Below are 70,482 nucleotides of genomic sequence, written 5' to 3'. Positions count from 1 at the left end.
ACACCCCCCCCCAACTTTGATGAGAAGAATAGAATAGAATAGAATAGAATAGCTTAAAAGACTATTTCCAATGTGTTTTAAGACCAGATGAGATTAGGTGACGCAGAATGCAATGTATCTGCCCATACATGAAGCGAATAGACATTTTGGTTAACTTTGGGTTTTTTCTAAAGCTATTTGATTCAGTGGAGCTGTCAGTCCAACAGACTGCCTAATTTTGCATTAATGTTCCAGGAAAGCATAGGAAACATTTCCAGCTCAATCTGTAAGAAAAATATTTGCATTTCCCTCCAGGCTGATTTCTAACCTAGATAGTTGGGGTTGGGGGTTTTGGGAGGGGGTTGCTGCTTTTCAGTAAGTTTCCACAAAATAGATATTTTCCTTTACTCTGGAAAAATGAAATTCAGACCACTGCAGATGCTCAAATGCCAAATAACTTTCAAGCACGAGAAAATTTTGAAATCGTAAGTATAAAACATATGGTACTTTGCTTTGGAATAGGATTGGAAGGGAAAAGCTCAATTGTAAAGCTGAACTGAGCATGTTTTATTATTCAGAATCAAAAAAAAAAGAAAGAGCTATTTTTTAGCTAAAGGAAGACAGAATTTTGAGCAGATCTGACTATTTTCTGAAATTGATTTTTTTCCAAAGACAAGCAACAGCCTTATTAATTATTTGTATTGTGGTCATATTAGGTCAATTATGAAATCACTTAAGTGAAAACCAAAAGATCCTTAGGCATTTATTTTATGTGAAAGTGGATGAAAATGGAAACTACCAACGAGATTTTTCCAGTTTAAGAGAAAAATACTAACCACTGTCTCCCTCTGCAAACACAGAAGATTTGGGACAGTTCTGCCTTTAAACATGGGAGGCGAAGGGGGAAGAAGGGGTTCACTGCTCATAACTGAAGTGGAAAAAATCCCCAAATACTTCATTTTCTTTTTGTTCCTTCACTGTATACAGGAAAGTTTGTAATGGAAATGGGCCTCCCTGGGGAAGAAATTTCAGACAGGAGGGTGCTGGCTGCCTATGTCCTTGTCCCCTTGTCTGTAGGGGAGCAGGACCCCTCTGGAAGATTGGGGAGAGGGGGAAGCCACTAACCGCCCGACAGCTCGTCCTTCCCGCTACGCTAACGCTCCGCAGCGTTGGCCCCACCGCTGCTGGTACTGTGCACCCAGCACCACCACACCCTGCAAAGTATGGCTAAAATGTGCCTAACCTTTTGCTTCAGGCTTAAATTGATTCTAATCTCTCTTAACTGCTTTGAGAGTCGACGCTCAGCATGGGTCTGACTCTCCTGCCCTGCATTGCTGCCTCAGGTCCAATAGAGTCGGATGAGAGCATTCAGCCGTGCAGGGGATTACGCTCATTCCCACGAACCCCTGCTTAACTGAGTATCCCTCAAAGCTCCCAGGACCTTGGGCTGTGGAAGACTCTGGGGTTCCCCTGAGCAGCGCTGTCGTTATCTTCACTACATTACATTTACTCCATGCAAATGTCCCCATTTTGCTTTCTTGCTATTCACGTAACGTGGGTCAGAAGCGACTGTGACTCAGTGTCATACTCAAAGATGAGCGGCTTTCCTGACCCCCTCTGCACCTGGAGATTGCCCTGAAGCACAGCACCTAATTAACCTTGTTTTAGTCTTTGTAGCTGCAGGTGTTTTTATTGCTCATAAACCTATCCTGGTACCTCTCTTCAGCTATTCTCATCTTCTGTGGGCCGTGATTCTTTTCAAAATGTCCATTTTATAAATCACTTTAATTAGTTTTATATCATTCTGTTATATTTATATCACTTGATTTAGGTTTCAGATTGCTTCCATTACATCTTATATATTGCTTTGATTTTATTTATGGTGTTTTCAGTGCATTTGCATTGCTTTCCTTAGATGGATATCATTTGGGCTGGATTTACAGTGTATGTCTTCAGTTAGATTTATATCACTTTAATTAGATTTATATCCCGTTAGAATTTGAGGGCTTCACTTAGATTTATAATATCTCTTTTACTAGGCTTGTCTTGCATAGGAGATTCACATCCTTTTTGTTTTAGAGGATATTGTTAACTCAACACTGATGTTGCTTTATCTAGACTTTGGTCAGCCTCCCGATTAGATATATGAAGCAAGAACTCACCACCTGTTTTTTTCCCCCCTAATTTCCACTGGGATCATTCCAGCATAAACTGTGCTGATTTAAATGGACCTCTTCCAAGTCAGCACCAGCAGGAATGTAGTGGAGATCATCTCGCTAACTGGATCCCTCCAAATACCCAGTGGGAGTCCAGTTAGTGAGATACCACTTTTATTCCCTTCTTCCCTGTATGCTAAATATCACACCATCCTAGGGAAGCTGAGCATGCTCTCCCAGCCTGCCAGGGGGCCAGGACTGGAGTCTCCCAGAATGCAGGACTCTCGGAGCAGTGTCCAGTTGGGTGATGTAGGCTCCAAACTGGGTTTTCCCTGTCCAAGCAAGTGCCCTAAGCATGAAGCAACTGGGTGTTGAGGGAGCAGTAGCATTTCCTTCTCCACTTTCCTTTTTCCAGGAAAATACTCAGATGCGTTAAGGAGAGCTCAGAGCTGGCAATCTCAGACATAGCAGCATCTCCCTCCTCAGCATTTCCTTCTAGCTGGTGTCCCCAAGACCATAACTGTGCGAAGGGAGCAGGCACCTAAGCTCTGTCCATGACGAAGCCTCGCTCCTCGTTTTGAGCTGAGGTCCTGCAGGACATGAAATTCCAGTGTAAGAGCCTGTCCCTTGACACCCTGGCCAAGACCACAGCAGGAGGAAAACAGCAGTGCTCCGAAAAGCCGCTCTTCCAGTTAACAGCCACAGAGGACCTGGCTTTGTATGTCCTGCCCAGCTCTGATCACATCAGCTTAAGAAATCAACTAGAAGGGATCTAAATCCACGTGCTTCAGGGCGAAAGCCAACCTCTGACTGAGATGGGTCAGTAGAGGCCCCTGAGGGCTGTTATTTCAGATGTTCACAGCAGGATATTTGGTTGCTTTCCCAGAAACATGTGATTCGGGGCTCTGTCGGAGGGCAGGACACTGGGCCAAGTGGACCACTGCTCCCAGACCTTACCCAGTTTTATTTCTAAACCCACTGAGGGCCTGAGCTGATGGACTTTAATTTCTATTAAGATCTTCAGCCATCAGCACTCGGTTTGGCAGGGGTGGCTGCACTTACTCAGAGATCTCATGCAGACAAAACCAACCTCCTGAATCTCTTCTTTCCTGAAACACAACACGACACTGGAGCTTACTGAGATATTAAAAGCTTATGAGACATGTCACGCATACAGCTGTAGCGTTATAGGGTACCTGGGGCTTGGCTATATGAGATACCTGCCAACCAAAGAACAGCCTGTCAGCAGCGCAGAGGGTTGCACATCCTCCCCATCCCTGGAAATGGCAGGAAGGTTTCCCTTCTGCTCACTGCGATTGCTGCAGGGCAGCTTTCAGGAGACACTTTCAGAAGACTTTTGCAGTGAGTTTGAATGGGATTCCTGTATTTGTGCAGCATTTGGGAGCCTATGCCAAGAGCCGGGTTCAGGAAAGGAAAAAAGTGTTTCACCTACAAACGCCTTCGTCCTGCCCTGGCTTTGTCTCTCTCCGACCTCCCCCTCGTTGTGTTTATTCCCTCTGTGAACAGGACAAACACTATGAGGCATAAAGCAGTGAGGGAGGCGAGGAATGTGTTACAGAAAGCCTGTTGTTTGATAGTTGAATCCAGATGTTAAGGGAAGGAGCAGAACTGTGTGAGTGGGACAGAAAAAGGCTGGAGCAGGAGAACGTAAAGGGCACCGAGCCTGCCCTGCCATTTAGACCAATTCAACACAAAAGGGATGTGAATTCAACTCTTCAGGTACAATTTGTATTCTGCTCCCAGCAGAGGACAGAAGCTGGACCAAAAGGGAAGCCTGCCCAAATCTTCAGCGCAAGAGAAGGGCTGACCCACAAAAACTACTAAACCCTACTCTCCTCTTCCAGTGTGATGTATTTTGGCCCACACCAAGAGGTGTCCTCTTTAGAAGGCATCCACGGCCAATGCTTAGTCGTGAGCCTCCTTCACAAAAGCAGCTATTGCTCACGTAAGGAGCTGTAGGACAGTGTTTGCTACAAGGAACATTTTCCAAGCATTTCCTAGTAGCTCCCAAATCTACACCATCAGCGTGAACTCTGAAGTCTCTCCTTCAGGCAGGCCGGACTTTTCCACGTGATCCTTCCAGCTTTCATGGCTTTTTTAAGGAAGGGCAGCCCAGATCTTGACTACTGTTAGTGGATGGTCCCCACCGGTTCCCACGGTTCAGGATTTCTCTCTTAGGGCCTCAGGTCCCCTGTGAGGGATCCTCATCTGTATTGAGTGCTGTGGCTTCAAGGGTATTATTTTTGTGGCATTTCCCTATTCCACCCTAGCTGTGAACCAGGTCACACAGACCACAGCAGGAGCAGGCTCATGCTCTTGAGTCTCTTCCCATGAATTTACCCGGGAGAAAAGGGGCAGAACCCCCCCTGCACATGCCAAGAACCACTCCAGCTGCTCTCCTCCCCCCTTCCTCTGCCTCTCTCATCCCCCCTGCAGCTGCACCCAGCCTCTGTGTAAATAAGCACGGTATCTCAATTAACATGGATCTAATCAGGACATCAGCATCTCTGGAAGAGAGTCTGCATCGGCTATAGAGGTTGAGCACTCAGTTAACCTCCCAATGCTCTGCCACTGGGGCCTGTTCATTTAATTACACCCAGGCTGCTGTACTCTTCAACCTTTTAATTGCCCAGGACAGAGAATAGGGTGGTAAACAGGTCAGAGATAAAAGATGCTAGGCATTGTTTTAAGACAGTAAAGCTGTTTTTAAACGCCATTCAGAAGCTTGTTTTATGTAATTGCCGAGAAAAGGAGGACATTCAGGAGGGGCAGTGGGGAACACTCAAAAGGGATGCTGAATAGTTTTTAATTAATGAAAAATGACTTGAAGCCTGATTCCCTTCTGTAACAGTAAGATCTCTACTGAACACCACAACACAAATCCTTTCCCAGAGCTTCAGATCAAGCTGTAGGTCCTCTGTAGTAATATTCCTGATAATAGCTGGGGTTTAGTCAACAAGTTGGGGAACTGGGAGAGTAAAAAAAAATCCAATTAAATCTCCCAGAGCTCTATTAGTTCTGCAGTGCTGTGAACAATAGTAAAAAGCTGGTTTTTATGTGTTCAGATCCCCAAAATGGTTGCCCTGATTGAATCCTTTAAAAAGCACTGATGATTCTTTCATGTAGCTTTAAAAGCAGAGTTTGGCATGAAAATGAAGGATGGAAGATTAAAGAGATCAAGGCAGAACATTTGGGTCTGATCCCTGACCTCAGTTATACCAGCTTTAGTTGAGATTAACACCAGCGTAAATAAGATGAGAAACTCGGGGACTGAACAGGCAGCAAAAGCTTGTTCTTGGTTGCTTTTCATTCTGAAGACTTAGATCTCTCAGGCTGTTCTGGACAACTGCTGAGGGGGTTTTCAGAGCACTACCAAAAGTCCGTTTTTCCTTCCTCTTGCCTTCGCCTAACTGCCCTGAACTCTGTCTGTGCAACCAGTTAGCCAAAGTGCTGGAAGGAGAAGGCTGCCTGGCTCTCAGTGTGTGCACACAGAGCTCGCCTCAGTCCAGCAAGGGGAATAAACCTGATGAGGCCAGGGCAGGGGACGGAAGGCCTTGGTAAACCACAGGCAAGCTGCCTGGCGAAGGCTGGGAGAGAGGAGGGCTCCCAGGATCTGCTAGCTGGGTTAGCAGTCTCATCAGGGCACAAGGCCTGAGGCTGCAGTGAGAGGATATTTCCCGGGGTTCTGCTCAGCTCTGCAGCTTCTGACATGAGTTAGCTGTGCAGTGTTTTCCCTCCTGAAAGTGCTGCAGAAAGGAGCTGCAGAGCTATAAGTGTGCTGTGGGTAGCTCCCAGAGAAATGCATTGCCCCAGGAGCACAGGGAAGCCTTCTCAAGCTCCTGTTCTACCTCCATCCAAAAGCATATCATGCTTCCCAGCTTCAGCAGGGTCAGGATCTTGCTTCTTCCTATTGCAGTTTGTGGGAAATCCTGGTCTGTTTAAGTGAGCGTAAGCTAGTCTTAAACCTCTTGCGTTGACAAAACAGGTGTATGCACCAGCTTTGATGCTTGCTCCATCCATCTCCTCCATGCCTTAACCAAGCAAGGGTAAGGGTGTTGTGTACAGTTCATTAGACACAGCACAATAAATCACCTTGAAAGAAATATGGCTTGATACTAGTGCTTTGTTTGAGCTCTGGCTTGGAAAAGACATGGCGTCAGGGCCCCGAGCATGCCAGCAGGCACTAATTGCCCCAACGGGCCTCAGCCCACATGTTCTCTGCCTACTGGCCCCACAGCTCCATTTAAGCCCAAGTCCTTCAGCCCTCCCCTGAGCTGGTGGTGTGGAGCACCCAGAGCGGGGCTGCCCCACCAGATAAGATGAGCAGAGTGGGACAAGGCTGCATCATTGCCAACACAGGCATGGTCCTGGGCAGGCTTAGCGGGGATAACTGGGTCAGCCAACAGTCCAGTAAGCACCAGGCAAGTGTGAGATGGTAAACCAGGTCCAGAGTTATGCTGAGAAGTCAGAGCGAAGAGGTCCTACCTGCAGTTGAGTTCAGGTAAGGGCTGGGGACCAGGGTCTTTGCTTAAAAGGAGCAGTGTAGCCAGAGCAGAGGGGGTGCAGGGGGAGGGCTGAGACTGGACATTTAAGGCTTATTGTTGCTCTTAGGGCCCCGGCAGTTAGGTATGGAACAGACCTTCTGAGGGTGCCCTGCCTGGATGTCTGCCTTCCCTGACAGCCAGGGCTTCCTAGCTGCTTCCTGGCTCACGCACCAGATTTCTGTTCAACACAGTGTATGACACTAGAGGCAAAGGCAACTTGAAATGGCAAACAAGGGGCCTTTTTGAAGGAGCAGAGACAATGTGGAGGACCTAGAGCTTCTTGGGAGCCACAGTGGTGGTTGATTCAGCAGTCTGAGGGGAACCGGGGAGGTGTGTCTCTTCCCCTCCAAAGGCGAGGGACGCAGGGGAGTTGCTGGCAGCAGAGCAGTTCTCAGCAAGCTGCTTTTCCCCGCTGCCCAGCCTCACGCAGCCCAGCTCCCCACTGAACTACCAAGATCGGTTCTTAGAATAAGCAGCTCATTCACAACAAACATCTTCGCTCTTTGATGTGTTGGTGGTACTGTTGTTGTGGTGTTTTAAATACCTTGGTTTCATGTTCATAAGAAAACTGGCCATAGAGCCTTACTGTAAGTTGATGAGAAAGTAGCAGTAATTACTGCTCTCTCCTCCATCGGAGGGCAAACTTAAGATGCTAATGGCCTCTAGAGTATTGAGTGATTATTCACGTTGGGGTGAAACAGCAAGGGGAAAGGGCCTTCCTTTTCTTTGGTCTTAAATGCTCCTGTGTTCAGGGGGTTGGGCAGGAAGCAACCTAGACTGCATAAGAAATAGTTGCAGCAGTCCAATTTTGGACTAAGAGGGGAAAGGATTTTTGTGTGTGTGTGGAGTGAGGGAGAAGGCAGATGTATTCCTAGAATGGAGGAAGGGAGAAGATGGTGCATCATGCAGAAGATTTATGCATCATCCAGCTTGACAGCGTGCACGCAACAGCAAGTGGGTGGTAAGTGGTGAAGACAGCGTGGCTGCAAACATTTTTGTTTGCCTGGTAAATTTGCATGTGGGGACGGCAGGGCTCTTGCAAGCAGTTTACTCACAGAGCCTTGTGTGGGATGCTGTAGGACTTTTCACACTCTCTATTTCTATTTTTCCTTTGCCTGCTAAGGCTCTAAGCTTCCACAGCAAGGGCTGCCTTTGAGTCCAGATCTTAGTGGGCACTGATCCCTTTCTGGTTTTCCAAGGTGCCGATGTGACACTGAGCTTCTGTAAATGAAGTTTTGAGGTGAGGAAGAAGGAATGAAGATTTGTAGCTTGGCCAAATATTAGTGGTTTTCTCCAGGGATGACAAAGGATGCATCTAAGGCACCAAGGCAAACCCCATGTCAGATTGTAATCCCCTGCTCCCACGCACTGCCTTGCTGGAACTTCACAACAAAGCACAGCAGAGAGTGTTTTCTTCTAACAGCATATTTTTTTCCTTAACCTTGTCCTCAAACACGGCTGAGGTATTTTAATGGAAGTTTCCTCCCAGTAAAAAGACTGCAGCATGCACATACCAGGAACTCTTGGGCCAGACCATTAACGTTCAGTAAAACTAAATGCACCTCGGCAGCTGATCCTGCAATGGGAACATTGAACTGTAAGGCATGTTTCCCCTTTCCTCCAGTTCAGAAAGGAGATTACATGTATGAAGAGCTGTCCCATATTAGCAAACTGCAAAGGTAGAAGAGGCTGATTGACACCAGTAAAGAATTGTTTTGGCCATTCAGACCTGTCCCAAAGTCTTTGAGCTGTACTTACTCTTCTCCCGCTACCCTTGATGGCCAGTAATTCTCCACCCACCACTCAGAGGTTCAAGTGTCTCTTGCTGGGATGCTGACCAGCAACGTCTGTCCCTTGCGCTCATCAGTTTTCAGTCTCTTTCAAATCTCAGCAAAGTTCTCTCTTGTGCTCCCTGGTTACTTTTCTGTTAGCTGCTATTAAAGAGCTACTTGCTCTTTAATTCTGTTGCCTGCCAGTGTTTTGAATCCCCTCCCCACCCTCCCTTTCTTGTCTGTGTGTCCATTCATTTTGGGACTGGGATCAAATCTACCGTTCGTAAGTCAGATTTAAGGTTCAGTTGTGCCCTGCTCAAATTGCAATTTGCAGGACTACAGCATTTCTGGCAAGGTGCTGAGCCTCAGAAAGAGCTCTCTGAGACAGCCTGCTTTCTGGTTTCCTTTGCTCTAGGAGGTAACAGGAAGAAATGATACCACTTACTCCAAGCCAACTTTGCTAGCTCGGCAACACAGTGGAGGACAGTCCTGAATTACCTCTCGCACCCCAGGATCCAGGCACGCAGCAGGCACTGCTAAAGCCTGCAGCTGGGAGAGCATGTTCCCGCAAACATGTAGAGCCGCAGGGAGTGCAGCCTTATCTCCCTTTATCCTCCAGCACAGAGACGGGACCGTGCCGGGCTCTGGTGCTTGGGGCTCAGTTGCAAGCTGATGGACCTGAAGAAACCCTAGGAAACCCAACAGGAAAGTGGATTCCAGATTTGGGCTGGGAAGCAAGTATGGCCCTTTGGACTGGAAGTCTTCCAAGGGTTGTTCGTGCCCACTGACCTCATGGCACTTTTCCTTCCAGCCCCTGCTGGGGTCCTCCTGTCTTTTTGCATAATCTCCTCTGAATAAATAGGCTGTGAGTGGGGCCTTCTCCTTTGCAGCTTTTGTCACGAAGAACTCTTCCTGTAGGTTTCTACCTTGTGGGCCCTCTCTCTCTTTTTGTATCTGAGCTGAGCCGTTTCTTTTCTCCCCTGTTTGCACCTCTTAACTTTTTCTTCTCCTCGGCTCTTATTTTTAGCACTGCTATTGTCCTGAAAAGTATTTCAAGGAGATGATTTGTTTGAGGGAGGCTGTGAAAATTTAGGGTTAAAACTTGTGTGAAGTGCCACAAAAAGCACTACTTGGACAAGAGTGATCTCTTTGCCTGGAAGCGTGGATTTAAATGGGTTGTTTCTATTTATTTCTGTGCTTCTCCTTCCAAAGCCCTTTCTCTGAGGCCCTGATCCTGCTGCCACAGTGACCTTTGTGTTTGCAGAGAGACCTTTTGAAATCAAAGAGGCCCTTCATGAGCATCTGCCCATCTGGAAGTGATTGCAGAACTGGGTGGGTGAAGGGCAGATAGGGAGCTTTTTGACGGCGAACTGCAGAGCGTGGAGTGACCCAGGTCCACATGCCTATGAAAGAAAAAGTGAAGTGGCCCGCATTGCATCCTCAGGGGCAGGGATACACCCAGCGTGCCTCACAACAGACCCGTAACAGTGCACTGAGCGCCTGAGCAATCATGTAAATGCCGTTTGATCACAGCAACCACATGTTTAGAGGACTCTGCGTGTATTTGCGCAGGCAGGAGAGCTGGGCTTTGTTAACGCTGCCCTCCCTTCCCCTTTCCGACTGCAGTTTGTAGATAGTTGTGTACCTCCGACGGCAGCAGTTGTGTGTCCTAAGGGGGGGAAAAAAAGCCACACAAAGCAAGTGCGGGAGAGCCCCGAGGCTGGCAGGAGGTGATGCTTCCCTCCATCCTCCCGCAACCCAACGGCGGGCAGCGGGGTAGGTGCAGGGGCCGCCGCTGGGGACGGCGCCCGCCCTCCGCCGCCCGGCGCTGGCCCTTTAACGGCGGGGCGGCGCGCGGCTCGGCGGGGCCGGTCCCTGGGCCCGGGGAAGGAAGTGACGGGCGGGGGGCGAGCAAGAGCCCGCCGAGGGCTTGAATGAAAAGGGCGAGCGGGCGGCGCGCCCAGCCACCCCAGCGGGGCCGGGGCCGGGGCCGGGGGCGCGGCGGGCCGCCTTCCCACGCCGCCCACCGCTCCATGCCGGCCCTGCCCTGAGCCCGCGGCGGCCGGGCGCGGGGGGATGCGCGGCCCGCGGCGCCGGCTGCCGGCGCTGCCCGCGCTGCTCTGGCTGGCGCTGGCCCCGCTGCCCGGCGCGCCCGGCCCGGCGGCCAGGGCCGAGCTGCGGGTGCGGGTGCGGCTGCCCGGCGGGCAGGTGACGGAGGAGAGCCTGCAGGCCGACAGCGGCTCCGACTGCATCAGCCTGGAGCTGCGCACGGCCGACGGCGCCCTCGTCACCCTCACCGCCGACTTCAGACAGGTAGGGCTCCTCCGGCTCCTGCCCCGGCACCGCGTCCCGGCGCCGGGCAGCTCCCGCTGCTGGGGAGGCATCCCAGGGAGGCGCCGGGGGGCCCCAGGGGTGCGAGGCGGGGGTCCGGGCTCGCTGGCGGGGATGCGCTGCCTGCCCCGAGGAGGAGGAGGAGAAGGACTGAAAGCGCCGTCCCCTCCCGAGGTGCCCCAGCCCCGGGGAGGGCAGCGGCGGGATCACCCACGGCGCCAGTTGCGGGGCCGGTCTCCCACGGTGATTCCCGGCCGAGCTGGAGGCGATCAAAGGCTGCAGCTTGGGAGCCCTGGCCCTCACGGCTCGCGGGTCAGCAGATGGGCTTAGCCGGAGGATCGGGTCAGGGCTCTGGCGCGTGTGTTTTGTGGGGTGAGCGCTGGTGATGTTGGTACGTGAGGTCCGTCCGGACCTGGGACCCGCTTGGAGCCTGGGAAAACCCTGGCTGAGGGTCCAGGAGCCAGAACCGTCTCTGAGGAGGTGGGGGACCTTTTACACATGTAGAGGAAAAGTCCATCCACCTTCAAGCACTGTCGGGGTCTTTGTCCGCAGTCTCTGCAGAGCAATTCTCACATGTATAGCTCCAAGCCATTTAGGCAGGCTGCTGTCCCCGATGGCATTACACCTGTAACCTGGGCTGCCTTTGTGGTGAGAATAGGCAGTAAAGATCCCAGGGGGATGGGTGGCAAAGCCTTTCCTGCTCCCAGCCGACCCTAGCAGCTCTGTTTTTCTTTGCTGAGTGGCGAGTAGCGTTGTTCTTCGTGGCAGGCTGAGCAGTAACTGGGTACGGAGCAGGGCCAGGGCAGGAGAGTCTCTGTGCGGTGGGGAGAGCTCGGGTCCCTGACCCCTGGATGGGGCTGTTTGTACTCTGCTGTATCTCTAGCACGCCTCCCTCCACAATGCATGTGGGGTATAGCTAGTTCCTTAGGTGCCCTCCTGCTGTCTTTGGGAGCACATGTGTGAGTTTGTGGTGTGGGAAGCGTTTGACCAACAGCTGTCTGTGGGACTGACAACAGCCCTCCTGTAAAGGGAGCCTTTCCTCCCGGCCCAGCATGTGAGAGGTGGCCTCTCTGCAGGGAGGTGATACTTGCTGAGCTGAAGTCCAAGATCCCACGCTTCTCAGCGGGAGATGGCACCTTCTGGGCCTGCGTGGCATTCTTCGGAGCGTGCCAAGCCTGGCTGGGTGCAGCAAGCTTTCTATTGCACAGGGAAGAGCTGTTGCTGCCGTGCGGGTGGCACGGCTGTCCAGGTGGCACGGCAGTATTATCTTGTTCCAACCCTCCGTTCAGACTGTTTGCTGAGGTGGACTTTGGTTGATAGCAGGAGGAAGCTCAAACCCCTGAGATAGGAAGGTGTTGTGTCCTAACCTGTTGCGAACCTTGGAGCCTTCTGCCAGGGATTGTTCTGTTGCCTCTTCCCCTTTCGGCTACGCTCTTTGGTCCCAGTCTCCTTGCAAGCCTCTCCGATGGCCCTCTTCCATCTGGAGGGTGCAGGGTCAAGCCCACCTCTTTCTGAGATGCTAGCAGAAGCCTTAGTGATTTTGGACATGATGGCATGCTCAGTGTACTCCAGCACACGTGCAGGGAAGCAGTACCATAAAAAAAAAAAAATCCAAGAAGACACAGCACACGAGGGAAGTTAAAAGAAGGAGGGAGGGCTCTTAAGCCTGCGGTTTGCAAACTTGCATATCACAGCGTATTCCTGGCCAAGGGAAATCCAAGCTCATTACAGATCCTCTAGGTAGGCCCTTTGGGAACCTGGGATGTGACTTGGGGACTTCTGGTGTCCCGAGCTGTTGATGGTTTCAGCATTTTTCACTTGCTTCAACTCTTCTTGAGGGGAGCTTGCTCTCAAATCTCATCTACAAACCAAACATAGTATATGTTAGCTCTTTTCTTGCTCTTATCCTTATTGTAGTTGAGCTGCTTCGGGAGATGGGTTTTCTGAAGGTATCTTGACTTCAGTATGTTAAATCCCTAGCTCCATGCATCCCCCCAGCTCCTGCTGGAAATACACAGGAGATGGTCCCTGGAAGGCTTTGCAAGCGTCAGACTTGCAGAAGCCTATTGCTAATCTTCAGTTTTAGAACAGTTGGGTACCGGCTCTCTCTGTTTCATGGCTTTACTGGAAAATAGCTGAAAAAAGCCAGAAAGACGTAAAGGACCGAGGAGATGAATTTGCGGTGCAGTGAGTAATGCTGTGAGCAGGCAGCTGCCTGGCCAGGCTTCCCCTTCTGCCCTGTTCTCCTGGCTGCATGCAGGCATTTCCCTGTTCTGCTCTGGTGCTCGTCTCTCTAACATTACACAACTTCTCCTCTCCAGAGAGAAGGTCTTAAGGCTCTTAGCCGTGGTAAAAGCAGCTGGGGTTGTTGATCTGGCTTTCCCAAGCTAGATTGTGTGGTCATGCTGTGGCCAGGATGCTGGGTTTTTGCACAAACGATTTTTCCACTTCTCTGGCTTAAACTGCAGGGGGTTAGTCCAAAGGCAGATATTTTTTTTATTTTTTTTTTCCCCTTTGGCTGACAAGGAGCTGCTGCTAGACCAGGGGCTGGAGAAGAAAGGAGTTATAATGAGATCACGGTTCATTGCTCTGCTCTGACACTGGTGGGACTTGAACAGTGGTTGGGTCTTCCACAGAGGTGGGATTTTCATTTCTCTTCCACCTCTGCCTCCCGTCCAGAGCTGAACCTGAAGGAGTCTTGTCCTCAGAGCACACCATTTTTTTTCCTTGTTCTCTAGTGCAGCACAGACTGGTCAGTGGGAGTCCGAACTGGGACTCGATGTTTTCGGGGCAACGTAGTAGTGTAGACCATTTCTTTTCTTGCAGTTTGAAAGAACGTGATGAAAACACTTTTTCTTTTCCTGTGTAGTACTGTCAGGCACAAAATGTATTGCAAAAAAGTTTGAGGGGGGACAGCAGCCCCAAATGTTGTGTCTAATTTGAATAGCATGTTCTTGCCAGTTGTTAAACAGTGGCCTGAGAACAAAGTGGGTGGTTTTATTCCAAGGTCAGCACAAAGATATAGAAAAGTTTCTTTTTCCTTTTGATTGTTGGAAAAGTTGTGTTGGAAACACAAGGGAGAAAGCATGGATAATGGTATTTTAACGCTTGCGGTGCTAGTCCTTTCGGTTTCTTTGCTGATAAAGCTGATGTTCCATGATATTCTGGGGTGGGGTTTTGAGAATTTCCTTATGCCAGGAGTCCATCGAAATGACCAGGTGATCTAGGAAAGCATCTGTCCAAAGGTGGTATCTGTGTAATTTGGAAAGCAGTCTCTTCTCCTTTATAGAGATACCAAAAACATAAAAGGAAGGTCATCCAGCACCCTCTAGGAGGGCAGGAGGGATGGGGTGGGCTCATTAAAACGTGGTGGTGTTTGTTACCCTGAGCTGTAGCGAGGTACCTAAAAATGCGCTCTCTCGAGCTGGTGGCTCAAGCGTGAGTAGATGGCAGCCGTACCGCACGCAAAGGCAGCACGATGGCCTGCTCAGCTGAGCGCAGGGCTGGAGGGCTGAGCTCCTGCCTTATGGCCAGAGCTGCCCATTGCTCACTCCACAGCTTTAGGGAGATCACTTGTTAGGTGGGATCCAGTTTCAAAAGTGGTCTCTGACAGTTACTTTTAGGTATCCCTCAGGTTGTGGGTGCTGAGTGTGACGATGCTTAACTGGACGACGTTTTTCCAAGCATCTCAGAGCATTGTGGGGATTTTTGGCTGCTCAGTGCTTGTCAGAATCAGGGTCAAACCTTATTGCTCCTGAAAATATGCTTTTTTTATCCCCCTCTCCCAGCGCATCCTTAACTCATCTTTATAGATACATGAGTATAAGAGGCAATGCACCAAAGTGTCTTCATTCTAGCCATTTCCAGTAGGAGGAGGGTTAAAAACCATAATCCTCACCCAGTCAGGGTAACTCAGCTGGCTGGACCCCCAGTCTAGATGCAGTAACACGTTCTCTATGTTGTACAAACACAATGACTTGCTGGCCAGCTGTAGCTGTTCAGCCGGGGCAGTGCAGGCAGGGCCCTGACCGCAGCAAAGGCTGCTGACAGGGTAAGGAATTGGGCCGGGAGTGCCAGTGTTACCCAGTGCCCCGAGCAGCGCGGCCCCTTTGCATGTACCCCCCACTCAGAGCAGGCGTGCGACAGCAAAGACAAAAGTGGGTCCCACAGCAGCACTGATATCCTTGGGGGAGAGAAATTTGGCAGGAAAGTTGAATGGGTTGCGGGGAGGAAGGCATTGAAATAATTTATTTCCCTGGGAACTGCTTTGCTCCACTCAACATGATGTCGAGACGCCGGGATCAGGTCTAGACCACACAGGCTTGTAAGTCTCTACTGGATAAACCCTAGAAATGGAGGTTGAATTGTTCTCGCAGCCCAGATGACAGTCCCTGGAGGAGCTGGCTGAGGACAGTGCAAGGAGGGAAGCAGTTCGATGATTTCCCTGCTCCTCCTTGCAGGCTAGTCTTTGCTGGAAGTCCTTTGGTAGGTGCAGGCAACCTGGGCTGTTGGGAGCTCGGTGCACTGATTTCCGTTTTGCCTTTAGGAAAGAGGAGCTGCTCTCCTGTTGCTGTGAAAGCCAAGGCTGCAGTTACCTCCAGTGCCACGGTTAGAGCCTGGCTGCAGAACTGGTTGTTCTCTGTTACACCAAGCGTTTGTTGTCCAAACCTAAACAATAGCTGTAACCGTACCCGCCACACGAGTGCGGGTCAGGGCCCAGGATTCTCAGCGCCTCCATGATGAGTTCATCCGGAGAGTCCCCGCGTTGCAAAGGCAATGTTCTGCTGGGACTTGTTCCCTGCTGGGAAATTTTGCAGAAACCCAGAATTAAAGGTGCCGGTTGTTGCCTTGGCCGGGTACCCACCTTGGCACTGATTCACTCTATTCCTGCTGGTGGGAAAGAGGTGGGGTGGCTGGGGAGGGAAAGGCTCTCCCTGAGTAGGAAAAACTTCGGTGGCTCTTTCCACATGAGAAGCGTGACATATTTTTTATGTGACAGGCTTCGGTTCTTGCTCCACCTGAGGTTGTATAGCCAGGGCAGGGAGAGCCGGGAAGCTAGGGAAAGCCAAGCAAGGCTTTGAGACAGAGAGGTGAAGCAGGGCTGGGGAAAAGAAGAGACTGACTTCTTGCACAGGAGAGAGTGGTCACTGCAGGGTACATGTCTCCCAGAAAACAGGCCAGTGTGCAGCACAGTTTTAGCCTTGCTCTGAAATCCACAGCAAGGGTTGATTTGGGTTTGCTCGGAGCCAGGTAAAGGTGGGATTTCTCTCTTCAGAACAACGCACGCTATAGGAGCCAGCTCCTTGAACAAAACAACTTGATTAAAGCTGATTGTTGGCTCACTGGCTATGTCAGTGCTGGCAAACCCGGACCATTCCTGTCTTTCCCAGTGCACCTCCCTGGGTATCAACAAATGTGCTGAAATTCCTGACACCTGGAGTTCAGGCAGCACCAGAGCCCTCTTCACACCAGAGTCGCTTCCTTTCAGTGTGGTGGAGTGAGACAGAGCTGGGAGAGGGATGTGGGCCAGAAGCACTGGGGATGCAGGGGGAAGAAATGTCCCCCTCTCTGGGGGACCCAAGCCCAGCGTGTGGGGATGTGGCAGGCGTTGAGGGTGGCAGCCCGGGGCAGTTGCTCTTGCAGGCAGCAGCATCAGCAGGGCTGGTGGAACAGCTGACTTAGATAAAGATCTGGCTCTGGCTTTGATGTTTAATGTACCGTCCAGGCAGCCAGGCGCAGAGCCTTTCTGATTCAGCTGGAAGGGGCTGCGGCAGGCAAGTGGGGAGCAAAGGGCTGGCTGGGTGTGTGCCCGAGGGCAGGAGGGGGGAGGCATGAGGGAGATCAGCCATGCCTTTCTGAGAAAGGAGAATCTGGGGGTGGAGGAAAGGATGGGTCGTGCAGTGGGACACCACCCCATCCATCTTTACCATCTTCTTCCCCCTTGTTCTTTCCTCCTGCAGCTGTACCTCCCCCACTGCAAGACCACCTTTCCCCACCTTTCTCTTTCTTTCCCTCCTTCCATCCCCTACCAATGAGCTCTTTCAGTGGTGACTTTTGCAGGGATCTTTACCAGAGGTTACATGGACTCATTGACCTATAAATCAGCAAGCACACAGAGATAGGCAGATAAATATTTAGATTAGCTGAGCAGCAGCCCTAGGTCACTTGCTTTCTGGTGTGATGGGAGCAAGGCTGGAGCTGGAGGCGTTCATATATATTCACACAATAAGGTGCTTTGAGGGCGATACAGCAGTGGCGGGTGACCCTGTGCACTCCGAGCTTGCTCCTCGTGTCTGCCTTGGGTTGGAGGGGGGAGTAGGTGCTTGTCTCGATGCCCAAGAGCTGTTCATTTGCTCCACGGGTGCATTGTCACGATGCAAATCTGGTCCTTCCTCTTCTGTGTGCTTGGAACTCGGAAACACTTAAAACAAATACTTAAAACCTTTGTCCGAATTCACCACTGAACAGGGTCACGGAATCCAGGAACCCTTTGTATACGGTGGAAGCGGCGCCTTGGGACCTGAGCCCATTTGGGAGGGAGCTTATCTCTGCCTGGGCTCGGTGGGGTAGCTGGGCTCTGGACTTGGGAGGCAGAGCGAGGGACCTGCAGCTGTGTGGGATCAGTCGGGAGCTCTGGACCATTTGCTGGGGCAGTGAGAGCTGTGAATCTCTCTTATGTGTCAGCCATAAGAAGGAAAGTTGGGTGTCTGAAGGCTGATTCTTAAATAGGCAGATCAGAAGGATTAACGAATTGGTCAGCACGTTCTCGTTTTACAAAAATTGCCTCTAACCTGGGAAACACTGCACTGTTTTTAACCTCTTGCCTGTAGAGGTTTTCGGCCCGAGTGCAAAACATGGCTATCCCTGTTTGCTTTTTCCAGACTGAATGCTGATTGTACAAAGTGAATTAAAATTAAATCCGCAGCTGAAGAATATGCCAGGGTCAGCACTAGTTTTAACTAGTTTTAGTCTACTCATCCTTGGGCCTTGCACGGTGTGGGAGCTCTCAGCAGAAGAGCTCAGCTGGAAGGCAGCTGGACTAAAGGCAGATGGGAACATGGGTTGTTCCAGTGATGCCAAGGTCTCAGTGAGAATTCTCCCCATTAAAGCGGTTAAAAAATAATGATTCCATAGTAATTTCACAAGCATTTTTGGTATCTCTTTCTTCCCAAACTTCCTTCATGTCCTGCTCTTGTGGTGAGTTTTCAGTCAACAAATGCACCTAGCAAAACCCTTTCTCCTGTTCTGGGGAGGGAAACGCATCCCAGATCGCAGCTGTTCTTTCAGCTGTCCAGATGTGCACTGAATTGCATACTCTTTTTTCTCTTCTGGACATGGAAGAGAAGGCAGGGAATAAATGGTGGGCTGTATGAGCTAGTCTGCAGAAAAACTCAGTGTGGGCGCTGCTTAGAGTTTGTAGAAAAGAGAGAGACTCCCTTCTTCTCAGGGCAGAAAGAGGGTTGGAAGAAACTGAGCTTATGAGCTGTACAACAGGAATAGCTCAGCAGGCCAGGAGAAGAGGAATGATCTTAGCAGCTTGGCATAGCTTCTACTTGCTGGTCCCTAGCCACCAATATCTGTCCAGCTCTCTGTGGAGGACGTTGTTAAGAGCGATGGCTGCGGGTGGGTGCCAAAAGGCAGTAATTGCTCTTCATACTGAGAAGGAGGCACCGTTCCGATCCACCTGCTTAGCGCTTGTAGTAGTATGCTCTGACACCAAGACAGGGGATGGCGGACTCCTACAGTGTGTACAAATGCCCCTGAAGCCAGATGAATTGATACCTGAATAGAAATCAGTGTTGATTTATGCCAGAACAGGACATAGGGAGGTTTTGCTGTTGAACAAGGTATTCTGTGAGTCTATGTGAAGGTAAATATGACTGTTTTCCAAGCTGGTTTTGGAGATGGACTACAGTCCATGTCAGAAGCTCTATATAAAATGCCAAAATTATTGACCTGGGCAGAAAAGAAGGTCAGCTGCAGCTGATCATAATGGGTTCCTTCTGGCTTTAACAATTTGACTTTCATTTCTATTCCACATGCTGTTGGGTTCAGAAATTAATAATTTGTTCTTCAGGATACCAGTTGCTCAGAAGCAAGTGAGGGAAGGCAGCAGAGGAAATTTGGGACTGCTTGCTCTAAGTAATGCATGGAGATAAGGGCTATGTGGTATTTGTTTAACAAAACAAAATGAGACTCCTTGGAGGCTTGCCTCCCTTCTTGGTAAAGGATGGAAACCCCCAGCTGTTGTTTGAGGGAGTCATGGATGTGGGATGTGACCTGGCAGCGATTTGTCCTTGCCACAGCGAGATTGCGAAAACCCTTATTTTTTCACAGACACCAGTTATTATGCTGCAGGCTTTTGGGTGGGATTGAACCTGGGACTACACCCCTGTGCTCAGGTAGCAGAAGTATGAGACCTTTGACTTTGTTCTTTTGACTGGAGCCTTTCTCTTTGACCCTGACTTCTCAGTTCACCTCACTGATGGCAAAGATCCGTGACTCTCACTCTGTTTATTTATCTCTGCCAGGAGGTGAAGATCTTCCGTGCCTTAATTCTAGGGGAGCTGGAGAGGGGCCAGAGCCAGTTCCAAGCACTCTGCTTCGTCACGCGGCTTCACCGCAACGAGATCATCCCCAGCGAGTCTATGGCAAAGCTGCGGCAGGTAAGAGGCACCCTGCAGCTGGCTTGAGTGCCAGCTCCATCCTCCAGCCCATCCAGGGTTTCTTAGAGCTGTCCTGCCTGGATACTCTTCCCAGGCAGCTGCCTGATTGTTCAGCTATTAGACCCACCTTTGACCACCCCTTCTGCTTGAGGGACTCGGTATTAAATGAAGTTCATCAATAGTATTGATCCTGTTCTACTAATAAACTATAACGAGGCATGATTTAGTTAAGCCTAGCCTGTATCAAAGGGTAAGTGGACGGCTAGAGCAATCACCATGAAAACCCCTGCCCCACATTGCCCAATGAAGTCAGTACTGATTTGGGACCATCTGTCACAACAAAGCATTGATAAACCATCACAGGCAAATCAGAGCAGTGATAAACTATCATCAGTTTCAGCATCAACAGGAAGTTTTTAAAGTGCTTTCCATCCAGATAGGATGCAGGTGCATTTACAGAGGAGCATCCATTTACACATCTTCTTATGTTGGTGTGAAATCATGACATGCTATAAGGAATAAGTTGTTGCAACCAGGATTCAAGTTTTCGTTGTTTCATCCTCTGCAGAAAAATCCCAGGACAGTGCGGCAGGCTGAGGAGGTGCGGGGCCTGGAGCATCTCAGCATGGATGTAGCTGTCAACTTCAGCAAGGGGGCCCAGCTGAGCTCTCACATCCACAATGTCTGTGCAGAGGCCAAAGAAGCAATTTACACCCGAGAAGAAGATGTCAAATTCTGGCTGGAGAAAGGTAAGTTTCCTTCGGTTTCCTTGGAACTGCTGCTGTCAGCAAGTTGGCACTCTGCTGTGATCTCTCCTGCCAGGTTTCTGGTGATCAGCACAGATCATTTTGGCTTCTCTTTCACTGTCTTTATGGTGGATAAGTCATGTGTATCGCTTGCTTGCATGTCGCGTTGCACTAATCTGTTAGCGTATCTAACTTCTTTTGGTGGTGCTCTCCTAGTGAACCTAATTAGGCAGGTATTTTCAAGGTAACCTTTCACTCGGTCAGTCGCTCAAAAGAAATATGTTATTTACACACTTTGTGTATCTTTTGGCTTACTCTCCCCAGGGCCCTTTCTTCTCCCATGGTTCCTATTCAGACTCGTGTCCGAACAGCCCCTGGAAATGCACTCTGCCTGACCTCATTCTCCTTGACTGTCCTGGAGACTGTGCAGAGAGAGCAACGCTCGCTTTGGTGGCTCTCTCCTTTGGCGTTGCCTTTCGGCAGCGCCCTGAGCAACATCTCTCCGCTTTCTCCCGCAGGGGTGGATGGCTCCATGTTCGAGGTCCTGCCACAGACATCTGATCTCCCTGACCTGCAGCGCTGCAAGCTGTGTGCAGACCGCTGGAAACCCTGCATTTGCAGCTACTCGCTGAGCATCGAGTGGTACCCGTGCATGCTGAAGTACTGCAAGAGTCGCGATGCTGGGGGCAAGGTTTCTTCTTACAAGTGTGGCATCCGCAGCTGCCAGAAGGGCTACACCTTTGATTACTATGTGCCGCAGAAGCAGCTCTGTCTCTGGGACGAGGAGACCTAGCAGAGCCAGGCCGGACCTTTTTGAGGGGCAGCTCATCTGCCTCCTGCCACCATTCATGATGCTAAGGGCCTCCTGGAGCTGGCTGCTCCAGAGAAGGAATATGGTTCACAGCGGTGCCTTGTACCAGGAGAGCTCTGTGTGTGTGCCTTTCCTTCTGGTTCCTCCCCACCCGACGCTGCCTCATACTGTGATAAGCAGGCTCAGCTCACTGCGTGTTGATGCTCTCCTGCCAGCTGCCAGGACATCCAGCTTCCTGGAAGCAGCAGGAGATGCAGGTTTCTGGGGTGAAGCACCGGGAGGGGTGTGTTTTCCCCTACTCTGGAGTTAGCAGATGTGAAAGGGGGCAGCTCTGATCAGTTATCAGCTTTAAGCATCCTGATGAGTGGTCAGGGCCGGGAGAGAAATGGTCCAGATGACCTGGGTTGTCAAACATCTCTGCTGCTGAAGAAGCAGCCCCTTCACTGACTTCGCCACCTCCTGGTGATACAACGGCATTTCCCAGTGGGAAAGCAGCTGATTTATGGGACCACATACCCTGAACAAGGAAGGTACGAAGCCTACCCAAAGCAAGAGCCTGCCTGTAGCTTTTTCTAGCGTCCGACTGGCTGTTATATCCTTCCTGTGGCTAGAAGATATAATGGGGGGATATATCCCAGCAATGACTTTTGTTCCTAAAGGGCTGGTAATTAGGGCTCTAATTAATCCCTGTTTAGACTAGTGAAGGCCCAACTTTTTGTGTTGGTCCTGTGACTCTCCCACTAAGAAAGAAATATCTAGAGACTTGTGACTATCATCATAACATTGTGGTTGCAAGGGGGGAGGATGATCCCAGGTGGGTTCGCCCTGTCGTTTTGAAGAAGACAACATTCTACATCTATGTCCAGTTTTATGTCCTACTCTGCCAGCTACTCACAAGAAGCTCTTAAATAATTGTACTGCTTTGCTGTGCCTTGGTTTCCCCTATGTGTAAAACAGGGATGACACTGAAGCTGACCTTGGCCCTGGTATATACCTGGAGGGCATCCGACAAAAAGCGCTGCAGGAGTGCTGCCTGGTTCCTGTGTCCTCCCACTCAAGTTAGAGCAAGCAGGGAGGGGAGACAGGCTGTTGGGGTCGTTGTGAACCCCTGTGCCTCCTGGTGAAAAGCCTTCACAATGTGCCTTTTTGCCTAAAATACAAGAATTTTTGACAAAAAAAGAATTTGGTCACAATTATTTTTGTATTGATCACTTAAGGGGGGAGAAGGGAAAGGTATTTTAATATTGCAACATGAAGTAAAACACACTTGAAATGATTTTTTTTTTTTTTAAAAAACAAATTATTTATCATTTGTAAGGTAAAATAAACTGATTTTTTTAAAGCATCCCTGGCCTAAAAGATTCTCTGTGCATCATAATCTATGTGTGATCCGGTTGTTTGGGTTCTTGATTAAGAGTTGCTCCCTTACGCGTAAGTCTCAAGCCTGCACCTAGGACATTGAAGACCCATGGATGGGCGGGAACATCCTGCTGTTCGGCATGACCCCAGCACTTAGCAGCGTGGTCCTACATCTCAAGCATGCTGTCCACCCAGCCCCTCAGAGACAGCTTTGACTTATCTCAAGCAACTGTGGAAGGTTCGAGCCTGAGCTCTGGTGACGTGAAAGTCCAGCGGTAGAAGCAGGTCCTGGGGTTAGGCAGGCTGGTGCCTGCTCTTCTCTCCAAGTGATGGTGGGGTCCCGTGCGGGGATGTTATGCAGATGTGCAGCTGCACCATGTGGCTGGAGGCTTGTCTGGGTCCAGCAGCCCCGATAAAGTAGTCTTTGTTCCTCTGCAGCTATAGCTGAGCTGAGGGCGGCAGAGTTTTGGGCCAGCTCAGAGCTCAGCTGCGGCTGCTCGAGGGAGAAACGTGGAGTGCTGATTCCCCCTAGTGTGGTGAATGCAGAGATGGGACTTTTGCAACCTCGGCCCTTCTCCGTTTGAGCCACTGAGGCAACTTACCCTCTTAGTGCAATTTCTGGGAAAGCTGAAATTGCTGCTTTTTCACTTACGTGGTCAGCATTTGCAGGGGTGTGTTCTCTGCTGCCTCAGCTCCTGCTGCAGCAGGACACCGTGGGACTTCGTCCTCGCTTGCTGGAGTTAAATCCAGCTGTGGGGCGAGGTGGGCTGTGGGCGGAGTGGGAGAGGATTGCAGGGCGGCTGCGAGCCTTTCTGCGGGGAGCCCTGTGTAGCCCTTTTCCCCTGTTACCTCCAGTACAGGCCTGCTGGGAGGGGACGTGAGCTTGCTGGGTGAGCTGGAATGTGCTTATTTTGTAGCAGCGAGGCTCTGGGGTGCCCGGATCACAGCGACATCTCAGCCCTTCCCCGGTTCTTTCGGCAGCACTGAGCTGAGGTATTCCCAGGCCACCTCGGGAAAGCAGCATGGTGCACGGCAGTACCAAACCATCGCCTCGGCTCCGTGAGGTGATGGAGGAGCCTTGCACGAGCTGGACCTGCGTTCAGCAGTGCAGGTCGGAGGGTGTTTTGAGCTCTCTGTGTGCAGCAGGGGCCTCGAAGGGGTCCGAAGGCGCGGTCAGCGGTGCCGCGGCCCCGGCGCTGCCCGGCCCCGGGGTGGGGGGTCCGGGCCGGGGTCCGGGCCCGGCGGGGCACGGCCGGCGGTGCAGCTTTCCCGGCCTCCACAAGTGGGTGCTGGCGGAGCGCGGCTCCGCTCGGCGGAGGCGAGGGGCGCCCGGGGCAGGCGCTGGCGGCGGAGCCCGCGGCGGGCCGGAGCGGCGGCGGTGGGGATGCGTGCGGTCCGTGCCCCGGCTTACGGCTCTGCAGCCTGGTCCCTGCAAGGTTTCAGCCTTCCTAGAGGAGAACTGCACTGCAGTGCATTTGCCTTTCCAAAGAAAAACCTTTCTTCTTGATGCACTGAAATAACAATCTCGAAAAGCAGCTGTTGCAGGTGGAGACAGGAGACCTTCCTGGCATAGAGAGAAGGCACAGTTGGTACTGGTATAAACCCTTGCTGCTAGGAAAAAGCAGTGGGGGATTTTGTAATACCTTTCTGCAGTTCGTGCTTTCAGGGCCCGTCCAAAGGCCGTACTCCATAAATCAAGTGCTATCTATCTGCAGAGCTTATCTTCCTTTAAGAGGGGAATAAACATTGGCAGCAGGAGTGAAGGAACGCATGCATGCAGTGAGGATGAGAGCGGATGGATCATTCATTGATGGCCACGGACAAAAAAACCAGCATATCTGCTGGCATCTAGGAGTGATCATCTCAGGACAGAGTTAAAGCAAATCTGCCTTTGCCTGGAGAAGGTGGTCTTATTTCCATAGCAGAAAGGAGTGATGATGCTGTGATCCCTCCCCTATTTTTTCTCTCCCTGGGTAGCAGAGGTGTTTCGGGTAGCTTAAGAAGGCTGTATTCTCTCTTGCCTGCATAGCACATCACTGAAGCCAAGGGTACTCAGGTGAAGGGCTTTGCTCCCACAACCTTTTGGGGAGAAAAGCGCCTAAATATTAATTTTTTCCTGCTGTTCCATTGACCACAAAATAATGGTCAGAAAAAGCAGATCCCGCCAGCTGCAGAGCGCGGCTGGAGGATTCCCGGCTGCATCTGGCAGCGCCTGCAGGGCCAGGAGAGGGCACTGCGGCCCTGCCCAAGGCCGGGCCCGCATCCCCGGCCGGAGGATGCCCGGGACTCCTGCCCGGCGGGGGGGGCCTCCGGGGGGGCCCTGCCTCCCTGGGGCTCCGGGACGGGCGGCTCGGCTCTGGAGCAAGGGAAAAGCACCGGGAAAAGATCGGCGTCAAGTGAAACTCCCGGTTGGTGTACAAAACGTGCTCTGATGTGGGGGGAAGGAGAGCTCTCGTGGTCCCCAGCCTTTCCAGGGCCTTTCTCCTGTGCCCCAGAGGCTCTTCAAGCTGGCTGGAAGCCACCAGCAAATCCAGGTTTGACACAGTGAAGACACCTGATCGGGTCAGTCTTCAAGATGGGGAAAATCCAGATGTGGGGGTCATGCCGAGAACACTAGAAAACAGACCAGCAGCTGCCCAGGAACGCCCTGAGGATCAGGGCCTGAATGGCTGGGGCTCTGCCACAGGCTGGGGATCCGTGGCAGGAGTCCAGCCCCTCCAGCAGCTCGAAACAAGCTGCCTGCGCAAACCACCCCGTGTCACCTTTCTGCTTCCTGGAGCAGCGCTGAACGCAGCCCGCAGAAATCTTCCCTCGCGCCCTGTCCTGCAAACGTTAGTCTGACTCGGGAACTTCCCTTTCTCCCTGCTTTCCCCCTTCTAGCTCTCCCCTCACTTTTCCCCTCTTTTTCCTTGTTAGAGTTCCATTTAACACGTCCACCCTTTCCTCCCAGCCTGTTGCCCTCTCCTGAGGATGTCCTCTCTGACCATGCAAGCCGAGGACAGGCACTCCAGCCCCATAACGTCGGACTGGGTTGGAGGTGAGGCTCACGAGCCTGCCCACCCACCCACCCATCTCTGCAGAGAAACCTGTCTTTCCAGGGAGGGAGAGCAGTATGTGGGAAAGCCGAGAGCCCTGGAACGTGAATTAGCCAGGGAGAGATGAATGTGTGATAGCTTGTACCTGGCAGCTACCAATTGAGCGTGTTAACACTTTCAGGAGGGGTTTGAGCAGTGCTGGAGCTCAGGCATTTAACGCAGGCGTCCTGCTACCCTGGGCCATGGTAGGGGTCATCAAGGTAGTGCACGGCAGGGACAGGGAGCAACCGCAGTGCCTGGGTCCGTCAGGGTGACTGTTGGTCCCCGTCACAGCACAGAGCGTAGGCTGAGGACCTGGCCTCTGGCAGCTTCCTACCAAAGAAGCCAACATTAGGGGAATTTTTTTCCCTGGCTTCCTTGGAAGCCAGTTAAATACTGCAGCTTTAAACAACATGGACGAGGAGGAAGAGGCTGTCTGCCACTTCTCTCCTCTTCTTGAGGGACTGACGTACCGCACGGAGCACAAGTCAGGAAAGAGGAGTCTCCATGTGCTGATCCTAACCCTGCCCTGTGTCTTTAGCCAAGTCAGGTTACCTTTCTGCTCCTAACTTCCCTTTTTGTGCTGATTGTTTCATATGGCATCACTCAGGTTCAGCCCAGACCTAGGGGATGCAGAGACTCAACCGCACAGGCTGCTCTCATGGCTCGCTCTGGGCAGAACCCAGGGTTTATCTGAGCGGCCAGAAATGAAGTGAAAGGGCTGCTTACTGGAGGGGCCGTTCCTGCAGCTTGGATGCCTTCCCTTCTGGGTGCTGGTGGCTGCTGCCCAGCCCGGCTTGATGCCTTGGCCTCTCTTACCCATGCAGGGCAAGAGGCAGAGCCAAAAGCCTGTCCACGAGGGGACAACGCGGATCTGGGACTGATGGCGGAGCCCTCGCAAAGCCCCCCACTTGCAGCCCAGCGGGCAGGTGCTGCGGGGTGTATCGGTGCAGCTGAGGGCGGGCAAACTGCCTTCCTTCCTCCCTCCTTCCCACCCCACCCCACGCCCTGGTAGCGCTGCAGGGACTCATCCATTCCCGAGTTACTAATATGCAAATGGGCGCTTTTGCATGGGCCGGGCGCCAGGCTGCTGGGTGTCAGGGCACCCGAGGGAGCCGGAGGTGGGGCGAGGCGTGGCGCGGCGCCGCATGCTCACCTGGCCCTGCATGGCAACAGGCAATGGAGCTCTAGGTCCCTTCGGGAGCGGACCCACGCCCGGTTTGAGAGGCAGCGGGTGGCAGAGGAGGGAGGGCAAACTGGCAGCCCCTGGCAACCTGGGGCTGACGGCAGGAGGCTGGGCGCACCGCGGATTTCCCTCCACCAGCAGGATGGTGAACCTGGAGTCTGTGCATGCAGGTAAAGAGCACTTGAGGAAGGATCGGGCTGGTGCTCACCACGTAGCTGAGACCGTGGACTTGGGCAGGAAATGGGATTGCTCTGATTCCTGTGACCTTTCCTCCCTCTTTTCCCTCCTCTTTTCTCCCGCCGGAGTCGGTTATCACAGCCAGTGCCTGGTTAAGTGCCCACATTCCTCCCTGGGGATGGATGCTGTCCTGATCCTATTTAGGGGACTGCCAAGCCATGCCCACAATATGGGCACACCACTCATGCTGCCAGCCCTAACGTGGGTCGGGGAGCAGAGCGCAGAGGTCTCTCGGGTACCTGGAAAACGAGCATTTAGTGCCTGGCCTGTGGGTCCGGTCATTGGGATAAAGCTGGGAGGAGTGCGAGGGGATAAATTCACAGAGGGATGTGGCAAGGGTGGAGGGGGCGTGTGTGTGTGTGTGTGTGTGTGTGTGTGTGTGTGTGTGAGTGAGATGGGACATGAGTTGGAAGGAGAAAAGTTAATGACAAAGAGGGAAAAGGAGGGAGAAATGAATGAGGAGGGAGCTGTAGGAGGCTGGGCTGAGTGAGGAATGAATGAACAGGGATACTCGGAAAGAGAGAGACTCCTTCCAGAGGCTCTGACCCAGAGGTACAGCTTAGGTGGTCTACATCTTCTCTGAGCAGACCTCCCCTCTGCAATTAGCTGGGGAACAAGAGCAATCACTGCCAAATCCCTTGGGGCTGTGCCGAGTTCTGGCTCGCCCTGACAGAGTGAGTTTGGCTTCTGCCCTCAGCTCAAGCCCCTGTGCTGAGGGGAAGGACTGTGTCCCTGGGCACGCTGCAGCTGAGGGAGACACTGGGGTAGGAGCAGAGCGGCAGCGGCAGCACAGGCCAGATCCTGACAGCCCATTCTGCGGCAGGGGCAGGCGGCAGGGTGTTGGCGGTACGGGAGCCATGTGCCCTGCTAGTGACCTGTGTCTGGTGCCTTGTGCAGCAGGAGACGCTGCGTGTTGTCTCCAGGTTTGGAGGGGAGGGGGCAGATACTTCCATCAGTCTGTCCCAGGCTTGTTCCCTTTGCATACCTATTTGCATGCTGCAGCGAAGATCAGGCGTTTGGTGGTCCTGACATGCAGGGGAGACCTAGAGGTCCATGCCCAATGCTTGCAGTCTCTCAACAGGCCCTGCCTGCATGTGGGCTCACCAGCACGCCTGCAGGGCAAGGCAGATGCTGCGGCAATGCCATCACCTAACACAGTGCCAGCCTGCAGCGGGCTGGCAGACATGGCCAAAGCCTCTGCTCCATGGCTGTGTTGTAACCTCTCCGTGGCTCCGGGATGCCATAGCCCCTCTGTGGCCGGTCGGCACCCCGCTGAGCAGGCTGGCTCCCTGTGCCAGCCACGGGGAGGGCAGCTGGGGAGCCCCCGGCACTGCGCAGCCGGCCACGAGGAGAGGCTGCGGGAGGCTCGTGGTCTTGGCTCAGTGTGTGAGCCTGACTAGTCTGAGCACCTGCGATGGGTGTGCTTGTGTGTGGTGTCTCTCAGGGACGCATCCCCCGCAGGCTCCTATCCACCCATCTGCTTTGCTTGTGGGCGACTCTTTCTTCATGAGAAGATTCCCAAAATCGATACTGTGCCCTCTGTCAAAGCCAGTGGCATCACTCCCAGGGTGGATTTGGCCTGGAGCTGCGCAGACCTGGGTGCGCACTGAACTTCCATTCTACCAAATCATCCCACCCTGCCATCTGTCAGAAGAGCCTAAGGTTTAAGCAGTCTCTTTGCAAGGAGAGAGACCGGTCTCGGCCCAAATGCTTTCATGTGCCAGAGCCCAGTGCTGGTGGGAGGGTGTTTCTTTACTCTTGTGCAGATGCAGTTCAGCGTGCTCAGTCTCGGGGTCCCTGAACAGTAAGGCTTTGCAGTAAGCTGCTTGCAGAGGCGTGCTCTGTTTCTTCCACGGCCATGCAGAGAAGATGCAGCATGCAAAGCGAAGGTGGGCTGCCTGGGCTCCGCACGCCCTCCTCCCTGGCAAGAGGGTTTCCCTGCAGCAGTGCGTTCCCTGGCGTGTACCACCGCGTCCTCCCCAGGCATTTGGATATTTCACCTTCCTGGAGCCTCCAGAGGGGCTCAGGCACCTAAAGCGCAGAAAATTCAATAGGCTTCAGGTAATGGTCTCAGGCAAGCCGAGTTCCCCCCACTACCACCACTAGCTTTCGTTTTCCCTTTTAAAGTCATCAGGCTGGTTTACCCTAGTGCCCGTGTCTGAACAACTACTAGGAATAAGGGCTTGGGAAAGCTTTATTTGCTGACACCATTTGTTTCAGCAAAAATATAGATGCAGATATATCCCCAGAGAAGTGTCTGCACTGGTATAGTTTCTTTGGTCTGGGTGAACAAACCAGACTACCCCTACTCCAGGTATGTTTGCTAGCTGAGGCATAGCAGCACATTTTTAATATGGCCCAGGCCGCAGTGGCGGCTCCTAATAGGTCTGTGGTTAGGAGTTAGGCAGTCCTAAGTTGCATTATTTTTCCCAGAGATTTTTTTCCTAGCCTGCTTATTCTCTGTATATTGCCAAACTAGCGAAGCTGTATGGTGGAGCTTGCATTTAGTTGGACTCAAAGTCTCACAGCCTGTTTTGTCTTGAGATATTTTGTCAGATGGGGGGCGGCGTGTTCAAATCCAGATGCATCACTCCATCCTGGTTTATAGTGGAAGACTCTTGGATGTCAATAAAAAGGTGTTGCCTTTATCTTGGCTACACTTATATCATATTAGAAAGTATGTCTGCTACTTGTTCTCAAGGAACCCTTGGAGGATGATTGGTGCTGCACTGCTGGCCAGCCCCAAACCACTCAGATCAGTAGGCTTTGATCAAAAGAGTTTTCTTTTTCCTCCCAGGTTGTTGTTTGTTTTTTTCTTTTCCCCACAAGATATTTAAACTTTTATTAAATTTATGTAATAAAAATGCAATAAGTATGTGTACATATATGATGAGAATTTGAATCTTTGTGAAAATAAAGTTCTTCTGCTCTATGTATGAGAGAATCACAGGGTATCTTGTTATCTCCTGACTCCAGGAGGAAGGAATTTAACTGATGGATGGCATGTGACATTTAATCAAGCCACAGCTGCAATTCCTCCTTTCCTCCCTGCCCACCCCAGGTTGTAAATGGCAGAGGGTCTGAGGGCTCACTCCTGCGAGAGGGAGAGGACTTCTCATGGTTTGCTTTCGTGTCTTCCCTTCTTTAGCTCTGTCTGAACTGCTCTGTCTTTTGCTCTGTGCCCATAAGGGGCTCCTGGGTCTTGGGGATTAGATAGTTTCCTTTCACTAACATACGTTCATTCATTACTTGTGTGTGCACAATGAAACCTCCTTTACTTTTTTTTGCAAGCTTGCAGACTTTCTCACTAGAGCAAGTACCAGACTGCTGCATGATTTAAGATTTTTCTTACTCTTTTTTTATGAGAACTTGGCTTTTTTTTAAGATATTTTTTTGGCAGCAAGCAAAACTTCGTGCTTTGTAGATTGCCTAAGTTAGGGTCCCTTGGCAGTATTACAAGACAAGAAGATGTTTATAGCTGCTGATAATTACTCTTCCTGCAGTAGAAACGCTTAGAAGCCCCACTAAATGTTCATGTCTTAATTGCAGTGGGTTTATTTGAAGGGAAAAAAAAATCCCACAGCTCTTTTCTCTCTCCTTTCCCCCCTCTTTAATACAATTTAAAGAAAGGAAGTTTCTGAAGTATGTGAATGTTTCTGCACTCTCTCTCTGGTATAAAGTTATCATTTTTTTCTTCCTCGAGTCATTTGCTGAAGAAAAAGTTTCAGACTTTAACCTAAACAAAGCTATTCAGTTTTGGCCAAAAAGCAGATAGTTTGCCATTGGCACGCTGGAAGTTTGAATAGGGGAAAAGAAAACCCGAACAAGCAAACGAAAAGGCCTCCTTTAGTGTGAGTAATAGAGGGAAATGGGTATAAAAACCTACAGGGTTCTTCTCACCCTTTTGGCTGTTTGGAAATAATACAAGGCATATTTAGGAAAGAGGAAAAGGTTTGCGTGATGCCTTTAAGAAGGTTTCCACCTGCCTTTTCTACCCCAGTAAAACCACAGCAAACACTGGTCCAGCTTCCACACTGTTGTTATGACCCAATGCAAATCAGATGACTTCTGTGGCCGGGACTGGCTGCAGGAAGCACATGCAAATCAGTTGGTTCTTTATAAAAAAATATTATCTTTTTTTCCCCAAGTAGCCTGGAAAGAGTTAAAATTCCCATGCAAAGGGTAGAAGAGTGTGAGGGGGTGTCCATCTGAATTTGAATAGATATTCTTCCTTCTTTCACTGGTGTGTACTTTGCCTTTTTTAAGGAGGAGATGGGCAATCCAGTGTAAAGTTGACTGTTCCCACCTTGTCTTTCAGCTGTCCCCGAAGGAGAGCGTGGCCCCGGGTGTGGCGGCAGCCATCACTTCAAGGGTAAATGACAAATTTATTGGCATTGATAAGGATGGGGGGAGATAGGCGGGAGCGTGATGGCAAAGTATTCTTCTTGCTTCTGGGTTGGGGACAGTGCTTTGGAGCAAGGCAGCTTCTTCGTGGAGGGGTGCGAGCATGTGCATGTGGGAGAAAGCAAGGTAAATAGTTTGCAACTAGGGATCAGGTGTATTGAGAGAAACAAGCTGAGTTTGCAAGGGAGTGAGAGGAGAAGATAGACTTCGCTTCCCTCTCTGAGAGCATCTTGCTCCGTGCCTGCCTTTCTGAGGCCGGTCCTCCCCGCCTGTGCTTTGTACAGCACCGAGCACTGGCCAGGCTGAGCCATCTCCAGGGACAAGGAAGGGATGTGGGAGAGGAGAGGAAAGCCAGGAGGGATCCACAGGTGTAGTGGAGGATGGTGTCAAACTGAGAGCCACACCAGCTGGTTTGGGAAGCCGGCATAAAGCTCGGGGGAGAGGCTGGGAGGGCTCCCAGTGGTTAAACAACCCCTCACCCTCTGCGAGAGAGGAATGATGCGAAAGGTGAGAGCACAGCAGCAAATTGGGGAGGGGGGAAAGGAATGAGGGGGATGCAAAGAGCAACAGGAGGGAAAGTGCATCCTCGGAGCTGATGAATATTCTAGTGACTGTATGTTGAGGAATCAGAAATTTGAAAGTCTGATGGTTTATTATAATTACACATTCATTTGTGCTGTTTAGTGGAAGCCACATGTGCCTGTTGCCTGGGACTGTGACCTGTTATTAAAATCAGTTGTGCCTCCTTTTCCAGAGATCAAGATGAGCGGTGATGCGGCAGATTCCACAGATACTCGGCACGAACCCGACCAGGTGGAGCCAGGTAAGGAGGGTCCGGGACACGGGGGGCAGGCGAGGGAGCCCGAGGAGGGAAGGGAAAGAAAAGAAAAGGGGGGCACGGGTGCTGGAAGTTTCTGTCCGTGCTTTGCTTGACTCCTGTTGCTGCTTCATTGCGCTCTTCCAACCAGCCTGGGAGTTGATCAAGAATGCACTCTGGGCTAGGATTGCATTTGTATCTTGATCAGCATGCAAGATCCTTCTGTAAGAGCAGTGCATCAGTGTGTGTCTCAGTCCTGTCCTCTGTGGTTTTAGCGTGGAAATACGCTCACATCTTGCCAAAGGAATAATGCCACTGAAATAGTCTTGATCAGCTCAGTTTAGCACAAACAGCTCTTTGTTTTACACAGGGTTCGTGTCAGTGTTTCCTTAGATGAAACTCCCAGGGACTAAGCCTTTTTTGGCCACGTATGTGTAGAAAAATGGGAGGGACTTCCTTCGGGAATAATCAAATCCAGCTAGGTAGTTCCAGCAGAAATTTATCACTCTTCATCTTGAAGCATGATTGGGTTTCTCATCTCCACTACTCCCACCTGACGGCTGCTCAGACTCTCGCTGCTCTGTGGCTAGAAGCCCCAGTTCTCCTTGAATATGGAAAGCTGAAGAACAGGTGATTCTTTGAAGATGCTAGCCCTGGTGTTAGCACTGATTTCTGCCAGGTTACCTACCAACTCCTGCACTGCCACAAGGTGTGATGTACACCAAAAAATAATCAGTTTTGTGTTTTCTGGCATCACTTCTGACTGCTACTGCCTACAGTGGGCTTTGAATGCAAGACCTCGAGGCTGTAATTTCACAAAGGCTCTTGATCAGATTCCTTTTTAGGCAAATAAACAGCAAGAAGAAATATTTTTAGCACCCACTAGGTATAAGAAATTAAGATTATTAGAAACAGTGAGGCTCATCTATAGACTTAGAAATAAACACCTTTTTAAAACTAAAACTCATAGAGACAATGCAGAAGAATCATTGTTCTTTGAGTAATGACGAGCCCTAAGCTTGGGGTGGGGTGGGGGTGTAGCAGCAGATTAAAACTTCACATGGAATGATTTTACTGTTTCTCTTTTACTTTGGTCATTTGAGAGGACTTAGAAAAAGTGAGATCTTGGTAAAGCCAGAGAAACCTAGGCACGTTTTGATGGGACTAAAACTACCTCTTTATTTACACCATACATTGAGGACTATAAATCCTCTGTGCTCTTAGCTATTAAGCTGGTTATTTGACATAATCTAACGTAGAGATAATATCTGGTTCTATTCATGTCCGTGAACTCTGATTGACTTTGGTCAGGTCAGCTTCTGCTCAGGGCTTTCAGATGACCCCAAGGTTTTTTTTTTTTTGAGATAAAAGTTTTCGAGCCGCCTAGCAACAAACATGTCCCCAACTTCCCAAGCTCTTTCAAAAAACCCTGGTAGCTGTTACAGGGCCTTAAATTTGGAGCCAGAGTCTCCTGAAATGTTTCGTGCATCTTGGCACACAGAGCTGATGGGTAGCATAGCTGAATCAAGATTAGGGAAGGCTGTATTATTACGAGAGTCGGTATCTGGTTTTGGTATTGGCTGTTACTAAATGTAGTGGGAGACTCTCGCTGCTGCTGTAATCAGTAGTGTTAAACAGGTGAGAAGATGGCACCACAGTTGATTGGATAAAATATGTTTTTCGGCTTAAGCTTCCCAGACAGCCATTAGTGTTAGCTGTAGCACCTCTTTCTAGTGGTAATTGAGAAAAGAAAGCAGAGCAGCAAAGTCAATTTGTTTTAAAATAGCAAAAATGTTTGCAGCGGCATTAGCTCTGCATCTGCTCCAGGAGCCTTCAAATCAAGCAGGGAAATCAGAACAAGTAGATCTCCTTCATTTGCAAAAGAGTGACACTTCCCTGCGGACTGATACAAGGAACCTGTTTAAATTATTCTTTTTTCTAACACAGTCCCCGTGACTGGTTGATCTGTTCAGGATCTTCAGAGATCACCACCTCAGACTTAGCTGTGATGAGAGGTACTGCAGAGAGTTAGGAGCTCCTTGCGGGACTCTAGGGAACAGCCACGACCCCTCCTGCAGGGTGACCAGTCCGTGCGGTGACCAGTCCATGCAGGGCTCTCGGAGAAGAGGGTGCCCAGAGCAGGATCGCACGCTATCGCTCAGCTCTATGTGTTATGCTGCAGGTGGTGTAACCTGGCACACCAGCCCCACTGGCAGTCACGACCAGCCAAGCCCACGGAGGGGCTGCCTCGATGCTTTACCTAAAACCTCTACACATCTTTGTCGGGTTTGGTTTTTTGTTTTTTTTTTCCCCTCTTTCCGACCGTTCTGTTTATAAACAACAAAGCTCTTTGTACTGAACTTCCCTGGAAGTTTTTATTTTCCCTTATACACATTGTTAGAGGAATATTTACTGCAACACCTAATAGTTTAGTGTTTTGTTTACTAGCTTCATGTGGGAAAATCTGTTTTCCGATGACTCATTAATTAAAGATCCATTTCCAAATGAATTGGACCAATCCACACAGCTCCCTAGGAATCTTGTTACCCCCAAAGGAGACGGCAGTTATCAAACTAACAATATTATAGCTAATAAAGAATGGAAATCCTTCTAGGGGCAGATTTACAAAGGTCTTTCATCACCAAAAGATGCAGACTGGCTCCAAGAAGAATTAAAAAAAAAAAAAAAAATACTGGAGAGAGTTGGGTGCCAAAATGTTTTTGTAAACCAAGCCCTTGATCTAAAACTGATGCCTAAAGATCTGATGGGAAGTGTCAGGAGCAGAAGCATAATCTCATCCTTTCATATCTCCGCCAGTTCTAGGCTTAGAGTGGAAAAAAGGGTAATTTGGGGCATTGTTTTACTTTGAAAGTGTTTAAAATAATCGTGGGGCTTTTTCTTTTTTGAGAAAATTGTCAAAATTGTTCATCTTTCATAGGAGGTTAGGAAAGCTAAGCTTTTTTTTTTTTTTTCTTTCACCCACACCAATTTCATAGGAAATGTTTCAAAGCTTTTAGTAAGATGTTCTCCAAAAACCAATGTCTGTCTGATTCCACACAGACACCCGCCATGTCTACTGGTTGTACTGAAATTTTGCTATTTTACAAAATCCATGATTTAAAAAAAAATAAAATTCTAAGGAATATCACCTCCCCTACCCAGTCCTGTGAATCTTAAGCCCTCCTTTACTGTAACTCGGCCTTTTTTATCACAGTACTTGTGTGAGGGGAAGAGGGGAATAGGCACGAGTTTCTCCCGCGAGGGCCGTGGGTTGGATTGCCTTCCCCATCGCCCAGGAGCTGCGTAGGTCAGCCCCAGTCCGAGCACCGGCTCATCTCTCCAGGGTCCTCTTTACCCTTTCCTGGCCGATGCCAGCGTGGTTTAACGCTTGGCGTGCGCGGCTGTGGCTGGGCTCGCAGGCAATCCCGCTGACTCCATGGGGGGTAATGACAAGCGTGAGTTTTATGCTTGGCTGTAAGCTCTTTTCATCTTTTTAAACTGATGAAAGCCATGCCAGCAAGTTCTGGGTTGATTTTTTTTTTTTTTTTTTTAATGGGAACTGTGGGGGCTTGGCACTGCAGAATGTCGCCCCTGGTCTTCAAGCCGAGAGGCAGAGATCTCCCCCTTCTTGTGGTTTATCTAAGCCCTCTGTATCTGATGCAACAAAATGCTGAGGTGGGACTTGCCTCTGTCTGTCTGTTTGTTTGTGTCAGACACTTGTTCCCTGTTTATCTGCTTGATCAAAACAGGTTACACCAAGCAAAGCTACTTCCCTTTGATTTCATCTGTTGAGGCTATGGGGGGGAAGCCAAAGCTTTAACAAAAGGGCGATAGGGAAGCTCTTCAAACACAACCATCAGTAACTGAATAGCTGCAGGCGCTCCGAACATCTTCCCTCCCCACCCTGTAACACGGGGAACTGGCCAGCCTGCCAGGAGCCCAGGGCGGGGTGCGCGATGGGCATCCCAGCACATGGGGAGAGGAGCTGGGGTGTGTACGTGTGGGTGCAATATAGGACAGCCCTACAGCTTTATCGCTGCCTCGGGAGCAGCCGGTATCGCTCCCTGGGACAGTGGTGGTTGGCTGACCCGGCAGCTTTGCCCAGCTGTGTCGGGTCTGGGATCTGGAAGAGCAGCAGCCAGGTAGAGGAGGGCACTTTCATGGGGGGGGCACGTGGAGCCAGAAAGCTGGGCTCCTGGCCTGCTTCTGACTCTGGTGGCAATAGCAGCGGGGTTATCTAACCCTCACAGCCTGGGTAACATATCCGGGTGCGTTAGGAAGCAATAAAGCAGATCTCTTCTCTCTGAGGGTAAGAAAGACCCTTTCCTTTAGAAAATGAAAATGATAAGGAGCTATGACGCATCTGCTCCTATGGTCTTGCAAAGTGTCCCTTTTGAGGGGACACTCCTTTGAATTTCATTCTTCTCCCCCTACACCCTGAGCTTCAGCCAGCTTGTGCCGTGGAAGGATGCCAGCATGAGACACCTTCCTCCGCTGCTGCTGCAAGACACCCAAGGTCCCCTGGCAGTGGAGGAGAGAAAGCAAGGGCAGCTCTGAAGCTGGACACTGGAATTTCCCACCCAAGCAAAAGATCCTCCCAGTTCCCCGGCTTCTATGTCAGTGCATTTAGCATTAAATCCATATCAGGGTGGATGGAAAAACAGAGACCTTGTCTCAGTTTGCCTCTGTGCCATACGCTCCCTGTACAAACTTAATGAAGCCTATCTCTGTTCCTCAGCTCTGAGGGGAGGGTCCCGATCTTTTCTCCCACCTTTTTGCCAGGGTGTAGGCTCTTTGATGCAGGTGCTGCTCTCCCCAGGGGTGGGTACTGCTCTCGGCAGAATGGAACCCTGATCTCTGCTGGGCTCTGGAGACAGTGTTGTTCGTTGTATTCCAGCTGTAGGTGTCTGGGTAGGGTCTCCTGATGGCTCAAGCTGGAATAGGGCATGGAGGCTCTGGCCTCTGCGTCAGCTTCTAACTCGGGCAAAAGGAAATGTGCGCGAGCGAGGGATGTCAGAGCAGTGCAATGGCTTGTGTGAGGTGAGCTGGTGGGTGCTCAGGCTGTGCTGCTTGGTGCACAGGGGCACTCCTTGTTGCACGCAGCAGGCGAGCTGAGGGATGCGCAGTCTGAGCTTTTCTCTTTTGCCTTTTGTTGTTACCTCTTCGGATCGGGCTGGAAACAGCTTGCCAGGCCAAAGTCTTTTGAGGAAACTTGGCCTTCCCTGGCCCCACGCTGAGCCTAGTCTTTGGCTACGCCTTTGCTCTCTAAGGCTAGCTCTCCCTGGTGAAACTTTCCTCAAAGCCTCCAGGATTTCTCTTGTCTTTTCTCCCTGCAGCCATGCACAGCCCCAGGACAAGTTCTGAATAAATGAAAGCAGCAGCAGCCGGGCTGGAAACAGCTGGTTGCTATGGCAATTGGGCCTGCTCAGGATTTGCATAAGGCTGATGATTTTCATAGCACAGCCACATTTAAGGCAAGCAGGAGAAATTTCCATATTCCCAGCTCCAAGTCAGTTGGGGCGTGGGGGAGGCCAGGAGGGGGCTATTTGAAATTCAAATGAAGGTGATTAGGGTTTGAGGTTGGGTTATTTTATTTTTTTTCTTAAACATCCCATTATGGAAGAGGATAAAAAAGGATGGGGAGGGGATAGGGGAACAAAAGGCTGGTTTTACTTGAATTAGAGGGGCAAAGGAAGAGCTGGTCTGATCTGGCTCTTGCCTCTGGTCTAAGAGAAGAGACTTGCCCTCTCCCAGCACCTGCAGGTGAAATGTTTTCCGTGGGAACAACTGCTGCCCTCGGGTTTCCTTCTGGAAACTGCCCCAGTCTCCCACACTTGCTGTCCTGCTTTCTCCCCCCGCTCCCTGCCCCACACGAAGGGTATATTGCACTCAGAGCTGCAGTGGGACTAGAAGATGCGATTTCTTTAAGGCATTGCTGACAAAAGAAAGGTGTTTTTATAACCCAGGGGTTTCCAACCAAATGAAACACTTGAGTCTTCAGTGAAAGCTTCCCCTGGAGTCTGTAGCTGTCTGACTGAGTCAGCACAGATTCGCTTTCCTTGCTAACCAGCCTGAACTTTCCCATGGAGATGCTCCAATGCCCTGGTTTGGTCTGTTTATGTCTTTAGAGCAAACAGTTAACATGAAAACTGCAGCCCTATCAGGCTGCCTCCAAAACTCCCCATCCCGTTCACGTTTTCTCCCGCTCCCTTTAAAAAGCACTTCTTAAGGCAAGCCTTGGGAACAGCGAGCATCCCGGCAGGCCGCATAGGGATCCAGAGAACTGGCTGGTGTCTGCTCAGTTTCAGTTCCTGCTCCCCAGTGCCACTGGACACAGCTGGAGGGAATCAGGGGTAGTCACTAAAATGGAGAGAAGGTGATTTAAGTGAGCTCCTACCACCCAGGGCTTTTCCTGCTAGTTCTGGAGAAGTTGCTGGTCTGACTGCTGGGAACAGTAGTGTGAGGGCTGTGGCTTGGTATTTGCTTGAGTCTCCAAAGTGAATTGAAATCCTGAGGAGAGTATTTGATGCTGAATATCTTTTTTGCTTAATAGAACCACATTCTTCTCAGTGCAGGTGAGCATTTTCTTCATTTACAGCATGTGGGTCAAGTATTGTTTATAGTTATAATAATTGTTGCCACTCTTTTCTTTACCCACTCTTGGGTAATCTTTTAACTTCACATGTCGTTTGAGGTGAGAGATTTGATTCTTGTCTTAGTTAATGTGAACAAGTTCATTTCTCAGCTTCTAGAAAATATACATTAGAAGGCATTCTGCATCTGGCCTGCTTTGTCAATCTCTAATGGCATTGTGCTTTATCAACTGGAGTGCTAAAATCTTCAGGATAGGTGAGATTAATCTTAATTTTAGATATTCAGTACTTTGAGGCTGAAGTCTGACCTACTCACCTCAGGCTCCTTGTACAGTCAATGATGAAAATAGGTATCTCCAGAAGGTGATTCATCTCTCTGCCGTCTATCTCGGGGGTGAGGTGAATTGCCCTCTGGAAGCGCCTGCTTCCTCTCCATGGCTGTAAAGGGAGCCTAGAGCAATTGGCTCAGAATTAGACACCTAAAAGTTAGACATCTAAGCCCAGGCAGCTGAATCCCCGGCCCGGTGTCTGCCTGGCACTGTTCCTCCATCGCTGTTCAGCTGTTCTGAATTTCCCTCCCAAATGCATGCAGCAGAAAACTGATTCCCTGTGGGAATTCCCCAACACCTGTTAAAGATTGAAATCACCTTCTAATTCCCTGTCCCTTCTGTGCAGCTGAGATCAAATTGTGAGGTGAATTAAGTGTGTAGTTGGGTGGGAAGTGGGATAAGGTTAGCCTTCTGGTAGCAGCCCTGTTTTTGTCGTCCGGCGAAAAGCCACGGGCGGCTGTCACTCCCCGTAGGTGACATCTGCATGTTGCTGCATGTGTTTGCCTTGCAAAGTTGAAGGTGCACTGCAGTCCTGATTTTACTTCTCTCCTATTACTGTGCTTTTATCCTCAAGTGCCGGACTGGCTCGGTGGCTTCCAGTGGGAATCGTGCTGGTTCTGATAGAGCCCTTGTCTTTGGTTTTCAGAGAAAACGGCGCGTTCCAGGCCGGGGGAACAGCAGCGGGTGGGGGGAAGCATCCGGAACTGTTCTGCTGCTCCCATCCCCAGAGAAACCTCCCCAGGCAAACTCGCACCAGATCTGATGCCAGTGCTATGCAAAACAGCTGCCAGGTGAACCAAGGAGAGCAGCACAGTCCTTGTCTGCCGTGCTGCGGGGAGTCAGCTGAGCTTATCGCTGCCTTTTTCCCCCTGTCCGGAACACCCATAAAGAGGGGAATGAAGGCTTGTTTGATGGGGAAGCTCCTGGGAACCGTAGTGCAAGAGGCTCAAAGCAATCTTTCTCCATTTAAATCCCAGGGCTTCCCCAGTTTGATGCAATTTAAGGAGGGGAGGACTGTGTCTAGCAGACGCTGGAGACTTTGGATCCCATTGTATCTGGCTGGTGTAGCAAGAGGCAAGTTGTTGGCTGATGCGAAGCTCCATTACAATTAGTGGAGTTCTGGCAGTTTACAGCAGCCGAGAATCTGCTGCCACTTACACTTTTCTTTCTTTTTATCTCCTGGAGCTAGAAAAGATTAAATCTTAAGTGCAGATCCTTGTTGTTTGAACAGCCTGTTCCTTTAAGGAGAGAAATGACTACTTCAGTGTGAGCCCTGATGTTGACAGAAACTGGGAGGAAACTGAGTCTATTTTTAAAATATTTGTAGGAAAGTTACTGATTTAACTGAAAGAGGAGAGTTGTTATCTGTAACACACCCAAACCTTGGCTTGCAGCTGGAATCGTTTTCATTTTACTGGAACACAAGCTTTTACTGAAATAGAAAAAGATGAGATTTGTTTGCAAATAAATCTGTGCACAAACACTCACTGGTCCTGCTGAAAAGTTGAAGAGATTTGTGTATCCAGCTCCCATTTACATAACCACTGGGAGTAGAAATCACCTCGCCCAGTTTTAAATGTCTCACTATTGGACATCTAAGTCTGAACTAGTTGCCCCTGGGTCCCTTTGTAGTCAATAAAGAGAAATAGTCATCTCCAGAGGGCCATTCATGTCAGCTTAAGATAGGCGTCTAAGATAGGTCAGATGAATGGCCTCTGGAGGTGCCTATTTCTCCTCGCTGTCTACCAAGATAGCCTGGGGCAGTTATCTCAGGCTTAGACACCCAAGCTACGACTGAGTTAATGTCAATCTCCATGCACGTTTGCAGCATGCTCTGCCGTCACAAAATACCTGGCTGAGGTGCTCCCGAACACCCCTGTTGATCTGCAGAGGGACGTGAAGAGAACAGTGGACTTGGAGGAAGCTGCGTCTGGCCTTGTAGGAGAGGAAGGGAAAAGGAAAGGTAGAAGTCTGTCGGCTGCACGTGCTTGTGCAGGGAAGAAAAAGTGAGAGATTGGAAGCTTGGAAGAGGAGGAAAGAATGTGCTGGAGAACTTAGGCCTGGTGGTAGCAACATGGAGTGAAAATCTGTTCCAGCTGTGCATCTCAAGTTCCAGGTGTTGAGGTGTATGATAGTGACTCAGAGCCATCGTCACTGGGACCTAGGGATTTCCCTCAAGGTCTTTGAATCTTGCCTCATGCTGCATTTGAACGTGAGCGAAACTCTTGTATCCGAGAAATCAGAAGATTACCTTTTCCTTCCTGTTCTATTTTAGCAACTGGGAACTTTATTTCCTCCTTCTCTCCTCCTTGCCTTTCTTCCCTTTAGCTACTGCCTTTAGATTGCATCAACCCCCCGTGGGTTTCAAACGTAAAAACTGCAGGCCTTGAAGATCCTCACAAAGTCCTGCTCAGGTGTGTGGATACTGATTGTGATCATCTATTAACACTATCAGCATTCCCATCGTTATATGTGCAGTTGTTGGCTCTTGGGGCGTAGAGCTGGAACGCAATGAATGAACAAATTCCTCAGGCAGGAGCAGCTGGAGAGAGGTGGTCAGGGAGCAGATGGTTACAGCGAGAGGCATGGCAGCATGGAAGCGCGTGGCAAGTTGGAGGTTGTAGTAGAGTAGGGAATTACATGGAAGAAGATAAAGACCTGAGATTGGGAAGAGAAAAAGCTTTGAGAAGCAGGTCGGGAGGAAGATGGGAAGCGAGAGCAGGCTCTAGCACAGCAGAAATGCCGACAAGCTGGGGGAGAAGGTGCAGAGCTGGATCTAGGTTGCATTGCAGACGGTGAGAAGCAGAGGAGATTTCAGAGGGGGGGGGCAACAGCTTGTTCTGCTGTGAAATGGTGCTCTGGTATTTTTTGACAGCGAAGACTATGAATTCGCTGCAGCTCAGTTTCCGCAGTCAATGCTGTTAACGTGTTGCAGATTAAATCTCCAGAGCTGTTTCCAGATAGTAGAGAACAGAGTGCCATGAAATTGTTATCATTGCCTCTCAAATAGTTTGCCATCTATGAATAATTGTACCAAGCACGCTCCCCCTGAGGATCTCAAAGAACCATGCTGATTCACCTGGGAATATCATATGTATGGTGCAAGCTGAAAAACTGCATGCTAGGTTAGGGTAGAGGCTTGTTCAGTTGAAGAAAGCAAGTCAACAGGAGAGTTGAATTTGCACTCCTGCCTGCACAGCCTCTCTTAACCGCTTTCCAACTTTCTGCAAGAGAGACGTGAACTACTGAAAAACATGATCTGTTGAAGCTTGATCAGATCACAGGGCACGGGCTGTGCTTTATGGGGAATGTTATACTGGAAAAAACAGGAGGAGGAAGAGGCCCTGGGGGCTTGTGCCAGTGGGATATGAACAATTTAAGACTATTTATCACAAACTCAGTTGGACTGGAAGAGAATAACTTAGGGAATGGATTGCGAAGGGAAGGGGTTTCTTGGGGTTGCCTTTGCAGCTAAAGAGGCTTCGTGGAATCCCTTAAAGCATTCATATCTGTGGAGTGTACAACCTTTCCTCTGTGATGTTCTTGATGAATTTGGCAGGTGTGATGGAGAGGGGGGGATGTTTATCATCAAAGGGGAATGAGTGAGGGCCTGTGCGGTACCTTCAGGCTGAAACCTGTCTGATTTTTCCCCCTGTGCCTGCCAATCTCTCTTGGAATCAAGGAGACGCCTCTTGAGCACAACCCCACGGCACCCTCTGTTCCTTTAGATATCCCGTAATTACTCAGTGCCACACGGGTTCCTGAAGACCCCTGGTTAACAGCCTCGGCCACCTGTTTGCTAGCCTCTTCCACAGTTAGTTCTTACTTTATGTGCAGTGCCTTGGTCCTGGATTTCCCTGGAGATTTGTAATGTCCTCCAGCTCACCTCTGCTGGAATCTCCCTTGCAGTCAGTGAGCTTTCCCCCACCCCTGCTGCTCGGCCAGGTGTCTCCCAGGCAGAAGCCCTTCTGTTACACTTCAGCAAAGGCTGATACCACCAAACGTTGCAAAAGCTGCCTTCGTACTTCCATTGCTGCATTCGCATTGACTCCACCTTTCTCCTCCTCTCCTTGCTCTTACAGTAAACTGAGCTGGGCTAGCAGCGTGTCTTTGCTTATGTGTGTTCTAAGTCCTGGAAAGTTTACATCAATGCTGACTGTCACTAATACTGAGATATTTTTCTGTTTGTTTCATTGTAGGAAATGAACAGAATGGGCTGGACTTTAACAGGCAGGTAAGACGCTCCTGGGGTTACCAGGTATTCTCCTGCTTTCTTGAATTACTGTTTTTTAATTGCTCATCTTGCTGAGTCCCAGGCAGCTACTGCTAAGAGATAAAAACTGCTAGGTCAGAAGCTACCATTAAACAGACCACATAAGTTCTTCCCAATTCCCCTTGTGGTATAGAATGACAGATTAAACTTCTGGTTTCCAGGCCTTCCTATTTCATAGAAGTTCAGTTAATTATAGAGTTTCTTTAAATCACCATTTGCTTCAGGCTTTTTCTGGCTTTTAAATTTTTTTCCATTGTCATTTAGAAACAAAAGGGACCTCATTTACACTGGCAAATGTGTAAATCCCGCCCCAAAGCCCCATGCATTTCTACTGCTTGTGACACTGGCACTGAAAGCACTGTGGTATGCAAGTCTAAGAGCACAGGGCTGACTCACAGAAATATCAGCAAGGACTGTGGATGAGGTGGTTTGAGGTCTTGGAGTGCGTAGGTCAAGACCAGGCCTGCCTACAACTGCAGATTCCTCTTTGTAAGACGGTGGGGAAAGGGACAGCAGATAAAAGCAAGTGCTTCTTGCAGGGCAAGCAAGCCCTAATTGCAAATGAACATGTAAGGGACCGTTGTCTTTGCTGTGTTTGCTGTTATCGTCCTGCTTCATGCAGCTAAAAGCAACCCCTGTCTCACTGAGCATCTGGAGATTTTCATACGTGGCTCTAAGAAATCCCCGAATCTCATATCAGAATTGCAAGGGCAGGAAGGTTACAGCCCTCTGGAGAGTATAGATCTTGAATCTGTGCAAACACATGAGAAAATGCTCTCTGAGTCCAGAGCTGAGGAGTCCTGTGGCCATCACTGGAGCTGGACTCAGACCTTGTAAAGAAAAAGAGGAGGTCTAGAGAGCTAACCCACTGATCTGCTGCAGGACTCCGGGGGTTGACCAGGGAGCTGGAGTGAGGAAAGCAAAAGGGGCTGTAACTCCATGGGCAGTCGCTACCATTTGAAGCAGGTGTTGGCACTCTTAACAGTACAGCAACCTGCCCGCTTCCAACCGTGCGTTCCCCGAGTTCAAGGGTTGCGATCCCTTGCAAAGGCTTCCTGCTAGCAGCAGGTGGGCAGCTGAAGCTTCTCGCTGTGACTTTTCTGTCCTTCAAGCTTGCCTTGGTGGCTCTTGTCTGACAGATGTCAGCAAGCTGCTGTTTGTTTGTTTGGTTTGGCTGCTCTGGTTTAGGGTGGGTCGTAACTTCCTATCAAAGGTGTCTTAACATGTTCAGCCATCTTCCAGGTTTTTGGAATACCCAGCTGAAAACAAAAAGCCTTGTGTCTCCAGGTCTGTGGATTGCAGAGCCCAAAGCACAGGCTTTCTACCCGCCAAGAGAAGAATCCAATCTGCTTATAACTAGTGATAAAAGAAAATTCCCTCAAGATAGAAATAAGCTATGAAAGTACAAGATCATTACATGTTGCAAACTTTTCCTATGGCAACACCACAAAGATGTTAGAACTGGAAGCCGGGCTGAGGTTAATCAAGGAAACGTTATTGACAGTGGTGAAGCAGTGCTGATTTACACCCACGGATGATTTGACCCATTATCTTTAAGGTCCTAATCCTCTGCATGCTGCTGAATGAGCGGATGCTGGTAAAGTTGTAGGGGCAGACAGCCTTGCAGTCAGTAGGACTTGGGCCAGAGTCTTCTTGATAGAAACATCGCCCTCCCAAAAAGAGATTGTGGTTTTATGACAGTCTTTTGTAGCATTCACTTCCCACTGTTGTTTCTCTCCTTCCACCAAAGGGGTACCACAAAATCCTTTTCGTTTGTGCCAGCACATATGCTTGTGTAACTGAGCAGGGCTTACCAAGGTTTAAAATGCAAAAGCCTGTGAACAAGCTCATTTTAATGTTTCTTTTTTAATCTTGTGCAATTCCCCAGAACATAGGTGGTGTCTGCAGAAGGGGTTTTGCAGTGATGTCAGGGATGGGCTTCTACGAGTCCATGTGAGTGGACATAGGGGTGTGCAAATGGCTCTTTGTCTCCCTCTCTTGGCTCTCTCAAGGCCATGCATAGACTTGAGCCATTATTGTTATTGCTGTTATTTTAAATGAGCATGAGCCCAATGCACACGGGTCATACACTCATGTTTCAGGCTGACCTTGGCTATTGGTGAATTCATCTTCAGTTCAGCAAATAGATTTCAAATGACAAGAAAAAGGAAGAAGGGAGATATGGAAATATCAAAGTGTTTTCATGTAAAATCAGGTGCTGAGCTCTTTCATTAGGGGTGGAGGTTGGTGGGTTTTTTAATTTTGGTTTGGGGTTTGAGGTTGGTTTTGGGTGGCTGTTTTTTTTTTTTTGTTTTTTTTTGTTTTTTTTTGTTACCTTGCAATTCAAGTTTTCAAACTGAAGCCAGAGAAGTATGGTTTGAAACCCAACTCCAAACTGAATGCAAGAGCTGCTGAGCTCTCTTTGACTTTATTTGGAGTGCTGGGCGCTAATCACTTTGAAGATCATAAATCTCACATCATTTAAGCCTCTCCCCCAGTCTTTGTAGATGGCCTACATTTCAGATCTGTTTCCCTCCCATGTTATGCTCCAGGCAGGAAGAGAAGGGTGGAGTGACCTGGTTAGACCCCTTGCTTGCCTACCAATTCCCTGCTGTGGCTGCTCTCACCCTGAAAACGGGGAGGAGGGAAACTCTTGCGGAGTTTGAGGTTTTCTCGCAGTTTGTGGGTCAGCCCTGCGCTTTATGAGAAAGCTGCCTCCTGATCCCTCAACCTATTTGGCAAACGTTTCTTCCCCCCTCCCCTCTTCAAACTCTCCTCCCACCTGGATGCAACAGTAATTTGTATGTGAATGAGAGGGGAAAGGGTGTGTATGGAAAAAGAAGCACCTTCTGCCTTGCCTATCTGGTTTGGCTTTTTATTTAGTGAGTCTAATGCTGGTTGTTTCCTGTTTATATCAAGGGAAATGCAAAGAGACAGTAATAAACTTTCACCTTCAGTGCTGGCAACCTGGATAGGGACATCTGCTTCTTGATGGTTTGGGATCATGTCCAGAGCGTGTCAGGGACAGAACTGAGTAACTCGGCAAACGTGGCTTCAGAGTCTTGCCATGAAAGGGCATTGAGTGGGACGAGGAGAAGATCTGACTCAAAGTGTTGAAATCAGAACTTTTCCTCGCTGTCCTGTGGTGATCCTCACCAGGTGATGCTGCTGCGGTCTTACCAGGTCTTGTTTGGTTTATTTTCCCGTTGGTATACACAGCATTCAGCCTTTAAGGAAATACTGCATTGTTTGTTTTTGTAGGTGGCTCTGAAGAGAGCCGTTCTAGGGAGCCAGGCAATTCACCCTGCGTCTGGAGTTAATCCCTGAGATAATATTGCCTTCTGGAATACACACACGGAGCTAGGGCTTATGGTTTTGGGAGATGACAGGGCTTGTGTGCATGGTGTGAGTGTTGTAGCCCAGCACATAGTGCTGTGCATTGATCTGCAGCTGGAGGAGGAAAATACACAGATGCTGAATCACTGATTCCTTTTCCGTCAGGAAAGTGATGTGTAGGACCGTGTCCTCTGTTGGTCCTTGCAGCAGTGCAGTCTCTGAGTGCCAGGGAGGAATGAAGGCTCAGATCTCCTCTCCTTCCAGAGGAGGGAATGAGAGGTCCTCTTCAAGCCCCTTCTCGCTCTCAAGCACTGAGCTGCACTCCAGTGCTGGGAGAGAAAATATCTCTTTTGAAATAAAGTGGAAAGGTTATGTGTTACCAGTGCAGAAAAGGCTTAACAGGATCTGCATGTGCTCTGTATCCAAGTATATTCATGCAGTTTCATTCCAGCAAAAGGCTAACCCTTGCAAACAGGCTGTTATTTGTTTAATGATAATGACAGGTTTGGTATTTGTATCAATGTAAACGTGATCCAGCTGTGAGACCTTACAATATTTAAGACAGACAAGGAGGCACTAGTGTCCTTGAGCAGCCCAGGGCTCAGCATGGCTTGAATTTTCCTGTTGGTTCTTTACTCCTATTACTTTATTTTCTTTGGTTTACACCAGTCAGGGGCTGTAATAAAGATATGCATCTCTTTCCAACAGGCTTCCTACAAATAGGATCTTGGGGTGGATTTATCTGGGAAAAGGAGGTAGCTTGGAGATGTATTGCTGGGGCAGGAGAGATTTTCAGAACTCAAAGGGGAGCATCCAGAACAAAATAAGGAAATAAGATATGCAATTGAAGTGGCCTCGTACTTCATATGCACATTAGCTCAACACTTACATTTGCACATCAGGTCGTACACATTGCCATTTTGACTGTTGCACATCACTGTAAGAGACACATTTCAAAATCTGTCTCTTCCAGTGGTCAGTCAGCATTAAATAATTGAGCTGCTTGAGATTCCCAGTCAGTAGGACCTGAGTAGAATTTTTTTGGCCAATTGAGTGTGTCTGCTAGTATATCACAAAAGAGTGGTGAGGGACTGGGTCTGTTGAAAAATTCCTCCCTTCCAAAACCAAGTGAATGATCCTGCCCCTGCAAGAAGTGCCAAAGGGGTTCCCCTCCCTCAGGACCTCCTTACCTAACTCATCTTCCTGCCCTGTTCATATCTGACAGAGTCATTGTCCAAGGGAATTTTAATTTTTGAGGTTTATGTGGAGTTGTCAACGGTTGTTTTGAGGTAATAGAGTGAGTTGTCTCAGGTCTTCACAGCTGATGTCCTGTAGACACATGATATGAGAAATTAAAGTGGGCAAACTGCATCTGAGATCTAAAATCACTGGTGCCTCTTTTTCAGTGCCATTAATAACACTCTGACCTTGTTTGGTACTTTCCACCCACACGTCTGAAGGTACTTTGCTAATGAATATAGCATCCCAGTGCCTCCGGAAGGTAGGGAGGTGTTTAACCCTGTCTTACAGATGAGGCAGACACAGACGGACTACCTGGCTTTTCCCAAAGATGCTGAGCACCGTGATTGCAGTTGAAATCAGTGGATGCTTTATAGGACAGTTGCCTGTGGACATTGAGGCGTATTGTAATCCAGGGACCTGCTCCCTGGCAGAGCTGGGATACGGACTCCGATTCTCTGAATCATAGTCTTGTGCTCAACCACAGACAAGTTCTTCCTCCCCTCCATCCTTTTGAAGGTGGAAAGAAGGGCCTAACTTGCTAGGTAGTTTGTTATTAATATCTGGGATGCAAAACTCCCTGCAGATTTAATTTTGCTCAATCAGGGCTTCCCTCCCCCCAGGGATCTCTCTCATAGTTTTTCATTCCACTTTGTGTTCCCACCTCCCCCTAATCTCATGTGTTCCCTATATGTCATTTCTGTTCCTGCTTGGCTTTTCCCTGTGGGTAGTTCAGGTTTCAGTCTGCCCTCCAGATTTCCATTCCAGTCCTGTTTTGCCCTCCTCTCAAGGGGAGGTTCACATCCTGCTTCCTTCTCCCCTCTGGGGATCAATTCAGATTTCACTCTCCTTCTCTGCATTGCCCCAGGGTATCAGCCTAAGTCTTGCATCTGCTTTTCATCTCTTGAGCCTTCACTAACTGGAAATCAGCCCGGCTGTCCATATCTACCTTGACTGACACTGGATCTAAGCTGAACACTACCTTGGCCTTTCCCTTTTGAAGTTTCCTTGCTCTGTCCTAGGGATAGACTGATTGCATAAATTTGTATGTGTGCTGTTTCTTCATTGAAATGCAGACCTTTGGGAAAGCATCAGAGAAAGCCCTGGCTTGAGGGAAAGTCCTCTGTTTCTATATATGGCACTGTTTTGCTTAGGACAGATATGTAGAGGAACCCCTTCTTCAAGCTAGTTTTGTTCTGGCGCCTTGCAGAGGCCCTCAGATGAGATTGCTGGGAATGAACTCCAAAACAGGCCAGTGAGCCTCTGGGGAAGATTATGAGGGAAAGGGGGATGGAAGTAGGAGGAAAGTTTTGGCCTTTTAAATTTTTTTCTCAAGTGGTGGACTGAAACCACTGAATTAATTTTATGTCAGCCAATAACAGTTGACAACAACCCAGCATCGCTTCAGAGTTGGCTGGATTGTATCTGTTCCTTAAGACCCAGCTGCAGTCTGTTCACAAACTCCTGCTTTCCTGCTCCGGGCTTCTAAAGAGCAACCTATATTTATAAGGTATTTCCTACACTTGTTGCCTTGGTCCACTGGCAATATATCTTGTGCAGCTGTTTCAAAGCTATCATAGAGATGAGGGAGAGACAGACAGGTCTTCTCTTTGTGCAAATTCACTGCTGCAACTGGGTTCCTATCATCCTTTGGGAAATATTTTCTAGGCTTGCGGGGGACAAGCCCTAGTTTCATGGACCTGTCTAAAGGGACATAACAATTGTTTCCACAATAGAAACTAAGCTCAAGGCATGGTTGTCACTGTCAAACCACTATTTAGGTTGCCTGGCACCTCTTTAAGCAGTGAGTTGCACGAACTACTGTGCATGGATATGACTCTTCTGCCTACTAGAGAATGGCTCATCAGTAATAAAGAGAGGACTCCAAATTCTTGAAGGCCTTTCATCTGGTGAGCTCCAAGGATTCAATCAAAAGCCTGCACCACCCAGCAAGGGTGGGGCCCTACACCCATTTTGCAGAAGGGCAAGTCATAGCATAAAAAGGTGAAGGCAATGGGGTTTCAAGCAAGGCCTCTAATTTTGGAAGCCTGACATCAGAGTGCACTTTCTCTCTTCCCGGAGGTGCTGATCTGCTAGCACTCCATGTGAAATCAGTGGGCTGAACCAGGGCTTCTCAGCCCCTTAGGAGTCAGACATTGGGTTTATGCTAGCAAGACACCCTCTTGCTCTGCTTCCCCAACACATAGAAGTTGCCCAGAGCCACCGAGTTGGGAGCAGAGAACTGGCTCTGAGCTTCCTCTTCTCCTCAATCACTAGACTTCATTCCCTCCACCCAAATGAAAAACTATTTGATACTCTCCAGTGAAGTTGATCTTTCTCACTCTCTCTTTCTTTTTTAATTATATTACTTGTGTGTATTTAATGCAATCCCTCTAGCTGCTCTTCTTGTGTCCCAGTTCCCTGCGGCGCGGCAACTGGTGCCAAAACTACCGTGAACCAATCAGAGAAACCTGTGGAGCTGGGATGGAGCCAGCCCCAGTCACGGGAGCCGTCTGAGTCCAAGTGAATTCCTTTCAAACGTGGGATGTGGTGAAAAATGCTTTGCTGTCAAGGGCTACCTGCACCACTACTTGCTAGGTGGACACTGCTCTGCCCTCCTCATGGGTGGCCAATGCGGGGACATCAGTACTGTACAGCAGGGTGGCAGTGCCACGTATTTAGATGGCTTGTGACTGGTTGGCAGCCAGAGTGCACAGAGAATACAAAACAATCACAGTCTGCTCGCCCTGGACAAAAGATCCATGGAAAGGGGAAATTTTTCATGCAGAGAATTTGGAGAACAGCTGAGGGTCTAGTTCTGGCCCCAGAAAAGTCCAATAAGGCAACTTTGCTGCTGACTTTAACAGGAACATGATTAGGCTCCAGGGAACCTGTGTGAGCATGCAAGAGGGCATGGGAGAAGCCATGAAGCCTGGTGTGTGTGAAATTGGATTGATAAGGAAAGAGGCAGGGATGCAGCCCAGGGTGGGAGCAGAGAAGATAAGCACAAAGGTGTAGGCAGAGGTGGAGTTCTGCAGAGCTTTGGAAGTTGGGCAAGTGAAATTGAGAGATGCAAGGAGTAGTGCTGCAATGTATGAGAAGGTTGGGGCAGAAGAGCAGGACCTCCGGGCTGAGGATGGCTAGGGAGGAATGGGCAGGGAGAATCCTGGAATGGAAACATGAGAGAAATCACAGACTTAATGGTGGTAAAATTGTTTTCCATGCTTTGTTTGGAGGTTCTCACCATTCTGACCAAGAAAATGGCATCTTTCCCTCCCCTTTTTTTAAATACCTCCAATTTGGCATGTCCACAGGCTTTGTAGAGAAGCTACCACATGTCTGAGTACCAACAGTAAGAGCAAAGATGCTGTAAATTGTTGCTTTTCAGTATCTTTTTGCCAGTTCTGTGCTCCCTGAGCGCAGATTACCATACGAAAGCCCTAGCTAGCTTCTGTGCTCCTGCGGCTCTTGCAGAGGCTGCAGTTTCTAATGCAGAGAGCAGCCCTTCGTCAGGATGTGCCTACCTGAGCAGGCACCGATATGAGCATGGCCATTCAGGGCAGGTGCTCCTCCCACCTCTGGTTTTGGTTCTCCACTCCCTTGCCCAGCGCCTTCTTTTGAAGCCTGCTGTGCTACATGTGGTCATATTGAGGTTTATCGTTCAGAGGAGAGGGGTGACTTCTTTCTTTTTCCTGTTCTCTGTTTAAAAGCAAAAATGCTGGGGAAATGCTGCATCTGAAAGCCTGTGAATGTAAAGCTGAATGTGGTTCTGATTGTTTTCTTTTGTGAAGCATATAGCTCAGTCGTTCTTTAAGTTTTCATTTCCCACCTCCACTTTTACTACAGCTAAGGCATAACTATTCACATCCTGACCTGAAGCTCAGACGATAAAGCATATCAGATCAGGCCTCAATTAATAAACTCAACCGGCTCATAGAGCTGTGATGCAGGTGTGTTGAGGTTAGGGATTACATTTTAATTTTCCAGTGTGCTGTCATTGCTGAGTTTTAGGATATAGTCTGTTAGGCATTCAGTGTGGGATTAACTCCCCTTTTGTCATGCTGACAGCTTCTGAAAAATCCCACCCTTCAGTGTGAAAGGATATCAAATGTTATAGGGTGGATATAGTTGCATTGACATAAGGGTTTTCTGCCTTCTTCCTGGGTGTCTGTTAAGCCTTGCTGTACGTGCAGGATAGTACATGTGGAAATAGTAATTGCAAGCCCATTATTATTATTGCTATAATTTATTATTAGTGTGTTTTTTATTTTATGGTGCCCACGTGTGCAGGTAATTCACAGAGAAGTACACTTACACTATTGGAAGGTGGGAAGGCTTAGTTGACTGCAGTAATTTGCACCCAGTTTTGATACCTGTTTCTACCATAAAACTTCCTCCCTTCAGACAAATCACTTCGGGGCAGCTTCGGACAGCCCTGTTGTATTGAACAGTGCTTTGGGAGTGATTCAGCCCTGGAAGAACCGTGCTGTTTGTTTTCAGCGAGGGGCAATTTGTTCAGACCCTCTCAAGTCTGTGTGCACCTGATCCTCTTCTATCCAGTGAAATAGCCTTACCACTCTGCAACGGGGGGAGGGAGGGGTATGAGTAAGTCAAACTCTGAAACAGTTGTGAGTTGCTGACTATGAGATAAGCCAGATATGAAGGCAGATAAATATCTGTTTCAAAGAGGTTACCGTCTAAATAGAAACTACGCAACAAATATGATTGTTTTCTATCTTACAATAACGACCACAGTTCCTGCCTAATAACTGGTACTGGAGAAGGTTGACACGGCTTTAACGGCCTCGCTCTCGCAGGGTACGGGGATCTCTTATCTAGATATGGGGCCGAGGCTCTGGGTGCTGAATCAGTCGGTGGGTCCCACCTTTGTGAAGAGGATGACAGAGCGGTGCTTGCACTACATCAGAAGCGCTCATCAAAAGGAGGTGGCTTCGGGCTGCATTCAGGCTGCCTGCTTTTGTGTCTAATAGATGAGGAAGACCAATTCAGATTACCAGTGAGCAGTGACCCTAAGCTGGGCTTATATGAGGAGGGCTGCAGCCAGAGTCCTGCCCAACCAAGGCATCTGACCGTCAGCCCGTTGAATCAAATGTGAGTCGGTCAGTCAGTCTGTCGGAAGGGTATGGCCTTCCACGCAGTGAAATCAGAGCTGCTAAGGTGAATCTTTCCAACTTCCTCATGTAAGGCTGGCTTTTTACAGCTTTGCAATATGTCTGCAGGATGTTTTCATGAGCCGAATGTTTGCCAAAAGTTCACAGATCAGTTACAAAACAGATGTACTTTTTTTTTTTTCCTCCCCTTCTTCCTACTGGTAAGGAAGAGTTTGTGCAGTAATTGCAGGCAGGTTGGGAGATGTTTTCTTCATAATTCTCCTTCTTATGAAATGTTTATGAAACACCTTCCACAAATCGGTTACGCAAGCAAGCTGAAGAGCTTTGATCATATTCCATCGCCCTCAATATGTTTCTTAGTTTGTTTTGCTTTTTGTTTTTGTTTTTAGGCCAGAGATAGGTAAGAAACAATCCATCCTTGGCCAGGCCCAGCAGACATGCTAGCCAACTAAGGAAAGGACTCTCTTTCCATCCAGTCACTCTTCCTGTGTTTTTCACTCTGATTGCTTGGGGGCAGCTGACCCTATTTTAAGGCTGTGAAAACATCCACTTGAGATTTGCAAGTGTGATTCCTTTCCTATCCTGGTGAAGCCCTAGGTAGCTCTACGTACCGTACGGGTGCCGCCACCTGCCGTTACCTCCTCGGGAGGAGCTCAAAGCTGCTCCCAGCCCTGCCCGGAGACTCCCCTCCAGCCCAAGGGGAAGAAGGTGCCTGTAGGTTCACCCGGGCTCCGCACCTCTCCCTAGCTGTCAGTGAGCAGGATGTGTTTGCAGTCCATTACTTGGTCCTGCTGGTTTGCAAGTTTGTTTTTCCTTAGATAGTGTTATTTCCCCAAATTAAATTCAATGGGAAGAAACTTGGGTTTGCTCTCAATGAATTTTGGTTCCCTATTCCCCGTCTGGCCTGATCGTCATGTAAAACCAAGGTCCTGAGGAACCACAGTGGGATCTGGTCCTGGTTTGAACTAAATCACTGTTGCTCACTTGCAATGTTTTAGCAGGGTTCTCATCAAATACCTACATGAGGTGATTCTGTGATAATTTCAACCTTTTTTGGTTCCTTAAAGAAAACTTTTCTCATATTCATACAAAATGCCTGCAAATACGAGTCAGATGCACTGGGAAAGGAGAAGGCAACTCCTCCCCTTGTTTTATTAATTTGAAATTTACATTATTTTAAGAGAGTCTCATGATATTGAGTGGCCTCGCCCACAATGTGTGTGGTTTTTTGGGGTTTCTGAGTTTGGTTTTTTTAATGTACAGTTGGTAATACTGCCGGTTTAGCCAGGGAAAAAATGAAAGTGCAGGATTTGCATAAACCATCCCAAAAGTTTTGGATATACCCTGAACTCTCACTAATGAACAATTAGCCAGCTGCAGGCCTGTTGGGGAGAGGAAGAGGAGGGAGAGGTAAATTTGAGCCTAAACCCAATGAAAATAGGTGCAGGGGAGAAGGATTTGTCAAGAACACCCAGGTTCCCGCCCATTGCGCAGGAGGGAGCCAGAGAATTCCAGGGACGGGGGAAGGAGCAGTGGGAGATGTTGTTGTTTTTAAATCGGGAACCGGTCCTTTGCCAAACCCACCTCCCGTTCTCATATTGTGCGATGCCGGGATGCAGCTACACACCCCTTTCACCCTGGAATGCTTCCAAATCATTCCGCTTGGCAGCTGTAAAAATTGATTTCAGTTTGGAAATGGCTTGTGCTTCTTCAACACTCCACTCCTATTGGGATCATAACTTAGGCGGAATCTAGTGCCTTGTTCTCTAAGACGCGGATAACTTTTCTTTTTGGGACTGTTCAGACTTGAATGACTGCGTTGTGTGAGGCAGACACACATGAATTGCAAGCAGGGATAATTTATTTATTTTTTTTATTTATTTTTATTTTTTTGGCTTGGATGACTTTTTTTTTAATGCGCCCTCAGAAAGAAAAACGTGCGTAAAACCATTTGTCTGCGGTGGCTGGATGGCTCAGGGGTAACGGTGTATTCTCCTGAGCCTTTTGTCTAACATTTAGTATCTTAGACACTATCCGCATTGATACTGATCAAGAAGATCTTTCCATCTGATTTTTTTCGCCAGGCTAAGAGGGATGATCATGCCAACCTGAAAGGTAGGAAAGAACTGGAATTCATAGCATGTATAACTCTTGTTGCAAGGAGCTAGTACTATTGCAAAACTAGTTTCGGCAGTGTCCAGAGCTATAGTTGTAATGAAAGGAGATGTTGTAATTCTCTTCCCTCTGCACAGCGCTTTCCAAAATGCAGAGGTTACAGGGCCAGCTCCCTGCACTGCGGCTGCGAGCCTCTTGTGATCACATTTGCTCCTTTGCTCCTGTGGAGATTTGTGTGTTTGTTTGCTTTAGTCGAATTGAAACAAAACCTCCCTCAACCAAAAATATTCGCTTGGGCCATTGTTTTTAAAAGCTGAATTTCTTGTCCCCCTCTGCTGGCAGGAGGTTGTATGACCTAAAGTCCACATGAGCACTGCAAAACCCCGGCAAACGCACCCCCGCTTGTCTTCTGGGGGATGTTGGGCTCAGCTGTAATTTCATGGGAGATGGTGAGGTTCAGCCCTAGTAGTAAGAGTGAATCTGCAATGCTGAGCCCGTGGACAGGGTTTTCAAGACCTGTCCTTTCTGGTGTCCTCCTGGTTTTTCCAGTTTGTGGAAACTGGAACCTCTTCTTGCACTAGGAAGGCTCAGATGAGGAATGGGACTGATGATGTGAGCCTTCTTCCAGGCATTCTCACGCTTAGGAAAAACCTGAGCCTAAGTTTAGAAATAGTTTCCTTGGATCTTTTCTTAGAGAAAACATATTATAAGAGCTCTGTACGACTTTTCTGTGCATGGTATCTGTGCATAGACACTCCTCAGACAGCTTTCAGGAATTAACCTAAAAACTTCCCAAATCTCCCCAACCAGGTTCCCCTCTCTCCTGTCCCAGTCAGACTTACCGAAGGATTTCAGCTAGTACAAAGTGATGTAACAGTTTTTGCTTTTTTTAATGTAGTAGCAATGTTAGAAATTAACATGGAGACTCTGGAATAAACCAGATGCAAGGATTCAGTTCTGGTCCCTGGGTAAATTCTTCTCTTAAGAATGTGGACTCGGAAGTCATGATTTTTTTGTAGACGGGAATCTTTCTTGAATATTAAAGTAGGTCAAAATGACCACTGGACAAAGGGATGACACCTGTGAAGTTTTCCATTTTTGTTTTCCAGAGTTTGTTCTAGCTAGGGACGCAGATTTTCCCTTGCCAGACCAGTACATTTCTTGTTGTTTTCTGGTAGATGCTGAGCAAATACATTTGGTGCCTGGGGTGCTGCATTTTCAAGTCTGGAAGATTACACTGCTTTTTGAGGTCTTTCACTTCATGACCTTTCCTTTCCCATCCCCTTGTACCGTTCTCTGCTGGCTCAGAACAAAATGAGAGGCCATCTATAGCCAACCTTGCCATCGGGTTGTGAGTCGTGATCTATAAAGGAGAATTGCTTCATGTCTTCCTTATAACTCCACAAAATGCCTCAGTGTTTTGTCTGAGGAAAGCACTCGCATGCTTTCAACTTTGCTAAGTCACTGGAACTTGGTTACTTCCTAAAGTGTTTTAGTTAATGTATTTTAATTGAGCAAACTGCAAGCCTCCCCTTGGCTTGGCAGAGCAGGAAAACTATGTCTGTGTTATAAACTGGAGAGCAGACGTGGGGAATGGCCATGCCTTTGTGCAAAGCCAGGGATGGAAGCAGTGAGTCTTGACCTCTAACTTTTCTCCGAGAGGAGCCCCTTCCTGATCCCTTCCAGCCTCTCAGACTCCTAGCCGCCCCACACCTCCTGCATCCCCTTGTCTCTGCTCCCTAATGCTACAATTACTTTGCTCCTTTTCAGATTAAAACTGAAGACCTCAGCGACTCCTTGCAATCTACAATCCCCCCTAGGTCAGGTCACCTTGTGCAGGGATCATCAATGATGCCCGGAAGCCAAATCGCGGGGGTAAGTGACTTCGCTGCTTCAGGGGTCCAGAAGTCTGAAATGGCACTGGTTAGTGAACCTCCAGAGGAAAGGCTGGTTTTGAGACACTTGCCAAATTATGTATGCTTTTTGACAGTGGCAAAAGGAGACTTGAGGGTATGACGGACACTAAATTGGAAAAGTGAATCTGTGTTGGCAAAAGTCAGCTTCCTCCTCAGCCTCTTTCTTTTCTGCAGAATGTTTTACATGGGTTCAAACATGTAAGTAAGTACTGGACATGTACTTGGATGAGATTTCCTTTGAGGGTTTACTACGTAGGCAAACCATACCATGGTCAGGAAATCCCTTGAACTGAAAATAATTGGAGGCTGAGACAGCACCAAGGGGAGGTGTTAGATATGCTTGCCCTGGTCTTCCTCTTTCTTGAACGTCTAGTTAATGCCATTGTTGCAGACAGTATTTTAGGCTAGATTAACTCTTGATCTTAACCAGTATAGCCATCCTTGAATATGTTGCCTCAAACTGATTTGCACCAGAGAAGAAATTAATTCCTTGAGGGAACTTTTTTTTCCTAAGGTAAAAAATTGGAGTTTAGCACTTAACTCTTGTTAAATTCTAGTGGGAGTTAGATGCCAGAAGGCCACAGCTGCTCAGTAATCTCTTCCCTCTTTCTTTCACGGGGTATTCAGATCCCTTACACAATTCAGGGACTGTTCAATTTCCCCAAAGCTTCAAAACAGTTCTTGAGAAGCTCAAAGGGCCCATCTTATTGAGTAATGAGTTCCTTTAAAAATGTACCTCTAAAGAGAGTTAGTCTTATTAAGGTTTGTTGTGTTTTTTTTTTTTTTTTTTTTTTTTTGGTGTCTATCCCAAGCAAATGCAAACTCTTATCCCCTAATCCCAAAAAAGGACCTAGGCTGGGACCCCAGTAATGTGAAAAAGTGCTAGGATGTAATGCTCATCTCTCAGTACCTATTGCCTGCTCTGCTCAATGCACAGTGGGGAATTCCTGGCAGCTATGGGGCAAAGAGGAGGAAACATTTTTGGATCTGGTCACTGTGTCCGTTGCAATGCATTTGCTGTTGGTGCAGAGAATCAGGCGCTGTTGGGCATTGCTTCTTTCCCGTCTCGGCACGCGGCCGGCTGGGAAATCAGCCTTCTGTGGAACGTAGGCTCTCAGTGTTCATGAGATGGGGCAGTCAGCTGCACTTTCCTGTGTCATTTTAGGGAGTTCACTCTCTGAAAATACATTATCTGGAAGAAACTGAAATCCAAGATGTTTCACTGTTGCTTCTAACAACCAGGTTTTGATTGCCAGTGTCATTTTTCAAGAATTGACTTTTCTTTCAGATAAAAGTAGACAATTCTCTATGTGGATGTCTGTGTGTGCACAGAATTCTTCCCATACAGCTGAAGACTTCAGATCCTGGAGTACCTCTGGATCTGTAGCTCTCCAGTGCATGAATTACACAAATCTGGTGTGTCGGCAGTTAAATGAAAAGTGTGAATGGGGTCAAGGACAGTATAAAAGAGCAGGGAAGCTTTATAGGAGAGGTGGTGCAGTGTGAAGAGCAGACATCTCTGAGTTTTGTTGTTCCTTTTGCTTTTTCCCGTAGGATATGAGCTCTCTTCACACCCTGCAGCAGCTTGTATTGCTTCCTGGTCATATGCAGTCAGTTCCCCAGTTTCTTCTGTCTCAGTCTCAGGCCGGGCAACAAGGTAAGAACAATAAAAGCTGAAAGGGGCATTGTTATAAGCAGACACATATCTAGGAAAAACCTGCTTCCTCATGACTGTTGTCTTTAATTTGGTCTGTTACGTTTTCCCAGCATGATGGTGTTTGTTCCCCTGCTATGTTACCAGATGCATTTTCCACTGCTCTTCCCCCTGTGCTGGTTCCCGCACCTGGGATGATCCCAGCAGTTGCTCCGGGTAGGGTCCAGTTCAGGAGGTGCTCCTGGCATCCGTGGCTTGTGTGCGCCACGAGTGCCACCTTGGGGCCAGTCTTTGCAGACCTGGTAGGGATCCCACCTCTGAAATTCAGAGCATCTGGCTGGCTTTCGGCAAAACGGCAAGGAGCCTGCTCCTTGGGGAGCAGTTGCAGCCTGCCTGGGCTTCCAGCCTCGCTGGGTTAGCACTCTTCATTTCTTCCAGAAAACTGATGAGAGGTTGAGCTGATCTCTCGAAGTACCTTAGAGGAAGAGTGAATCCACGGAAGGAGCTGAGCTGCTCTGGTGGAAGGACGATGCTGGCACTAGAACAAACAGGTCTAACCTAGCCAGGAGCAACCTGGGGATGAGAGCTGAGAGGTTTGGAGTTGCCAGTGGCTGTTCCCAAATCTCGCTCCAAGCCACAGGTCAGGAGAGGACAGGAGGTCTAACTACTTCTGAAACAGAGTGTAATCAGCTTCGTGAAAGGGATGAAAGGACTGAGGCCTGAACCCAGTGCTTGAGAAAGTCCCTGTGCTTCTATTTTTACCACCAATATTTTTTATGGCATTTCTCCAATGACAGGGATACAGGTATGGCATTGACGAAGTCTTATGCTGCTTGTGGACAGACAAACATAGGCTTTGATCCATAACCTGACAGATGCAAAGGGACTTGGGTCCTTTGCTCACATTCTTGATTTATTCCAGCACAGAGGTCCCTCCGTATGAATGAAAATTCAGAATTAAACCCTTAAAACCTCTGCAGCTTGAACGCAATAGTACATATGCTCCTAAAGAAAATTGTTATAGTGTAGGCAAGTAGGAAACCTACTTCTCATTGACAGTATATAAACTCTCCTCTCTGCCAAATGATGGTGAGTGATGTAGGAAGAAACTACTTTATGTATATTTAACAATAATCTAGAATTTAGTTTGTTTGAAATGGAAGGGTCAGGATAATCTATTGCTTACTGTCTGCTTTTATTAACGCATAATAGGAAGCACATTATACTGGAGAACAGAACTTGCTTCCTTCTGTAGAGTTAGAGTTTCTTCTGTTAAGTGATTTCCTTTGGCAGCTATAACACCTCCAACAGAAGGCCACTTGTTTGGCCATGACCCCTGTTGGTTCCAGACTTGATAAAGACTGGATATTCTGGTCAGTAGTCGTTTTTTCTGTGCAAAAGCACTTCCATTTGAATAGGTGATTGCCAAGTTTAATGATCCTTCGCCGTGTGCTTGCACAGCCACCGGGGAGTGAAAGTGAAGGCACAGATTGGTTTTCTGGAAGCAGTTGTTTGGTACATACACAGGTGGAGCGTTCTTCATACCGAAGGGATGCACGAAATATTCCTGAAGTTTTCCCTCGGGCCGGCATGGGAACACCCTCAATGTTTGCTGAGTTCTGACCGATGGGTACACCAGTTCATGGATTTCATGGCCAAAGGGGCTTGGCTGTGGGCTTAACCTTTCCAAAAGGACACACGTTTTGGTTTGGGTTTAGTGTTTTAAAGCTGTTTTTAAGCCGGATAAGTTCCCAGGTCTGATTTATTATGCCCTGATGTGATTCATTGTGCAGCCTTTCGAACAGCTAACGCTGGCACACTTGAATAAGTGGGTGAGAGCTCTGTGCTGTAAAGGTGGAAAAAAGCAGCCAGGTAGATGCTGGGAATATTGTGAGCCAAAATATTGCTGCTGAAGTCTTCATCTTACGAAAACACAGCCTCTGTCTCATCAGCTGTCAAACCGGTGATTCCTGAATCCAGTCCATAATTTTCATTTGAGCTAGAGCTTAGCTTTCGCAAAGGTGTTCAATCATGATTTTAAAGACTCCAAATGACAGAGCATCCGCCATGTCCCTAGGCAAGCCATTCCGGTGATTAATTACCTTCACTGTTAAAAATGTGCACCTCATTACCAGCCTGCATTTGAAATTCAAAGTTGTTCCAGCATTAGAGAAGGCTTATTGAAACACCAATCTAAATAAATAAATGGGATCCTGCACATTCAGATCTAAATTAAAAAAGGAAAGACAGAAGGAGAGAGAGGGTGGAGTGATTGATTCTGGAGATGATCTTTTTTCCTTTTGTTTTTAGCAGAAGTCCATAAATTTCTATAGTTTTCCCTATAATTGTCAGTTACAATCAATAGAATATATTGACTGTTTCAAGGAAGGTTATAAATCCTCACTAAATTCTATAGGCTTCACCCACAACAGACTTGAAGAACCTAACTAAATTTCTAGGGAATTACACTGCCTCGGTTGCTACTTCATCCTTAAGGACGTTCCCTGTAAGGGATATAGGCTCGTACTTGGCAGTTTGTCAACTAAACAATTACGCAGTCTCCATAAATACAAGTTTTTGTTAGTTTTATAGATTTCCCTTCTTTTTTCCTTTCATCATTTCATGTCGGTTTATATATTCCAAAAGAAATTCAATTTATTTGAAATACAGTAGGGTAGAAAAGAAAGGGTCAGATGGCTTCAGAATGACACTTCCAAATGAAATGTATAGTAGAAAGCAGAGTGGGTAGGCTCATGAGATTAACTGTAGGATCAGGATTTTTTTAACAAGATCAAGTGGCTGAAAGTTGGAGTCAGAAAAGCTTCTATTGGAAATAAGATGCACATTTTTTAACAGCTACAATGATTAAGCACTGGGAGAGATCACCACTAAGGATGGAATAAATCCTCTGCTGCTTGGCATCTAAAATTAAAGTTAGATGTCTATGTAAAATGTCTGTGCCCTAGTTCAGCCTTAGGTTAATGAGCTACACACAGGGATCGGTGGATGAGATATTCTACTTATATCGTTATTGTAATAATCCCTTTCAGGCTAAAAAGCCATGAAAAGAACCTTTCCTTTTTCATAATCCAACTCAGAGCCATCTACATTTGTGATGGCTGAAATTCTCATATTTTGAACAAGAGCTAGCTGACATTTTCCACTCTGAGCTTCATGAGTCTTTCCTGTGCAGAGTGATGTTCGGCTGCCTAGGTGCTGATGAAGGAGCTGGTATGATCAGACGCATCTCTTTTTTTTCTCTCCTCAGCTTTGCAGCCAAACATCCTCTCCTTTCCCCAGCAACAGGGCAGCCTTCTCCTCTCCCAACCGGGACCCAGCTTGGCATCACAGGTAACTTGCCTCAACTCAGTCCAACATACAGTCCTACCCTGAGAAGCACCCGTCTACAAAAAGTGCTGCTTCATTAAGGGCAAATGGCAGAGAAAATGGCGTGCTTTTCTATCATTGTGGCTATGCATTTTTGTTGTTGTTTTAACAGGCTGTGGGCCGTTCTGGACTCCCTGGCTCATCGGTTGAACCCCACCTGGACGTACCCCAGCATTTGCAAGTGGCAAAGCACCTAACTCCATCAGGAGCATCTGAGGAACCCAGTGACCTGGAGGAGCTGGAAAAGTTTGCTAAGACTTTCAAACAAAGGCGAATCAAATTGGGGTTCACGCAGGTGAGCAGCCTTGTCCATGGGAAAGTTGGTGTCACTTGTGATGTGGACATGTTGGGCTGGGGGAGTTTGTGGCAGAGTGGTGGATGGAGGAAGGGCTGGATTAGGTACAGTTTGGCTTTCTTTGGAGCATCCCCTTCCAAACACATGAAGAGACAAACTCTTCCTAATACTTCATTACCATGACCTCATTATCTGCACCTTCGTCAATACACAAAGCCACAGGGGTGTGGGGCAGACTCCAGTGGGAAGAGAAGTCGCTTTCTCTGGAAGGCAGGTCATGGAAACTAAGCTGCACCTATTCTGGAAGCTGCCTGAGAGGTGCTCTGACAGCAGGCAGCTGTGAGGATTTTTTTTCTGAACTCATGTTGTGATTTGGATCTTCTCTGACAGGGTGACGTTGGACTTGCCATGGGGAAGCTCTATGGCAACGATTTCAGCCAGACCACCATTTCCCGCTTCGAGGCTCTCAACCTAAGCTTCAAGAATATGTGCAAGCTCAAACCTCTGCTGGAGAAGTGGCTGAGTGACGCAGGTAGGTGACATTGCGCGCACAAATGCCACCAGTCTTGGCCAGCACATGAGACGATCCATCCAGGAACCTCCAATAAAAGCCAGGAAAATCGGAGCTGGACTTCTCAGATCTGTGGTTGGGCTGGTAACAGACTGCTTTCCCCTGTGGATCACACAGCGGGTTGCATAGCAGCCTAGATATCAAACCACATCTGTCCTTTCACTCTGGCAATACGGGATTCACATTGCAGCTGGTGTCTGGGGCAGCCCCTTCCTGCATCGCCTCTTGCTCTATTGCATGGTCTGGGGCAAATCACTGGGCTGGTCCATTCAGTCCCTCCCCGTGTAAACTGGAAAGAGTAGGAAGTGACTTCTCAGAGATTATCCTATGAGCAGTAATTAGAAAAGGAAGATATCACTGCAAGGGGAATCCCCAGTAGGACCGGTATTGGGCTGGTGTCCTCTGCTGGCTGCAAACCACTGTAGGAGTGGCATTAGTCTCATGTGCTTCACCCAGCCCTTCAGGAGCTGCATGTTTGATCACTTTATGTCAGGAGGTGTATTGGCTACATGAGACCTGATCCCAGTTGTGTAAGTCAACATCTTTAACTGTGTGAAATTAAATAATTGGAAAATGCATTGTCCCCATCAGAGCAGGCTGGAAATCAAGCTGGAAAAAAAGAAAAATAGTGTGTCAATTAAAATTTTAGCACTCATATTTCTTTCCTGATTCGGACAAGATCATTGATGGATTTGGGACTGTTGGAGCAATTTTAATCATCATTAGAGGAAGGATCCACAATGTAGGAACACTTTCCTTATCTTAGGTGGTGTCATAGTTCCCAGAAAGGATCTAGGAATGAAAATAACTCACTATTTTCTTGAATATCTCTCTTCCCCTCCCTCTTTCCCCAGAATCTGCTCCTTTGGATTCTTCAATGAGCACTCCCAATTCCTACCCCTCAGTGAATGAGATGTTTGGACGGAAAAGAAAGAAGCGAACCAGCATTGAGACCAACATTCGTTCCACGCTGGAGAAAAGATTTCAAGATGTGAGGGGAAAATCCTTGAATGTGTTATGAACTCTCTCTGAGTTTGGCATTTGCTCAGTCATAGTAGCACTGAATCCTCAAAAAAAGAGATCTCTTTTTTTGTTTGTTTTGATAGCAGGTTAGAAAATGCTTGTAGGTGTTAATGGGACAAGTGTCAAAAACAAAGAAATCGGACCCAATTATTTCCTTGGTAAATGTTGTTTTAAAGGAATTAGTTTCATCACCACACCTCCCCATTATCTTCCACTGATCAGTGCCCTAGCCAGAGCTGATCTCCTGCGCCCACCTCTTCTCTTTGCGAGTTGCGGGCGTGTGTCACGGGAACTGTGTGGCCACGGTGCAGCACAGAAACGGATGCCCCGTTAAGCAGGTCTGGGGAGACCACAGAACTAGTCGCTCCAGATATTGCTGCTGAATCATTTCAGAAGCGGAGCCTTTTACTTTTTAAGCATTGAGATTTTTTAAGAAAAATCAGTACAGAGAGCAAAGAGAGCTTTAAATCAGTAGGACTGACTTGTCCATTGAAAATTTTTCATCAGAACTGTTTTTGACCAGCCCTCATTTTTTCTTGGTTTCTCCCTCATATCTGATCATATCAAAATTTCCTCCTGAGACTGTTAATGAGAAAAAAAGACGATCATTGTCAGGTCATTACGGGCACCTCATTTTTAGCTAGTAATGGGCATTCTTTGTAATGGGAAAACTGTCTTGGCATCTCCGTGCTAGGTATTTTTGACCCTCAAGTCTTCAACTCAGATCAAAACCCATAGAGCTAAATGCTTTCAAATGCACCAGAAAATAAGTGACTCAGAAGAAAGGATGGATACTATTATTTCCCTTTATACATGAGGGATGGAGGAAGAAAGGGAAGAAATGGATCTTCTGAGATGGTGCATGTAGGCGTACAAACAGCACTCAAAGCTTGTGTGTCCTGTGTAGGGATAAGAAGACCACCAGTCATTAGCTTCCCCCCAAGCAATGATTTAGGGTGCTGTTAAGATCAAAGAGCGTGGTGCTTTATGCAATAACAGGGCCAGGTAGCGTGACTCATCCCCCACTGATTCCATGAGACTTGATATTGAATCAGAGGCGCTTTCTGGTTCACAGAACATAATCTCTCACCCAAATATTTACCCTTTGTCTTAGAAGCAAATTTTTTCCCCTCCCCAGTTTACAGCCAACCCTACCCTTGTCCTCTGCCTTTCCAGCAGCAGAAGCATACATTGATGCTGTAAGTTACGGCTCTTTGGGGCTTTCTTTAACCTCCTGCCTTTTCTCAGCAGAACCCCAAGCCCAGTTCAGAGGAGATATCCTTGATAGCAGAGCAGCTCTCCATGGAAAAGGAGGTGGTCCGGGTCTGGTTCTGCAACCGGCGCCAGAAGGAAAAACGGATCAGCTGCCCAATGCCATCCCCCATCAAATCACCTATCTACAATTCCAGACTGGTGAGAGACTTTGGATTAAGGAGTTCTACGTGCCATCCCAGACAAGAAGGGAAAAGGATGGGGGGATGCAGCAGGCTTTGCTAGAAAAGGAAACAGGACAGGACATTTCCGTGTACACACAGGTCCCTGCGGTGCTGGCAAGTCCAGTGGGGGATTACACCTGCAGGAGTGTGCAGCGAGGCAGCTGGGCTAGCCACGGATTGGGCATATACTCAACATCCTAATTTGAATGGAATCTCATGCCTGCACTTACAGAACATTTATTTTTATTCTATTAATGAAAACAATAGAAAGAAAACACAAGTTTTCTCACAAGGAATAAATTCTCACAATACACAAGGTATAGGTCACTTTAACTGTAGGATAATTTATCCAAATAGGGGTGCTATCCCAAAACTTTTCACCCTGAGATTGGTAAATAAAAGCTTTCCAAAGTTAATGGAGGAGGAATCAGCATTCCATGGAATAAGAATTACATCCACTCATGTCAATTTATTTGTTAACTCTGAAACCTAATGGTAACCATTTACATATCAGTTTGTTGTTTCACATCTGTGCAGAAATGCAGAATACACTTCAGTAGTGATAATTGTCCTTCTTTCATGTTGTACATTCACATTTTGGCAAGCGTATTTTTATTGCCAGGAAGGATGAGGAAAAGAGAAACTGTTGTGAGAGCTGGTGAAAGCGTATCCCTTGTAATCTGCTGTCAGCGGCTACTGTGGATAACAGGCTACTATTGCATTTCTGCTAGTTAATAGTTGCTTAGTGGCTTCCACAGATAAAAGTGGCAGGACCCTCCCTACGGTGTTATTAGTGCTGGAGCACACATGAGTGGGAGGGAGAGTACGTATTTGCAAGCAATATTTTATCTTGAAATCTTCCGGGTTTTGGAATTATCCATCAGGAGGCAGGAAAACATCACAAGAAGTTTGGTCACTTCTTGCACAACACATTTGGTCTAGAGTCACAAACACAAAATGCTGCTTGCAAGCCATGAATTTTTAAAGCAGTAGCTTTGGTGAGTAGTTTTCCTGTGAAGGCATTGTACAAAGTATGCCTTTGCTCATCCGTCATTCTGAACAACGTGTTGCCTGTAGTTAAAGTATCATGGTTGAACAACAAATGCCCCAGGCTCACTTTGATTGCAGCCACCAAATTACTAATTGTCACCTGAGAATTCTCACCCATCAAGAACTCCGTAAAGGAAAAGGGATTATTTGTGCCCAAGACCACAGTGAGCTGGGAAGTTTCAGCCTAGGAACATCCAGTCCGAGACATCCAAAGGGCAGTGGCTTCTACCAGCTGGATCTTGGGGCTTCCAGAAAGTTTGGCTTATGTTTGATAATTTCAGGCTTTTCCATAGCTGGTCCATAAATTTAGGCCTGTGTAGAGAGTGTCAGGCACATGTAATACTCATTCTGGTTTCTTTCCATGGCCCTGAATATGGGAATGGTGCTTCTACCCTAGAGTATGAAGAGAAATATCCGTGGGAGCCTCAGATGTAGATAAGAAGTCTGCCTGGGAGCCAGCACACCCTAAAGGGAGTGTGAAAGGAGTGGCGTTTTGTGATCTATACCCTCCTAGAGCCAACTGCTTACTGTTTGCTTCTGTTTCTCTCCAGGTCTCTACCTCAGGGTCCTTGGGGCCCCTCTCCGTCAATCCAGTGCATAGCACCATGCCTGGAACTGGTAAGCCTTGAGAAACCTGCCTCACTCACCATTCCTTCCCTCCTTCCTCTGCTCTTGCTCTCTGACTACTTGGTTTCTAGGTCACACTTGCAGGCCCCTCTTAATAAGACCCTTGGGTTTGCCCAGGGAAAGTATCCCCACGTAACTAGTGTACAAGGGATAAGAACAGCAGAGTCTTTCTCTTGGCTCCAACAAAGACACGGAAAGCTTCCTGGGCATGATAACATTCCCAGGATAATCCTAGGCAAATTTTACCGGGGTGTTTAGGTTTGGGAGCCAGGTGCACCTACAAGCCACACAAGAGGAGCGCTTGGGGGTAGGTTACTGCATTTCTTCAGCAGAACACTCTCAGATCTCCTTTGAGGAGTGCAATTCACGGTAATAGAAACCAAGCACTACAGAGCCAGCCGTCCTGGAGACCCCCACCTTCTCTGCGGCTGCGGCACAGATTCTGCCTGGCTGCTGCAGGGCAGGCAGTGAATCAGATGAACAACAGGATGGATACAAGATATGGTGGAAGTGTTTGGGCTTGGGCTGTCCTTGGCAGGAAAAGGAGATCCCAGTCTTATTCTGCTTTCTCTGCTACACAGTAACATCATCGTGTTCCCCAGGGAACTCCAGCAGGCCCTCGTCCCCTGGCAGTGCACTCCATGCCAGCAGCCCCGGCACAGCCCAGAGCAACTCCAAAGCTGCAATGAACTCATCCGGTTTCAACTCTTCAGGGTAAGGCAGCGGGGGCCCACAGCTTGCTCCTTGGCAAGGGCGTCGGAGGGCTTGGGAGAGAAGCAATGGGACCTTAGAGAAGAATGTGCAAGCCCTTAGAGACTCCAGCAGTGTGGAGCTATGTGGTGGCACATTCTTCTTGGGATATGGCTATTTTTCTACTTGAAGACAAATAGTAAATCAAGTTTTGCCTGAAAAACTGTGCTGGCTAAAAAAAGGAGGGGAGAAAAAAAAAAAAAACAACCACCAAAAACCTGAATAGAAACACTGGCCATAAGGACTGTCCTAAACTAACTCCTTGCGTGGAGGAAGCAGAGGAAGGCTTGTTTTGCTGTTTCTGCTTGGATAACCCCCTCCACAGCCAGTTTTCTCTCCTGCAGTGCCACCCAGAGAGCTCTGTGGCACAGTAACTATTTCACAGTTGCAGATGAAGTAAGAACAAAGATTTTCCTCTGCCCTGCCTTTAGATGCTACAAAAGCATTAAGCCACACATACGGGCTCAGAGCCCTTCTGGTTATTTCACTGAACATGCCTCTGCCACAGTCTGTGCTGCTCAGGCTTCCCTGCACTTGTTTCTGCTACATCACATCAAGGATGCTGTGTTAGTAGGAAGGCAACAGAGAGCAGAGGGCGTTACCCATAGCTCCTGGGCTTTCTGAGTCATGGGTCACCCTGTGCTGTGAATCAGACCTCCTCTTGCATGGGGGAAGTCCAACAGCCAGCTAGTATGTGAAATCACGAGCACAATGGAAGATGTTGCTTAGAAAGACAGGGGTTTTGCTATGAGCTTCCTATAGGAGCAAAGGATCATTTGCTGGCTGCTGAGTCAAAGTAAGGTTTCAAATGGAATAATAATGATTTTTATTTCAAGGGGAAAGTGTTAACAACATGGCAATTGTAGCTGTTATTTCCTGTGTTGCAAACAGATCTTGGTACCGATGGAATCAACCTACCTACCTCCACTGAGATGACTCCTCCATCATGTGTAAAAGGAGCTCTGACTTCTAGCTATGGACCAGCTTCTCTAGGAACAATGCTTGGGGCAACATCTGGCGTTCCAGTGCCTTCAAAATGCTGCCAAATGAAGGTCTTGTTTAAGGGAACCCATAGCAGCAGAACTCTCCAGGGACTCAAACTGCAGCTGACCTTCCCCAAGGATTCTCAACGCCAACAGTGACATTATCATACTCTTCCAGGCATTCACTTCAAGAATGAGCCCTTGCTTAGCACTCTTAGCATGAAACACTGCCCTCTGCTTGCAAATCTCTGCATTCACACTGGATTGCCTGGCAATCTCTGATCTGGAAGGATTTCTATGTCAGGACCCTCTTTTCCCCTCACTCATTTCAGAGTTTCCTATAAGAAGGGTCTATTATGCTGTTACTATCACGCACACATACCGTAAACCCCCAAACTGAGCCGAGGTTACCCAGTTCATTTCACCAGAGACCTGTGCCTAGATGTGAGCCTTGGTTTTCAATAGACTTCCAAGGTCGATGGCACTGTGCTTTATCCACTACCAAACTTGCTTTGCTTTGAGCCATTCTGCTCTGTTTCTAAAGGTGCCTTTTTTTTCTTTTTTCTTTCTTTTTTTTTTTAATTAAGTATTTTAGAGCCTTCTTATTTTTTCCTTTTAAAAGAATTGTTGTCTTTTGCAAAATTTGTGTCTAGGTCTTGTTATTGTTCACAGCTGGCCTCACTGCCCCACTGGAGGACGTCACTGTTCGAAAACCTTGGCTTCTGACTCCATTGAACACAAGAGCAGTTTGTGTTGTTTTGATGGGACAAGGATTAGTCTTGACCTTCCCTTCTTTCTTTTATTCCTCTTTTGGGTTTTATGTGATACCAAACAAAAACAACCTCTCTGGTGTAGAGGTCTGCATGTGTTCCGGTCTTTCCTGAATTGTACGTAATGTAGCTTGCCTGTTCTCTGCAGCACGCTCTTCTGTTCTTGGGAGGACAAGTTGTATTGCTCAGGTGTGAATCTTGAGGTTTGTGTGTGCAAGTGTTTCTTAATTTCATGAGATGCCAAAGTGTAGGAAACTTCCGCTTTCACAGCATATCACCAGGGAAATTGTTGTTACTTTGCAACTCTCCACTTGAAAAGAGGTAGATATTTAATTTTGTTAAAGTAGACTTGAGTAATACAAATTCCTGGTCAGGTTGTCTATGGATACAAGTAATTAATTCAGTGGAATGAGAGTAAATGAGTATCTGGTTCACAGATTGTAAATAGACATTTTTGAGTAGTAGTCTTTTTTTCTGATGGCTTTTTTTTTTTTTTTTTAGGTATATGTGAGCTTTTTTTTTTTTTTTTAAGTAAAAATTATCCTTTGTCACTTCTGGGGGAAAAAAAAACATGGATCTCTTGTTTCTTATCCTACTCACCCAGTTCTGTGATGAATTATTGCTATAGGGAGTCTGTGGACTTAAGAGTTTATCAGCTACCTGCACACAAAGTATTGAGCCCTACATGCACATTGTATATAGAACCGCATTTGTTGCTTTGAGTGAGGTTTTGTTATAGAAGCACTGATAATAACGAGAGAGGACTGGAAAAGATAAGGTAACGTTTCTTAAAAAATGGAAATTAAGAAAAATATTTCTTTTTTTAAAATACTAAAAAAAGTTTTTTCAAAATGTTCTAACACAAAAAAGGGAGAAACTGTATTTGTTTCCTGGATTCCC

General features: G+C 48.2%; 2 protein-coding genes across 2 annotated transcripts; both read left to right on the top strand.

Moving 5' to 3' along the window:
* Positions 1-10,548: 10,548 nt before the first annotated feature.
* OAF (out at first homolog) lies at positions 10,549-22,293 on the top strand (the record flags this gene model as incomplete). The annotated part of the gene is made up of 4 exons (XM_082330886.1): positions 10,549-10,785; positions 19,335-19,469; positions 20,038-20,218; positions 20,734-22,293. 4 exons carry the CDS (start codon positions 10,549-10,551, stop codon positions 21,006-21,008), a joined length of 828 nt encoding a protein of 275 aa, XP_082187012.1. The 3' UTR covers positions 21,009-22,293.
* Positions 22,294-26,607: 4,314 nt separating this feature from the next.
* On the top strand, positions 26,608-68,760 carry POU2F3 (POU class 2 homeobox 3; the record flags this gene model as incomplete). The annotated part of the gene is made up of 14 exons (XM_082330872.1): positions 26,608-26,815; positions 31,201-31,254; positions 32,041-32,109; positions 43,225-43,259; positions 56,891-56,995; positions 58,591-58,693; positions 61,959-62,041; positions 62,190-62,372; positions 62,763-62,904; positions 63,798-63,934; positions 65,218-65,379; positions 67,004-67,070; positions 67,661-67,793; positions 68,721-68,760. 14 exons carry the CDS (start codon positions 26,608-26,610, stop codon positions 68,758-68,760), a joined length of 1,521 nt encoding a protein of 506 aa, XP_082186998.1.
* Between the last annotated feature and the right edge of the window lie 1,722 nt (positions 68,761-70,482).

Source organism: Platalea leucorodia, assembly GCF_965183815.1.
Source record: "Platalea leucorodia genome assembly, chromosome: 20".
Classification (NCBI taxonomy): Eukaryota; Metazoa; Chordata; class Aves; order Pelecaniformes; family Threskiornithidae; genus Platalea; species Platalea leucorodia.
The sequence above is the reverse complement of the archived record's forward strand: the minus strand, read 5'-3'. Positions and strand labels throughout refer to the sequence as shown.